Genomic DNA, 72,089 nt, shown 5'->3' on the forward strand with positions numbered 1-72,089 from the left:
AAGAAGATGGAATCGAGAGCGCCTTCCTCCTTCCTCCCTTCCTTCCCTCCTTGCTTCATTCCCTTCCTCCTTGTTCGTGGTTTCCTGCCTCATTGGACAATGAGGCTGACTTTGATTTTAACTGTGTGATCAACATCTTATCTGTTCCAGTCCTAACCTCGTCTTTTTGCAGATTTATTCAAATCTATTTGATGGAAACTCTCCAAAATTTAATAAAACCACCCATTAATGCCTGTGAGTTATAACAGGCTTTTTCAAGGTGAAGGAAATATTAGAGGAACAGAACAACTCCTGCAGCAATCGAAATCTGCTGTTCGGGACAATCCTCACCTCCTCGTGTTTCATTTTCACGTTGATGGGAAAATCTGAGTGCGAACTCCAATCTACACTGGTTAACAGACATAAAACAAAGAGCAGGGATAAACGGGTCTTTTTGAGGATGGCAGGCATTGAACAGTCGGGTACCACAAGGATCGGTGCTTGGGCCCCACCTATTCACAATCTATATCAATGATTTGGATGAGGGGATTAAATGTAACATTTCCAAATTTGCTGGTGATACAAAGCTAGGTGGCAGGGTCGGTTGTGAAAAGGAAGTGTAGAGGCTTCAAGGGGATCTCGACAGGGTCAGTGAGTAGGCTAGAACATGGCAGATGGAAGATAATGTGGATAAATGTGAGGGTTTCCACTTTGTTAGAAAAAACAGAATGGCAGAGTACTTCCTAAATGGTGAACACTTGGGGAATGCAGATGATCAAAGGGACCTGGGTGTCCTTGTATATCAGTCACTTAAAGTGAATGTGCAGGTGCAGCAAGTCATTAGGAAGGGAATTGGTATGCGGGCCTTCATTACAAGAAGATTTGGGTACAGGAGTGAAGAAGTGTTACTCCAAATATATAGGGCATTGGCGAGGCCACACCTGGAGTAATGTGTACGATTTTGATCTCCTTTCCTATGGAATGATATACTTGCCATAGAGGGGCTGCATCGAAGATTAACGAGATTGATTCCTCAGATGGCAGGACAATCCTATGAGAAGAGATTGAGTAAACTAGGCCTATATTCTCTTGAATTCAGAAAAATGAGAGGGGATCTCATTGAAGCATGCAATATTATTATAGGGTGGATGCTGGGAGAATGTTTTCCAAGGCTGGGGAGTCTAGAACCAGGGGCCACAGTCTCAGGATAAAGGGTAGGCCATTTAGGAATGAGATGAGAAGACATTTCTTCACACAGAGGGTGGTGAATTTTTGGAAGTCTCTATCCCAGAGGCCTGTGGAGATTCTGTCATTTGGTATATTCAAAGCAAAAGTCGATAGTTTTCTGACTAGTAAGGGCATCAAGGGATATGCTGATAGCGCCGTTGAATGGAGCTGAGGCAGAAATCAGCCATGATCTCAATAAATGGCAGAGCAGGCTCGAAGGGCCGAATGGCCTACTCCTGTACCTATTTCTTATCTTCTTATGTTCATACACCGCTTGAAAGATTAACGGAAGAAGCAAATGATGAGGGAGCTGGAAGAAAGGGTTAACGTTATCCTTTGGAAATTAAATTAATTTCATACATTTACCGATCACAGACCAGTGCAGTTTTCTGATTCGCAACAAGACTGTACATTTTATTTCTGTTAATCTTTATCCCTGCTCCCGCTCTTAATAAAGAACACAGGGTCCCGCGCCATGGGCATTCAAAAACATTTCAATTATGGCCAACCTCCTGTAATCGCTGCATTCACCCACTAGCGCTCTTTCCATTTATCCTCTATTTAGTTCAATCACACACTTCAAAAGAATTGTTAAGATTAAGACGGAACACTTCTGATCTAACTGCAACATAACAGCGGGCCAATAGCTCACATTTCAATCCTCGTTGGCAGCTAAGTAGCGCTGCCTGTCGCTCACGCACTGCAAAAGTTTTGGGAAAAGCGCCAGCCAGCATCAAAACAAAATCCAGTTAACAAGATATCACAAGATTCTCCAAGGGAATTTCGTGAACAATCCGGCCGCTGTCCTTCTAAAGACCAGTCCTGCTTTCGCAGCGCTTATCTGTCAAGTGGTCATACAGATCTAAATGTATCGACTGGTTTTACATTGCTGCGAATGGGACATGTGCCCCCATGAACCGCGGTGGTAGCAGAGAGAAATTAACCACGTAAGCACATGCAAGTGAATGTTAGATTAAGGTAATACCGCAGGCAAGTGACAATGAAATGTAAGGAGGCAAGTAAAGAATGGCTACTGATTGTTGAAGAAGAAAAAGCTGGGAGAAGAATCGGGTTTGAATTATGGAGCATCAAGCTCAGGCATGTGAGAGCGCGGGTTTAAAAGGAGTGAATAGGTTTTCACCGCCAACAAAACATCATTTTTCATGTCGTAAAGATTGATTTTTCAGTCTGTTCCATTAGCAGGTGCTGCAGAGGACAGAAGATGCAAAGCGAGCTGTGACGTGATTTAAGTTTGAACCGAGGTTACTGCGGCCACAATGCAGGGCACTAACCATGATGTGATCACAGCGCCACACGTCGGCTTCGCGTATTTTTTCTGACCACAGCATAGTTGTGCACGGCACGGATATTTTTGCTGTTAAATATGAATAAAATGCGATGTATGTTTGCAGCTGTTGATGTTTCTATCCTGTTACTGTCATAGAAACATACAAAGAGGAGGCGGCCATTCAGGCCCTCGAGCCTGCTCCGCTATTCAATTGGATCATGGCAGATCTGTATCTGAAATCCATCTCCCAGCGATGATTCCATAAACCTTCACATCCTCACCGAACACAAACCTATCGATCTCATTTTGAAATTGTCAATTGCTCCCCAGCCTAAACAGTTGTTTCGGGAAGAGAGTTCAAGATTCCTACTACCCTCTGTGTGAAGAAACGCTTCCTTACATCATTCCTGAACGGGGTAGCTCTAATTTTACGGTTATGCCCCATTGTGCTGGACCCTCCCAACTGAGGAAATAGATTAACTCTCTCTCTTACACCTATTTGTTTGCAGCTCTGACCGAAGTTCTCACCCCAGAACATTAACTGTCCCTCTGATCATGTCCCGCTAATTTGGATTTTGAGTTCATGCCACTTTCCCTGATGATCCTTAGCGCCCTGTCTCTGCAAATGGATTTGTTGCAGATTGCTGGCAGCAAGCAGCAGAAGCAAGTGGGATATGGGCGCTGATAGGGAATGCTGCTTCTCAAGGCTGTCTCACAACCCGCGGGAGCTGGCGGGGGTTTGAAAGCCTTCATGTGTCACACAATTATAATTGATGACGTGGTATCTTAAAATACCACCCTATAATGGTATATGGTAATGGTTGTGAAAGGTTGTTAAAAGGTTGAGGGTTCGACTCCCGTCAGGGTCGCTGTTCAGTCAGGTTTCGGTGATTAACTTTTGAAGCAAAACCACATTGCTGCCCTTCAAGGACTGAGAATCGCCAATGAGGACGGTTGAATTGTGAACAATTAACATTTCAGCTTCAATCTGCGCACATTCTGCAACTGTAAAAAGACATCATTTGAACCTGGGAACCTCTCCCATATCAACCAATGAAACCCCCCGAGCGAGATTCAAACTCCGAGACCAACGAGCAGCTGGCAACGAAGCCGTAAGATTTCTTTCAGACCGCTTCTTTCCTTCCAATCTCGCGTTCCTATAAAATGTACAACAACATCAAGTGATGCACGAAATATTTCAAGTCAACAATATCATCCTCACTTCACCGGGTGCGGTCTGGAAGTTCGATTTTGACTTTTTAAATACGTCCCCTGCCGTCGCAGTCATTATTTCTTTCTTTACCCTTTCCTGCCTGAGACGTCCATCAGTGGAAAACACAGAGAGACAAGACACAGAGACGGAGACATTGAAAGATGGCGTCTAGCGGTATGACTCCCGCAGAGAAAAATCCACTGATTTAAATGCGAGAGGCGAGGACCGAAATCCCGGATGAGCCCCCGCTCTTTAGACAAAAATCCCCAATTCCCTCAGTTTGACGACATTGCAGAAGATTTAAAATAATAACTGTCAAAAATTCTGCGATTTTATTGTTAAAAGCGGGAATTCAGTCCCAGATGTGCGGAAACTGTGAGGTAAATATATAAATCCGCTTGTTTACAGAAGCTTGCTCCACAATTTCCACATTGTCAATCTTTTTAATTCATTGATGGGATGGGGGCGTCGCTGGCTGGCCTGCATTTAGTGCCCATCCCTAATTGCTCTTGAGAAGATGGTGGTGAGCCACCTTCTTGAACCGCTGCAGTCCATATGGTGTAGGTACACCCACAATGCTGTTAGGAAGGGAGTTCCAGGATTTTGGCCCAGCGACAGTGAAGGAACGGCGATTCAGGTCCAAGTCAGGATGGTGTGTGGCTTGGAGGGGAACTTGTAGGTGGTGATGTTCTCATGCGTCTGCTGCCCTTGTCCTTCTAAGTGGTAGAGGTCGCGGGTTTGGAAGGTGCTTTTGAAGGAGCTTTGGCGAGTTTCTGCAGTGCATCTTGTAGATGGTACACACTGCAGCCACAGTGCGCCGGTGGTGGAGGGAGTGAATGTTGAAGGTGGTGGATGGAGTGCCAATCAAGCAGGCTGCTTTATCCTGAATGATGTCGAGCTTCTTGAGTGTTGTTGGAGCTGCACTCATCCAGGCAAGTGGAGAGTCTTCCATCACACTCCTGACTTGTGCCTTGTAGATGGTGGAAATGCTTTGGGGAGTCATGAGGTGAGACACTCGCTGCAGAATTCCCAGCCTCTGACCTGCTCTTGTAGCCACAGTATTTATATGGCTGGTCCAGTTCAGTTTCTGATCAATGGTAACCCACAGGATGTTGATAGTGGGGGATTCAGCGATGGTAATGCCATTGAATGTCAAGGACAGATGGTTAGAGTCTCGCTTGTTGGAGATGGTCATTGCCTGGCACTTGTGTGGAGCGAATGTAACTTGCCACTTTTCAGCCCAAGTCTGAATGTTGTCCAGGTCTTGCTGCACATGGACACGGATTGCCTCAGTATCTGACGAGTCTCGAATGGTGCTGAACAGTGTGCAATCATCAGTGAACATCCCCACTTCTGACCTTATCATGGAGGGAAGGTCATTGATGAAACAGCTGAAGATGGTTGGGCCTAGGACACTGCCCTGAGGAACTCCTGCAGTGATGTCATGTGATTGAGATGAATGACCTCCAATAACCACAGACAACTTCCTTTGTGCTAGGTATGATTCCAACCAATGGAGAGTTTTCCCCTTGATTCCCATTGACTTCAGTTTTGCTAGGGCTCCTTGATGCCACATTCGATCAAATGCTGCCTTGATGTCAAGGGCAGTCACTCTCACCTCACCTCTGGTGTTCAGCTCTTTTCTCCATGTGTGGGCCAAGGCTGTAATGAGGTCAGGAGCTGAGTGGCCCTGGCGGAACACAAACTGGGCATCAGTTAGCAGGTTATTGCTGAGTAAGTGCCGCTTGATAGCACTGTCGACGACACCTTCCATCACTTTGCTGATGATTGAGAGCAGACTGATGGGACGGTAATCGGCCGGGTCGGATTTGTCCTGCTTTTTGTAGACAGGACATACCTGGGCAATTTTCCACATTGCCGGGTAGATGCCAGTGTTGTAGCTGTACTGGAACAGCTTGGCTAGGGGCACAGCTAGTTCTGGACCACAAGTCTTCAGTACTATTGCCGGAATGTTGTCAGGGCCCATAGCCTTTGCAGTATCCAGTGTCTTCAGCCGTTTCTTGACATCACGTGGAGTGAATTGAATGGGCTGAAGACTGGCATCTGTGATGCTGGGGACCTCAGGAGGAGGCCGAGATGGATCGTCCACTCGGCACTTCTGGCTGAAGATAGTTGCAAATGCTTCAGTCTTGTCTTTTGCACTCACGTGCTGGGCTCCACCATCATTGAGGATGGGGATATTTTTGGAGCCTCCTCCTCCTGTTATCTGGGACCGCTGGCAGGACATATCTACAAGTCTGCCGCTCACCCACAAAGCAGCACAAACTCACGGATTCAGAAACAACTCATAGATGGAGAATGAAAGATAAACACAACCAGAGAAACCTGCAATACCTGTTACCCAGGGAAAATGCTTTGGCACAAAAGCAAAATACTGCGGATGCTGGAACTGTGAAATAAAAACAGAAAATGCTGGAAATACTCAGCAGGTCAGGCAGCTTCTGTGGAGAGTGAAACGGAGTTAACGTTTCAGATCGATGACCCTTCGGCGACCTGAAAAGTTACCTTTCTCTTAAAATTCCATGGCTCAGTTGGTTAAAGTGGCTGTTCACTAAACAGGAGTTTCTGGCTTGGACTCCAAACTTTGTTTTATAATTTGTGAAATTAAGCAACAAAATAGCCCTGTCTCTGGAAAATCACACTGACCATAGCTTGGAAATATCAATTTTAATAAATTACCTGCAATTTTTTCAATGATTGGTGCAAAACCTTAGATCTGAGGGGCGCTCATCGACCTGAAACATTAACCCTATGTTTCCCTCTCCACAGATGATCCCTGACCTGCGGAGCATTTACACAATTTTCTGAATAATTTCATTTGCAGACGTTGCAGTATTTTTGCTCTGTCTTTTATTCTTTCATTAACAGAATCAAGAATGTGACAAGAGAAGTGAACCACCGGGTATGTTGCGCAGTGATGGTTCAGGGGTAGAATTCTCGCCTGTAATGCGGGAACCCAGAGTTCGATTTTCAGTTTGTGCAACGTTTAAACTCATACTGAAGCATTTCGAAAGAACTTTTAATTTATAGAATTTTCATGAAACGCACTACAAAATATACAATTTTTAAAACATGTATGAAACTCTCCGTCATTCGTCAGTTAAGAAAGGTAAATCCATCCTCTCACATCCGTGGGACAACCTCAGGCAAACAACTCCGAGCCTCCTTAAGAATTTCTTCAGTCAAAGGGTTGTGAATGTTTGGAATTCTCTGCCCCAGAGGGATGTGAATGCTGAGTCTTTGAGTATATTCAAGGCTGAAACAGGTCGTTTTTTGGACTCTAGGGGAATCATGGGATATGGAGATCACACGGGAAAGTGGAGTTACAGTCGATGATCAGCCATGATCTTATTGAATGGTGGAGCAGGCGCGATGGGCCGAGTGGCCTTATCCTGCTCCTAATTCGTATGTTCGTACAGATAACCCGCGAGTTTACACATCTTCTCGATGTGCCAATGTCTCAGTCACTGCGTTGAAATCGAATCTATTTCCTGCACATTATTATTTGCTGGTTTAACAGTTAAAACTGGCCCCACTTTCGTCCTGTCAATAAGTAGCATTGAAGGACTCCTTTAAAACTCTCATCCGTTATTGCAACACGGTGGGCCTGAGGAAACTAAGTGCCCACGTGGAACAGCTAATAAGGAGAAAGCTTCCGGAAACACCAATTGAACCTTCTGCTCTGGTAGAAATATTACACCGCAATAGCATTGGCTGTTTTAGGTGTGGCTCGAACTCTTAAGAGCGGCACTTTCCAACCACTGCACTATCAGAAGTACCACGCGCTAACCAAATGCACCACTACAGCCCCGCAAGCAAGGTGCGAATTATCCGTGCACATTTACTGACACATTTCAAGTTGTTTAATAGTGCCGGGAGCTGGGACACTGGTTACTATTGTTTATTTGAGGAGCATTGGCTGGGGTTATATAATAGAGTGCAGCAGGAGTTACTCTCATGTGTTCGCGAGCTGCTGAATTTACTAAAGGCTGCACCAGGTTCCTGGCGTCATAAACATTGAACATTTTTACTCAACTCCTAAAAGTGCAGTCTATAAAATGAGAACGGGTGAAAATTCATCTCATGCATAACACGCATTTTTTTTTAAGTTTTGACTATGACTCGGTAACCATGTGAGTATTTCGGTCCGTACGAATCAGAAAGTTAGCTGTTGATTAATGGCGATTACCACAAACTTTTTGCACAGTTTAGTTAGTTTTGTATAATTAATAGAATAAGCAGTTTTCTAAATGTTAATGGAACCCATTTAGAGCATTTATAGATGACAGTTCTGTTCTGAGTTGTTCCTATAATTCTTTACAGAGCAGCATATTCCGAAGTGCACTGGTTATCACTTCCGTCTACAGGTCCCCGGTTCAAGCATCTCTTGTAGGTAGAGATCAATAAAATAAATTAACAGCTACGCGGTATTCTCCTTTTCTCTATACAGTTCTGTATACAATCAAAATCTACAGAGACACCGACAGTGTGAGAGATGGAATACAATACTGGAAAGTGTGAGGTTATGCACTTTGGCAGGAAAAATCGCAGAGCAGGCTATTATCTTAATGGCATGAAACTGGAAAGTACTGAAGTACAAAGGGATCTGGGGGTCCTGGTGCACGAAACTCAAAAGGTTAGTATGCAGGTGCAGCAAGTGATTAAGAAGGCAAATGGAATGTTGGCTTTCATTGCTAGGGGGATAGAATATAAAAATAGGGAGGTATTGCTTCAGTTGTACAAGGTACTGGTGAGACCGCACCTGGAATGCTGCATACAGTTTTGGTGTCCATACTTAAGAAAAGACATACTTGCTCTCGAGTCAGTACAAGGAAGGTTCACTCGGTTAATCCCGGGGATGAGGGGATGGACATATGAGGAGAGGTTGAGTAGATTGGGACTCTACTCATTGGAGTTCAGAAGAATGAGAGGCGATCTTATTGAAACATATAAGATTGTGAAGGGTTGGATCGGGTGGATGCGGGGAGGATGTTCCCGATGATGGGTGAAACTAGAACTAGGGGGCATAGTCTTAGAATAAGGGGCTGCTCTTTCAAAACTGAGATGAGGAGGAACTACTTCACTCAGAGGGTGGTAGGTCCATGGAATATGCTGCCCCAAAAAGCTGTAGAAGCTACATCATTACATAAATTTAAAACAGAAATAGACAGTTTCCTAGAAGTAAAGGGAATTAAGGGTTACAGGGAGCGGGCAGGAAATTGGACATGAGTCTAGGTTCGGATCGGACAGGGCCCTGTGGGTAGCGGAGCGGGCCCAGGGGTCGTGTAGCCTGATCCTGCTCCTATTTCGTGTGTCTAATTCTGTTAGATTCAGGAGATGGGTCTGTGATAGTGGATTGGCGGTTAGGATCAGATCAGCCATGATCTTATTAAATGGCGGAGCAGGCTCGAGGTGCCGATTGGCCTACTCCTGCTCCTATTTCTTATGTTCTTATGTTCTTATGAATCCTGCAGCTCTGCCTCGGTTAATAGAAACAGTTCGGAGCCGCATTTCAGACGCAGCAACAAACCCATGAGTTTGTTTGCTGTTACCCAGCTCCCGGATTGAGTGAGGCCGGGACAGCAGCGAAGTTCAGGCCGCCTGCCCGGCCCCGTTCTCTCAAAGCGCCCGCTGGCGGCGGAAAGCAGCGATTGCAGCCTCAGAGAGCATAAACTGCCCATCACCGCGAAACAAAATATCACTGAAGCAGAGGAGGGCAGAGATTTTCATCTGCAGCGTGTATGTGAGGATGGTCGAGCTTGATATCGATCGACTCATTGTTGTTGAAACCGCTGAAATTGAATCTTTCTCCGGCACTTGTTTCAGGTTTACTTATGAAATGTGCCCTCGAGTTGCAATCGAAAAATTTGGAGACGCGGTGTAGTGGGGCAAGTTAAAGGGTCAGCATAGATAATGTCGAGACCAAATTAAACAGTAGCTCAAGCTGATGAACATTGCATTGGTGAAAATGCTGGACGGAGATTTAGATTAAGCGAAAGTGGGAAGGGCTGTGCTGCAATTCTAACACTTCTCCAAGCACATTCCGGGCAAGTCATCGACAGTAAAAAGAGGGCTTGGAACGGGAATGTAACTGCGGGCACACGTGACAGAGCATTTTTATTGGGAATGTAAAACTGCTGTCTCCAATACTCTGACTACCTGAATCAGACGAAATGCAATGGACAATACATGATGAATCAATTTTATTTTTGATAACCAGTTGATTCGGTCTGCATTCTAGACAGAATGTCTCTTACGTCTAGGGGTATGAATCTCGCTTTGGTGATTGTAGATTGAAATTTGTGACCGGCCCCGCGTGAGCCCCGTTTTAATGTCGACTTCTAATATTGGACTTGCGCTCAAAACTTGTTCTAATCCGCCTAACAAAAAATCGGTCAGGACCCGAATCATTCTCCAACAACCTCCAATGGCTTTGGAGGAACGTCAATGCAAACTGCCATGTAAATATCATGGCTTTAAAGACAAACTATGAAAGTATTTTTAGCAATCTATCACTGTGAAGTTTGTAACAATATTTGGGTCTGTCCATGTTGGATACAAATGTATTTGTGGGTTGCTATTGTGTTAGATGTAAATGCTTTTGCACCTCTGTTCGTTATAAATATAATTAGATTTATTTGTATTATTTATTAATGTATTGGGTGGGGGAATCTGTGACTGTTATAAATGTATTTCTGAGCGCTGCCAAATGTCCAGTCCGATCCCATTCTACCTCCTCTTTTTCCCCACGTAGCATTTGCCATAATATCTGTTACATCCGGATTCAACTTTTGCTTCTATTGAAATTTAGAAAATGTGAAGCTTAGAAAGTAATAACTCTGCATCCATCAGCCTCTCTGACATCTCCTGAGCACCCGTTACCCTGTCTGATAGACCATGCGCGTCTCTTCCCCTATCTGGCATCTCTTGAGCATGCCTTATGCCTCTGACACATCAGGAAAGTCTCTTACCATGTCTGATAGATCCATAGCATCCCTTACTCTGTCTGATACATTCGGAGCGTCCCTTACCCTGTCTGGTACATCCGGAGCGTCCCTTACCCTTTCTGATGTATCCGAAGAATACCTTACCCTGTCTGGTACCTCCGGGGCGTCCCTTACCCTGTCTGGTATATCCGGAGCGTCCCTTAAACTATCTGGTAAATCCCGAGCGTCCCTTACCCTATCCGATCCATCCGGAGCATCCCTTACCCTGTCTGGTACATCCGGAGCGTCCCTTACCCTATCTGGTAAATCCCGAGCGTCCCTTACCCTATCCAATCCATCCGGACCGTCCTTTACCCTGTCTGGTACTACCGGAGCGTCCCTTGACCTGTCTGATCCATCCGGAGCGTCCGTTACCTTGTCTGGTACATCCGGAGCTTCCCTTGCCCTGTCTGATCCATCCAGAGCGTCCGTTACCTTGTCTGGTACATCCAGAGTCTCCCTTACCCTGTCTGACACCTCCACAGCGTCCCTTACCCTGTCAGATCCATGCGGAGGGTTTCTTACTCTCTTTGTTCCCTCCTACGAGTCCATTATCCTGTTTGATTACCATTTTGCCAAAATTGCATATTTCTCCCCTCATTTGCAGCTATGAACCGCTTCCCGTCGCTCACGCTCATCAACTGTTTAGGGAAAAGTGCCAACTACCAGCTAAACAAAAGCCAGTTCTTCAGTTAGCCTCCCCAGTTCTCATGATTTCTCAAGGACATTTCGTGTAAAATCGAGCTGCTTTGGTTCCAACCGTCGGCCCTGCTTTCGCAGCGCTTGTCTGTCGGGCGGTCCCGCAGGTCTAAATGTATCGACTGGTTTGAAAGCACCAATTCAGTTTGGTGCGAATGGGACATGTAACAGGTTTTTAAGCACCATCATCCCTTTTGTCTCTGAATCCCTCCTGCCTTCCATCCTATCACAGACCTTCCCTTTTGTTCTTTCCTCTCATCCCCCATTTCCCTGCCCCGACACTTGGTTAAAAACCTGTTACATCTCCAGCTTTTTCCAGTTCTGACTTAGGGTAATCGACCTGAAACGTTAACTCAGTTTCTCTCTCCACAGATGCTCCCTGAGCTGCAATGTATTTCGCGTTGCACTTCTAGTTAATGGTTGAAAATGTCATTCAAAGTTTTTGGGTTCCATTCCCACCAGAGTCGCTGTTCAGTCCGATTTCGGTGATGAACGTTTGCAGCAAAACCACAACTCGTTCATTTGCGTCCTTCAAGGAATGGGAATCGGCAGCGAGGTCGATTGAATTGTGAATAATTAAAATGTTAGCTTCAATCTGCTCACCTCCTTGAAATATTTGCTTTATTCTACGTGTGTTGTGTCGACAAACCCTGTGCATTCTGACCTCTGGAGCTCAAACATTCTCTGGAGTAAAGACAATCCTGCCTTCTGTAAATAAATCATTTGAACCGGGGAACCTCTCTCATATCAATCAATGAAATCCTCTAAATGCAGAGCCTGTATCCAGGAGAAGAAGGGGTTGACCATTTAGGACTGAGATGAGGAGAAATGTCTTCACTCAGAAGGTGGTGAATCTTTGGAATTCTCTATCCCAGAGGGCTGTGGAGGTTCAGTCTTTGAGTCTGTTCAAGACAGAGATCGATAGATTTTTGAATATTAAGAGAATCAAGTGATCTGGGGATAGTGCAGGAAAGTGGAGATGAGGTAGAAGATCAGACATGATCTTATTGAATTGCGGAGCAGGTTCGAGGGTCCAAATGGACTACTCCTGCTCCTATTTCATATGTTCTTATGTACTTAAGTGAGAATCAAAACCCCGAGACCAACGAGCCGCTGGAAACGAAGCCGTAAGATTTCGCTGCCACCCACAGCTTTCAGACCGCTTCAGTCCATCCAATCTCGATTTCTAATACAATGTTCAACGATATCAAGTGATACACGAAATATTTCAAGTCAACAATATTAGCCCCACTTCACCAGATTCGTCTTGAAAGTCAATTTTTAACTTTTCTGAATTACTTCCCCTGCCGTCTCAGTCAGTATTTCTTTCTCTATCCTTTTCTGCTGGTGTTGCAGGTTAGATCAGCCTCGGCCGTTCAAGGAAACCTTAGAAGTCCATCAGGGTTAAGCACAGAGAGCCTAAGAAACAGAGACAGGGAGAGAGAGGGAATCTATGGGTACGATTCTCGCGCAGAAAATTTCGATGTTTCAAATGCGAGAGGCGAAGTTTCAAATCCCGGATGAGCCCCTCGCTTTTTAGTCAAAATCAACAATTCCCTCGGCTTGGCGATATTGCAGAAAACTTAAAATAAAAACTGCCACAAATACTGTGCAGAGCCTGTGCCCAGTGTATAGCAAGAAACCCGCGATTTTATTATTAAAAGCGGGAATTCAGTCCTAAATGTGCCGAAACTGTGAGGTAAATATGTAAATCCATTTATTTCCAGAAGCCTGCTCCACATTTTCCACATTGTCAATCTGGGAGCGCGGGCAGGACATCTCTTCAAGCCGGCCGCTCACCCACAAAGCAGCACAAACTCACTGATTCAGAAATCACATTATTTTAGCCTCTTTACCAAAAATCCACCGTTTCTAAGCAGTGCCTTGTGTGACTTTTCTGTGGTCAGGACAGAATTGCAACAACTAATGTGTGACGCCGTGCTCGTATAGTAGTTAGTACTCTCCGTTGTGGCCGCAGCAACCTCGGTTCTGAATCCGAATCATGGCACAGCTTGATTTATATCTCCTGTTCTCTGCGGCACCTGCTGATGGAACGCAATCCCTTAATCAACACGGTAACATTTACTAAATGAAGAAAATATTTACTGATAGGGTTACGCACAACACGTGGGATGTGTGACAAAATAACCAGCACAAGCACGGCCGCCCACATGGTTTCCTGATGTACTGTAAGTTTCTACGTAGCTTTTGGTGAGGTAACAGAGAGGGTTAATGAGGGCAATGAGGTTGACGTGCTGTACATGGACTTCCAAATAGGCGTTTGACAAAGTGCCACATAATAGGCTTGCCAGCAAAGTTAAAGACCATGGAATAAAAGGGGCAGTGGCTGCATGGATACGGAATTGGCTAAGTGACAGTGAAGCAGGGAGTAGTGGTGAATGGCTGTTCTTCAGACTGGAGGAAGGTACACAGTTGTGTTCCGCAGAGGTCGGGACTAGGACCACTGATTTTCTCGATATATAGTAAGGACTTGGACTTGGCTGTACAGGGCACAATTTCAAAATTTGCAAATTACTTTCCCTTAGGGAATTCCACTGACTGAAATGCGAGAGATCCCAGACGAGCTTCTGGCTTTTTGGTCAAACATCACCAATTGCTTCAGCTTGGCGACACTGCAGAAGTCTTGAAATAATAACTGCCCGAATATACTGTGCAGAGCCTGTGTCTAGTATATAACAAGAAACCCGCGATTTTATTATTAAAAGCGGTGATTCAGTCCCTGATGTGCCGAAACTGTGAGGTAAATATGTAAATCCGTTTGTTTCCAGAAGCCTGCTCCACATTTTCCACATTGTCAATCTGGCAGCACGAGCAGGACATCTCTACAAGTCTGCCGCTCACCCACAAAGCAGCATAACCTCACGGTTTCAGAAACAACTCATAGATGGAGAATCAAAGGTAAGCGACAGCAGAGGGACTGGCAATTCCTGTAACCCAGGGAAAATGCTTTGGCTCCGTGGGTTAGTTGGTTAAAGTGCCTGTTTATAAACAGACGTTTCTGGCATGGACTCCCAGCTTTGTTGTATAATTTGTGATATTAAGCAACAAAATAACACTGTATCTGGAAATCACGCTGACCAGAGTATGGAAATAACAATTTTAATAAAATTACCAGCATTTTTTTGAAATCATTGGTGTAAACCTTGGATCTGAGGAGAGCTCTTCGACCTGAAACGTTAACCGTGTGTTTCCGTCTCCACAGATGATCCCGGACCTGCGGAGTGTTTACAGCATTTTCTGAATAATTTCATTTCCAGACTCTATAGTATTTAGCATTGTCCTTTAGCCTTGCATTATCAGAAACAAGACTGTGAGTGGACAATTGAAACTCTAGATTTGATAAGTATTGGTGGTTCAGGGGCTAAATTCGCACTTGCATTGTGGGAAACACGCTTTCGACTCCCGGCCAATACAAGTGTGAGCTTCTTACCAAAATACAACAGCAAAATACTGCGGATACTGGAATTCATACTAAAGTACTTCAGTTAACATTTTAAATTCAAGAAGTTTCATGAAACGCAGTATAAAAATATATTTTTTATATTTTTATCGGAACAATTAAGGGATGTGGTGCGCTCACTGATTGAAGAATAACTCTCTCACCCAGTTGATGGCGTTTTCTGATGCGGTAACAGAGAGGTTTGATGAGGGCAATGCGGTTGACGTGGTGTACATGGACTTCCAAAAGGCTTTAGACAATGTGCCACATTGGGTCAGAGCGATCATAACATGATCGATTTCTCACTCGAAATGGAGAGCGAAGAAATTGACTCAGAGACTAAGGTCCTGAATTTAAACAAGGGGAATTATGATGCCATGAGACGGGAACTGAGTAGGTCTGATTGGACAACGTTCCTGGGAGGACTGGAGGTAGATAAACAATGGCAAACATTTAAAGATAGAATGACAAAATTGCAAAAATTGTTTATACCAATCTGGCATAAAAGGAAATCTAAAAAGGTGACTCAACCGTGGATAACAGGGGAAATTAGAGACAGCATAAAATCCAAAGATAGGGCGTATAAAATAGCCAAAAAAAGCGCCAGAGCGGAAGATTGGGAACAGTTTAAGATAGAGCAAAGGAGGGCAAAGGGCATGATCAAGAGGGGCAAAATAGCTTACGAAAACAAGCTGGCGGAAAATATAAAAACTAACTCCAAAAGCTTTTATAAATATATCAAAAGGAAAAGACTGGTGAAAACCAAAGTTGGTCCATTGCAGTCAGATACGGGGGAATATATAATGGGAAATAAGGAAATGGCAGATCAACTAAATGCATACTTTGGGTCAGTCTTTACGAAGGAAGACACAAAAAACCTCCCTGGGATATCGGAAAAAATAGGGACATTGGCAAAGGAGGAACTGACGCAAATCAATATCTCTAAGGATATGGTGTTAAGGAAGCTAAAGGGATTGAAGGTGGACAAATCCCCAGGGCCTGATAACATGCATCCTAGGGTACTGAAGGAGGTGGCCCTAGAGATAGCGGATGCACTAAGGATGATTTTTCAGAATTCATTAGACTCGGGAACAGTGCCGATGGATTGGAGGGTAGCTAACGTTACCCCACTATTCAAAAAGGGGGGTAGGGAAAAAGCAGGTAATTACAGACCTGTAAGCCTTACATCAGTTGTGGGCAAAATGCTGGAGTCCATCATTAAGGATGAAATAGCGGAGCACTTAGCAAATGGGGACAGGATAGGACAGAGTCAACATGGATTTACAAAGGGTAAATCGTGCTTGACTAATCTATTGGAATTTTTTGAGGGAGTAACTGGTAGAATAGATGGGGGAGAGCCAGTAGATGTGGTGTACCTGGACTTCCAAAAGGCCTTCGATAAGGTCCCACATAAAAGATTAGCATGGAAAATTGAGGCTCATGGGATAAAGGGGAAAGTTTTGGCGTGGATAGGGAACTGGCTGTCAGATAGAAAACAGAGAGTTGGAATAAATGGCTCATTTTCTGAATGGCAGGCAGTAACAAGTGGGGTACCACAGGGATCTGTCCTGGGCCCCCAGCTGTTCACAATTTACATTAATGACCTGGATCAGGGAGTCGGATGCAGCATTTCCAAATTTGCAGACGACACTAAACTAGGAGGGGGGGTGGGCTCAGAGGAAGAGACCAGGAAGCTCCAGAGCGATTTGGACAGACTGGGCGATTGGGCGGATAAATGGCAGATGCACTATAATGTGGACAAGTGCGAAGTTATCCACCTTGGGTGCAGGAACGGGAGGGCAAATTATTATTTAAATGGCAATAGATTGGGAGAGGGGGAAGTACAGAGAGACCTGGGTGTTCTTGTACACCAGTCACTGAAGGCGAGCATGCAGGTGCAACAGGCGGTCAAGAAGGCAAACGGTATGCTGGCCTTCATAGCAAAAGGGTTAGAATACAGGAACAGGGATACCTTGCTGCAGCTGTACAGGGCACTGGTGAGACCACACCTCGAGTACTGTGTACAGTTTTGGTCGCCTCATCTGAGGAAGGATGTTCTTGCCATGGAGGGGGTGCAGCGGTGATTCACCAGGCTGATACCAGGAATGGCGGGAATGACCTATGAGGAGAGACTATGTAGTTTAGGGATGTACACACTGGAGTTTAGAAGATTGAGAGGGGACCTCATAGAAGTGTATAAAATTCTGACAGGTCTAGACAGACTGGATGCAGAAGGAATGTTTCCCTTGGCGGGTGAGAACAGAACTAGAGGACATAATTTAAGGATAAGGGCTAAACCATTTAGGACAGAGATGAGGGGGAATTTCTTCACTCAGAGAGTGGTGAACCTGTGGAACTCATTGCCACAGAGGGCAGTGTACGCCAGCTCATTAAATATATTTAAGAGGGAATTAGATATATTTCTACGGGCAAAAGGGGTTAAGGGTTACGGAGAGAAGGCGGGGACGGGATACTGAATTAAAGGATCAGCCATGATCTCATCGAATGGCGGAGCAGGCACGAAGGGCCGAATGGCCTACTCCTGCTCCTATCTTCTATGTATCTATGTATAATAAGCTTGCTAACAAAGTTAAAGCCCATGGAATAAAAGGGACAGTGTCAACATGAATACGAAATGGGCTAAGAACAGGAAACAGAGCGTTGTGGTGAACTGTTGCTTTTCGGACTTGATGAAGGTATACAGTGGTGTTCCCCAGGGGTCGGTTTTGGGACCACTGCTTTTCTTGATATATGTTAATGACTTGGGCCTTGGTGTTCAGGGCACAATTTCAAAGGTTGCAGCTGATGCAAAGCATGGAAGTATAGTGAACAGTGAGGAGGATAGTGATAGAGTTCAAGAGGTCATAGACAGGCTGGGGGAATGGGGGTACACGTGGCAGGTGAAATTTAACGCAGAAATGTGTGAAGTGTTACATTTTGGTATAAATAATGAGGACAGGAAATGTAAACTAAAGGGTACAATCCTAAAGGGACTGCATGAACAGAGAGACCTGTGGGTATATGTGCACAAATCGTTGAAGGTGGCAGGGCAGGAGGAGAAAGCAATTCAAACAAACTTATGGGATCCCGGGCTTCCTAAGTAGAGGTATAGAGCACAGAAGCTTCTAAATTATGATGATCATGTATAATAAACTGGTTCTGCTCCAACTGGAGTATTGTGTACAATTCTGGGCACCACAATTTAGGAAGGATGTGAAGGCCTTAGAAATGGTACAGAAAAAGATTTACAAGAATGATTGCAGGGTTGAAGGACTTCACTTACGTGGATAGTCTGGCGAAGCTAAGGTTGCTCTCTTTGAAGCAGAGAAGATTGAATGGAGATTTGATAAAAGTGTTTAAGATCATGAGGTTCTGGACAGAGAAGCCATGGTGTGGAAATGCCGGTGTTGGACTGGGGTGGACAAGAGTAAGAAGTCACACGACACCAGGTTATAGTCCAACAGTTTTATTTGAAATCACAAGCTTGCGGAGCGCTGCTCCTTCGTCAGGTGAAGTGGAGAGCTGCATAAAGACACAGCTTATATAGTCAGAGAATAATGCCAGATGATTACAGGTAGTCTTTCTAACTGCCATTTATCACACCTCGGCAGAGAGCTAATCACAGCAATCAAAGGTGTGAATGGTGTCCAAACAGGTCAGTCAGGAAAACAATACATCAAAGAACAATGAGGTGGCGTCACAAGGGGGCAAATGTTGCAGATGCTGGGGTCTGAATGAAAAACAAAAAAAAGACAAAAAAACATTTTTTTTGCTCGAAATCACAGCAGGTCCAGCCGCATCTGTGTAGAGAGAACAAGCCAACAACGACTCGAGTCTGGATGACCCTACGTCAGGTGGGGTTACACGTAGCGTGACACGAACCCAAGATCCCAGTTGAGGCTGCGATGATTTCTAGCAAAAAAAAGTTTTTTTGTCTGTTTTTTGTTTTTCATACAGACCCCAGCGTCTGCAACATTTGACCCCTTGTGACGCCAGCTCATTGTTCTTTGATGTAATGTTTTCCTGACTGACCCACAGCAAAGAATCACTGAAAAGACTACACGGTAACATCAACAAGTTCCATCCCAACATCAAGCTCACCATGGACCACTCCTCAGAATCGGTTTCATTCTTGGACACACGAATCTCCATCATAGACTGACACCTCAGCACTTCACTCTACCGCAAGCTCACGGACAACCTCAGGATGCTCCACTTCTCCAGCTTCCACCATAACCACGTTAAAGAAGCCATCCCCTATGGACAAGCCCTGAGAGTACACAGGATCTGCTCAGATGAGGAGGAATGCGATGGACAGCTACAGACGCTGAAAGATGCCCTCATAAGAACAGGATATGACGTTTGACTCATTGATCAACAGTTCCGACGGGCCACGGCAAAAAATCGCATAGACCTCCTCAGAAGACAAACATGGGACACAACCAACAGAGTACCCTTCGTCATCCAGTACTTCCCCGGAGCGGAGAAACTATGCCATGTTCTTCGCAGCCTTCAACATGTCATCGATGACAATGAACACCTCGCTAAGGCCATTCCCACGCCTCCACTACTCGCCTTCAAACACAGATGCGGCCGGGCGTGCTGTGATTTCCAGCAAAGAAAATGTTATTTGTGTCTTTTGTTTTTCATACAGACCCCAGCATCTGCAACATTTTACCCCTTGTAACCTGACCTCATTCTTCTTTGATGTGATGTTTTCCTGACTGACCTGTTTGGACACCATTCACACCTTTGATTGCTGTGATTATCTCTCTGCTGAGGTGTGATAAATGGCATTTAGTAAGATTACCTGTAATCATCTGGCATTATTCTCTGGCTATATATGCTGTGTCTATATGCATCTATCCACTTCACCTGACGAAGAAGCAGCGCTCCGAAAGCTTGTGATTTCAAATATAACTGTTGGACTATAACCTGGTGTTGTGTGACTTCTTACATTTGTCCACCCCAGTCCAACACTGGCATCTCCACACCATGGCTACTATCAACACGACAAACTGCCAGCTCAAAGTGGAGAGGATCTCTAAGAAGATCGCACATATCGACACAGACATCAAGTTTCTACAGAGATGCAAGAAAGCAGACAAGATCCCGACAGGACAACAGATCACGAACCCTCTCATGTCGACCTACAACACAGACTATGCTGAGAGGCTCTGCCATCGTACCTCTCACACACTCCTCAACCATCTCGTACACCAGCTCTACAGCAGACGCCGCAACCTCACAACCGAGATAGAGTCCATGCTCTCAGCCTGTGCTCAGGACACAGCAGACCAGCTAAGAGACACCGCCAAACAGACGAGGCAACGGAACTACACTGCCTATATGCACACCAAGAACAGGAAGCTTGAGAAACTCAGCATCACCACCAGCAGCAACTAAGCCTCCCACGGTACCACGGTTGAAACCATAGGGAAGTCCATCGTCAACTTGTACGACTACACCCTTCAACCAGCCGAAATTGAAGTTCTCAGCCGAGGGCTCAATTTCTGCCCCACCACCAAAATGGACCCCATCGGTCACACGGCAGACACAGAGGAATTCATCAGGAGAATGAGGCTCCAGGAATTCTTCCACAATTCCCAAGATGTCAGCAGCGAACCCAATGAGACAACCAATGATCCGGAACAGCAGACAGAGGGATCCGCAGTGCAGCAACCGAAGAAAACAGTGTCAAATTGGACCCCTCCAGAGGGTCACTGCCCTAAGCTTGACGTGTATGCTCAAGCTGTCAGAAGATGCATCAACGCCAGATTCATCAGCCGCAGTCACAAGACAGTCCAGAATGTCACCCGAGCACAACGCAACGCCATCCACGCTCTCAAGACCAAAGGCAATATCGTCATCAAACCAGTAGACAAAGGAGGAGCCATCGTCATACAGAACAGAACAGATTATTGCAAAGAAGCATACCGACAACTGGACATCCAGGAACACTACAGACAGTTACCCGCAGATCCGACCAAAGAACACACCCGCCAACTCAACAGACTGATCAAGACCTTCGATCCAGACCTTCAAAGCATTCTACGTGCTCTCATCCCACATACTCCCCGCATGGGAGACTTCTACTGCCTCCCAAAAGTACACAAAGCCAACACACCCGTACGTCCTATCGTATCAGGCAACGGAACCCTGTGTGAGAATCTCTCTGGATACATCGAGGGCATCCTGAAACCCATCGTACAGGGAACCCCCAGCTTCTGTCGTGACACTACAGACATCTTACAGAAACTCAGCACCCATGGACCAGTTGAACCAGGAGCACTCCTCGCCACGATGGACGTCTCGACACTCTACACCAGTATCCCCCACATAAGAACATAAGAAAATAAGAATATAAGAAATAGTAGCAGGATTAGGCCAATCGGCCCCATGAGCCTGCTCCGCCATTCAATAAGATCATGGCTGATCTGATCCTAACCGCCAATCTACTATCACAGAACCATCTCCTGAATCTAACAGAATTAGACACATGAACTAGGAGCAGGATCAGGCTACATGGTCCCTGTGCCCGCTCCGCTACCCACAGGGCCATGACCGATGCGAAACTAGACTCATGTCCAAATTCCTGCCTGCTCCCCGTAACCCTTAATTCCCTTTACTTCTAGGAAACTGTCTATTTCTGTTTTAAATTTATGTAATGATGTAGCTTCTACAGCTTTTTGGGGCAGCATATTCCATGGACCTACCACCCTCTGAGTGAAGTAGCTCCTCCTCATCTCAGTTTTGAAAGAGCAACCCCTTATTCTAAGACTATGCCCCCTAGTTCTAGTTTCACCCATCATCGGGAACATCCTCCCCGCATCCACCCGATCCAAACCCTTCACAATCTTATATGTTTCAATAAGATCGCCTCTCATTCTTCTGAACTCCACTGAGTAGAGTCCCAATCTACTCAACCTCTCCTCATACGTCCATCCCCTCATCCCCGGGATTAACCGAGTGAACCTTCTTTGTACTGACTCGAGAGCAAGTATGTCTTTTCTTAAGTATGGACACCAAAACTGTATGCAGTATTCCAGGTGCGGTCTCACCAATACCTTGTACAACTGAAGCAATACCTCCCTATCTTTATATTCTATCCCCCTAGCAATGAAAGCCAACATTCCATTGGCCTTCTTAATCACTTGCTGCACCTGCATACTAACCTTTTGAGTTTCGTGCACCAGGACCCCCAGATCCCTTTGTACTTCAGTACTTTCCAGTTTCTTGCCATTAAGATAATAACTTGCTCAACGATTTTTCCTGCCAATGTGCATAACCTCACACTTTCCAGTATTGTAATCCATCTGCCAAATCTCTGCCCACTTACTTAGCCTGTCTATGTCCCCTTGCAGGTTTTTTATGTCCTCCTCACTCACTACATCCCCCCCCCCATCTTAGTATCATCTGCAAACTTTGATATGTTACATTTGGTCCCCTCCTCCAAATCGTTAATACAGATTATAAAGAGTTGGGGACCCAGCACTGACCCCTGCGGAACACCACTAGTTACTGATTGCCAGTCTGAGAATGAACCATTTTTCCCAACTCTCTGCCTTCTGTTAGATAGCCAATCCTCTATCAATGCCAGAATATTACCCCCAATCCCTTGATTTCTTTTCTTAAGCAATAATCTTTTGTGTGGCACCTTATCAAATGCCTTTTGGAAGTCTAAATACACTACGTCCACTGGTTCCCCTTTATCCACCCTATATGTTACTTCCTCAAAGAACTCCAGCAAATTTGTCAAACATGACTTCCCCTTCATAAAACCATGCTGACTTTGTCCTATTAAATTATGATTATCCAAATGTCCTGTTACTGTCTCCTTAATAATGGACTCCAAAATTTTACCTACCACAGATATTAGGCTAAGCGGTCTATAATTTCCAGCCTTCTGTCTACTGCCCTTTTTAAATAAGTGTGTTACATTAGCAGTTTTCCAGTCTGCCGGAAACTTTGCCGAGTCCAGGGAGTTTTGGAAAATTATTACCAATGCATCCAAAATCCCTACCAGCACTTCCCTCAAGACCCTAGGATGTAAGCCGTCCGGTCCAGGTGATTTATCCACCTTGAGTCCCATTATTTTACCGAGTACCACTTCCTTAGTGATTTTGATCGTGTTTAGCTCCTCCCCCCCCCCATAGCCCCCTGTTTGTCCAGTGTTGGGATATTCTTAGTGTCCTCTACTGTAAAGACTGATACAAAGTATTCATTCAGTGTTTTTGCCATCTCCATATTTCCCACCATTAATTTCCCGGTCTCATCCTCTAAGGGACCAACATTTACTTTAGCCACCCTTTTTCTTTATATATAACTGTAAAAGCTCTTACTATTTGTTTTTAAAAATTTTCTAATTTACTTTCATAACCTATCTTCCCTTTCTTAATCAATCTTTTTGTTATTTTTTTGCTGTCATTTAAAGTTTCCCCAATCCTCTATCCTCCCACTAGATTTGGCTACCTTATATGCCCTTGTTTTTAGTCGAATACGATCCTTAATTTCTTTACTTAGCCACGGATGGCTGTTTTCTTTTACACCCTTTTCTTCTCAGTGGAATATATTTTTTTGGAAGTAGTAAAATAACTCCTGAAGTGTACACCACTGATCGTGTATCGTCTTACCCTTTAATCTATTTTCCCAATCCACTCTACTCAATTCCGCTCTCATACCTTCATAGTCTCCTTTATTCAAGCTTAGCACGCTTGTTTGAGATCCAACCTTCTCACTCTCTAATTGAATATGGAATTCAACCATGTTATGGTCACTCATTCCAAGGGGATCCTTTACTAGGACATTTTTAATTAATCCTGTCTCGTTACACAGGACCAGATCTAAGGTTGCTTGCCCCCTGGTCGGTTCAGTTACATACTGCTCAAGAAACCCATCCCTAATACACTCAATGAACTCATCTTCAAGGCAGCCCTGCCCAATTCGATGACGGCATCACTGAGACAGCTTCAGTACTCAACACCAAAACAGCCAATCTCCAGACGCCATCCTACAATACATCCGTGTCATCCTTGACCACATTGTCTTCACCTTCGACAACCAGTTCTTTACCCAAACACACGGAACAGCCATGGGGACGCAATTCACACCCCAATACGCCAACATTTTCATGCACAAGTTCGAGCAAGACTTCTTCGCTGCACAGGACCACCAACCAAAGCTATACACCAGATACATCGACGATATGTTCAACCTATGGACCCACGGCGAAGAATCACTGAAAATGCTACACAATAACATCAACAAGTTCCATTCCACCATCAAACTCACCATGGACTACTCCTCAGAATCGGTTTCATTCTTGGACACACAAATCTCCATCAAAGATGGAAACCTCAGCACTGCACACTACCGCAAGCTCACGGACAACCTCAGGATGCACCACTTCTCCAGCTTCCACCCTAACCACGTTAAAGAAGCCATCGCCTATGGACAAGCACTGCAAATACACGGGGTCTGCTCAGACGAGGAGGAATGCGATTTACACCTACAGACGCTGAAAGACGCCCTTGTAAGAATGGGATATGATGCTCGACTCGTTGATCAACAGTTCCGACGGACCACTGCAAAAATACGCACAGACCTCCTCAGAAGAAAAACATGGGGCACAACCAGCAGTGTACCCTTCGTCGTCCAGTACTTCCCTGGAGCGGAGAAACTATGCCATGTTCTTCGCAGCCTTCAACATGTCATCGACGACAATGAACACCTCACTAAGGCCATCCCCACGCCTCCACTACTGACCTTCAAACAGCCGCCCAACCTCAAACAGACCATCATTCACAGCAAATTACCCAGCTTTCAGCAAAACAGCGATCACGACACCACACAACCCTGCCACTGCAACCTCTGCAAGACATGCCAGATCATCAGCAAAGATACCTTCATCACACATGAGGACACCATCCACCAGGTACATGGTACATACTCATTTGACTCGGCCAACACTGTCTACCTCATACATTGTACGAAAAGATGCCCCGGAGCATGGTACATCGGCGAGACCATGCAGGCACTGCGACAACGGATGAACGGACAGTGCACAACAATCACCAGGCAGGAGTGTTCCCTCCCAGTCGGGGAACACTTCAGCAGTCAAGGGCATTCAGCCTCCGATCTTCGGGTAAGCATTCTCCAAGGCGGCCGTCGAGACACACGGCAATGCAAAATCGTAGAGCAGAAACTGATAGCCAAGTTCCGCACTCATGAGGACGGCCTCAAACGAGATCTTGGGTTCATGTCACGCTACATGTAAGCACACCTGACATAGGGTCATCCAGACTCGAGTCATCATTGGCTTGTTCTCAATACACAGATGCGGCCGGACCTGCTGTGATTTACAGCAAAGAAAATGTTTTTTGTCTATTTTGTTTTTCATACAGACCCCAGCATCTGCAATATTTAACCCCTTGTGACCCCACCTCATTGTTCTTTGATGTAATGTTTTGCTGACTGACCTCTTTGGACACCATTCACACCTTTGATTGCTGTGATTATCTCTCTGCCGAGGTGTGATAAATGGCAGTTAGAAAGATTACCTGTAATCATCTGGCATTATTCTCTGACTATATAATCTGTGTCTATAGGCATCTCTCTACTTCACCTGATGAAGGAGCAGCGCTCCGAAAGCTTGTGATTTCAAAAGAAACTGTTGGACTATAACCTGGTTTTGTCTGACTTCTTACATTAAAAAGGGAGTTTGATAAGTAACTGAAGGAAAAAAATGCAGGGCTACGGGGAAAGGCTGGGAGCATGGGACTAGCTGAAGTGCTCTTGCTGAGAGCCGGCACGGGCTCGAAGTGCCGAATGGCCTTCTTCCATGCTGTAACAATTCCATTCTATGATTCTGTGAAAGGCGCTACATATATTCAAGTTGTTTGTACTACGGTTTGTTATAATATTCGTAACATGCATAATCCAAACTTTACAAAATTAAATCCACACAAAATGCCACGGGTAATTTATTTTGAATATCATCCATTGCACCTTTGCAATACATCTTTCCTTTTATTTGTCTTTCCTCGGTTTGCTGATGTACGTTTAGCTCACGGCCTGTTCACTTTAATGGTCACAAGCAGGAACAGATAAACACAGCGTGTCTGACCACCGCAAGATGTGCCAAAGGCATCATAGAGCCATAACGGCACAGCAGGAGGGCATTCGGCCCATCGAGTTGCGGACGGTTCTGTGTAGAGCAATTCAGTCCGTCCCATTCCCCCACTCTATCCCCGTAGCCCTTCAAGTTTATTTCCCTCAAGTGCCTATCCAGTCTCCCCTTGAAAACATTGAGATTCTCCACCTCCACCACTTGCATCGGCAGCGAATTCCAGGTCATCACCACTCGCTGCGAAAAAAAGTTTTCTGCTTCAACCGATGTTTTGTCAGCATCCACCTACTAAGTAAACATCGATACAAAGTGCTCACTAAGTATTCTAGACTTGCCCTGCGCCTCTAAGCATATATCACCTTCTTTTTCCCTAACAGGCCCCACCGCACCTCTTACTACCCGCATACAGTGTACATGCCGGTAGACTGTTGAATTCCCTATAATGTTCACCGCCATATTTGGCAATCTTATTTTCATCTTCACTTCCCCTCTCAACTTATTGTATTTGGTCTGGTTCTTCCTTGCAGAATTCAACTGTCATTTATCATACACCCTCTTTTTTGTTTCATCATCTTCTCTATCTCCCTCGTCATCTAAGGGGCCCTTGCTTTGGTTCCCTTACTTCTCCCACTTGTTGGAATGTACCTAGCCTGTACTTGGAAAATCGCCTCCTTAAAGATCACCCATTGTTCCGTTACTGTTTTTGGTTCCATTTTATCCTGGCTGGATCCTTTCGCATCCCATTAAAGTTAGCCCTTTTCCACTTTCGAAAATTCACTCGAGATTGTTCCTTTCTCCTCTCCATTGCTAATCTAGACCTTATGATACGATGATCACTCACAGGCACTTGGTCGACCTGCTCCATCTCATTCCCCAGTACCAGATCCAGAAATGCTTCATTCCAAGTTGGGCCAAGAACATATTGGTCAAGGAAATTTTCCTGAACATATTTCAGAAATTCCACCCCCTCCTTTCCCTTTACCCTAGCATTATCCCAATCGATAATTGGGCAATTAAAGCTCCCCAATATCATCACTTTATAGCTCTATAGCATCAGTTTAGGACAAATGCATCAAATCAAATGTTCACCCGTCACAGAGAGAAACAAAAACATAGAAAAGGGTACAAGGAGATAGGGAAACAAATCTAAATACAGAAAATATAAATATTTCCCATCCTTGATTTCTCTCTATTCCAACCCAATACTTCAGTGGCGGATAAATAACTTCAGTGTAAATCGTTCTGTTCGAGAATTGGACCAAAGAAAAAGACACAAAATAACGTAAAACAGCCGAAACAAGGAACCTCAGGACCTTCAGTCGAACGCTCTCCCAACTGAGCTATTCTGGCCTCACGTTAAAGAAGCTTCGTGACACTCTTTTGGAAGAAAATCTAATCCCGGGTGGACTCTGCTCATTCCTCCGGGGGAATGGGACCCGACCAGATCTCGGAGCTCAGGTTATGTTAATGATCTGCTGAAGTGTTTATAAACACAGAATGCTGACACACCAGGGGAGACCTCACCGGGTTGGACACGGAGTGAAATACACTGAAGGTTTTGTTGTAACATTTACAGAGCACACTAGCCCCGAGCTGCAGTGGAAATTATATGAAGTTCAATGTTCAGCAGCGAGATGCTGGAGAGATAAAAGTCCTGAATCAGGGAGAGATTTTCTGATACCGCTGCTGAATTTCATTTATGTGAAACACTCCCTGAACGATACAAAGCTGGGTGGGAGGGTATGCTGTGAGGAGGATGTTGTGAAACTCCCAACGATTTGGACAGGTTGGGTGATTGGGCAGAAACATGGAAATGCACTATAATGTGGATAAATGTGAAAAACAGGAAGGCAGAATATTATTTCAATGGCAATAGATTGGTAGAAGGGGAAGTGCAAAGAGACCTGGGTGTTCTTGTGCACCAGTCGCGGAAGTTAAGCATGCAGGTGCAGCAGGCGGTTAAGAAGGCAAGAGGGTTTGAGTACAGGAACAAGGATGTCTTGCTGCAGTTGTACAGGGCCTTGGTGAGACCACACCTTGAGTATTGTGTGCAGTTTTGGTCGCCTTATCTGAGGAAGGATGTTCTTGCCATGGAAGGAGTGCAGCGATGATTCACCAGGCTAATATCCGGGATGGCAGGAATGATGTACGAGGAGAGATTGGGTCAATTGGGCTTGAACTCACTGGAGTTTAGAAGATTGAGAGGGGATCTAATCGAAACTTATAAAATTCTAACAGGGCTAGACAGGCTAGATGCAGGAAGGATGTTCCCGATGGTCGGGGAGTCCAGAACCAGGGGTCACAGTCTAAGGATAAGGGGTAGGCCATTTAGGACAGAAATGAGGAGGAATTTCTTTACCCAGAGAGTGGTGAACCTGTGGAATTCTATACCACAGAAGACAGTGGAGGTCAATTCATTAAATATATTCAAAAAGGGATCAAGGGAAATGGGGAGAAAGCAGGGACAGGGTACTGAATTTGGATGATCAGCCATGATCTCATTGAATGGCGGAGCAGGCTCGAGGGGCCGAATGGCCTACACCTGCTCCTATCTTCTATGTTTCCATGTAACTCACTGCAGGAATTCAGAGCTGGGGACCGCCTGTGAAATCAGCCTAAAGAATAAAATAATACAACCACCCAACGTGGGGTATGAACCCACGGCCTTGAACTTAACTATCGCATGCTCTACCTACTGAGCTAGCCGGGCCCGCATAAACTCGCCATCTCTGTCTGTTATTGCAGAGTGACAGCTGTTGGCTCCACCCCAGGGGCCCGTCTTGTTCTGCAAACCATGAATCAGCTTCCTCTCAATTCCCGGGTTTATCAGTAAACCGACCCACACAAGCCCGAGAGAGCGATGGATTCCTCTCACTGATCAATAATAAAACTCAGATTTTCTGCTATTTTCACCTTCCAAACATTCACATCCATTTTGCTCAGTATTTATTTCGCTTTCCTTTTTATACTGTTCCTACTTTTCTTCATAAACATTTCATTGTAATCATTTATGAGAGGGAAGAAATGAACAGAAGAGATTTACTGGAATGGTACGAGGGATGAGGGACTTTAGTTATGCGGAGAGACTGGAGAAGCTGGGGTTGTTTAGAGCAGAGACGGCTAAGAGGAGATTTGACAGAGGTGTTCAAAATCATCAACGATTTTGACATCGCAAGTAAGGAGAAACTGTTTCCAGTGGCAGGAGTGCCGGTAATGAGAAACCAGAAATTGAATCTCACTGCTAATAGAACCAGAGGCGACATAAGGGACCATTGTTTCATACGGCAAGTTGTTATGATCTGGAATGCACTGCCTGAATGAATGGTGGAAGCAGATTCAATAATAGCTTGCAAAAGGAAATTGGATTAATACCAGAAGGGAAATCTTTACATGGCTACAGAAAAATATTAGGGTATTGGAACTAATGGAGAGTTCTAACAAAGAGGCAACAAAGGCGCGATGGAAAGTCCCAGGCTTCATTTCTGCCTGCACTGAGATCGATTATCTCACCCAGTGTGCTGCCGGGCTCCACAGAATGTAGGAAGCGTCGAGGTTCCTACACTGGCCTATGCTTCATTAGCTGATCTCACCAGGCATGATACTGAGCCGCACAAAGCAGGGTGGGCCAGGCTTCATCACCGGCCTGTGGTGTGTTAGATCATCTCATGATGTGTGCTACTGAGCCATACAAATCAGCAAACTCTCTGTATTCATCCCCGGTTTGTGCTGAGTTAGCAGATATCACCCGATGTGGTACAGAGCCCCATACAGAGCAGGATGGGCCCAGGGTCATTCCACGGCCTGTGGTGTGTTCGCTGATCTTATTTGGTGAGTTACTGAGCCTAAAGAACAGGAAACGTCCAGGCTTCATCTCTGGTCTAAGCTGAATTCTCTGATTTCACCTGCATTCTGGGTCTGTGTTGGGCCTATCTGGATCCTTGTAGCAACTGTCTGAGTAGTAGGTCATGGTCTGTGCAGGAGTTGTTTAGGTCTTTGTAGAATCTTCCTGGGCCTGTGTAAGATCTTACTGGGTCTGTGTTGGTGCTACCTGGGTCTGTGGAAGAGCTGTATGTGTCAGGGTAGGAGCTGTCTGTGCCTGTATGTTATATCTGGGTCTGTGTAACAGCTGTCTGTACCAGGGTAGGAGCTGTCTGGGACTGTGTGTTATATCTGAGTCTGTGTACGAGCTGTCTGTGTCAGGGTAGGAGCTGTCTGGGTCTGTATGTTATATCTGGGTCTGTGTAAGAGCTGTCTGTGTCAGGGTAGGAATTGTCTGGCTCTGTATGTTATATCTGGGTCTGTGTAAGAGCTTTATGTGTCAGGGTAGGAGCTGTCTGGGACTGTGTGTTATATCTGAGTCTGTGTACGAGCTGTCTGTGTCAGGGTAGGAGCTGTCTGGGTCTGTATGTTCATCTGGGTCTGTGTAAGGGCTGTCCGTGTCAGGGTAGGAATTGTCTGGCTCTGTATGTTATATCTGAGTCAGTGTGGGTTCTTTCTAGGTTTGTGTATGAAGAAGCTGACGAAAGGCAGTGATCCTGCAACATTAACTGTTTCTCTCTCCACAGATGCTGCCAGACCTGTTCAGTATATCCAGCATTTACTGCTTTTATTTCAGATTTCCAGCATCAGCAGCATTTTGCTTTGGTTTCTATGAAGAAGATGTGTGGCTCTGTGTAGGAATGTCTGGGTCTGTGCAGGAGCTGTCTGGATTTTTGTATGAATGTTTGGGTCTGTGTAGAAGCTGTCTGGGTCTGTGTTGGAATGTCTGGGTCTGTGCAGGAGTTGTCTGGGCCTCAGTAGGAATGTCTGGATCTGTTTAGGAGCAGTCTGGGTCTGTGTATGGAAGTCTGGGTACGTGTAGGAACATTCTGTGCCTTTCTTGGGACTGTCCGTTCCCGTGTAGGAAATATCCATGGCTGCATAAGGGCTCATGTGTAGGTGCTGGCTGTGTTATTGTAGGAATTGTCTGTGTCTATGTAGGAGCGAATGGATCGCTGCAGGATTTCTTGGATCTGTACAGATGCTCACTGGATCGGGGTTGGAGCTATCTGGGTCTGTGAAGGAAAGTCTCTGCCTTTGATGGTGATCCCTGTGTCAGGGTAGGAGCTCCCTGGGTCTGTGTAGGAAAGTCTGTGCCTTTGATGGTGCTCCCTTTGTCAAGGTAGGAGCTAACTGTGTCTGACTATGAATGTCTGTGCTTGTTATGGTGCTCCTGTGTCAGGTTAGGAGCTCTTTGGGTCTGCGTAGGAACGTCTGTGCCAGTGCTGGTGCTCCCTGTGTCAAGATTGGAGCTGACTGGGTCTATGTAGGAAAGTCTGTGCTTGTGATGGTGCTCCCTGTGTCAGGGTAGGATCTACCTGGGTCTGTGTCGGAAAGTCTGTGCCTGTGGTGGTGTTTCATGTGTCAGCGTAGGAGCTGCCTGGGTCCGTCTGGGATGGTCTGTGCCTTTGGCGGTGCTCCCTGTGTCAGGGTAGGAGCTGCCTGGTTCCATCTAGGAAAGTCTGTGCCTTTGGTGGTGCTCCATGTGTCAGGGTACGAGCTGTCGGGGTCTGTGTAGGAAAGTGTGTCCCTTTGGCCGTGCTCCCTGTGTCAGGGTAGGAGCTGCCTCGGCCCGTCTAGGAAAGTATGTGCCTGTGATGGTGCTCCCTTTGTCAGGGAAGGTACAGTCTAGGTCTGAGTAAGCTTATTGGTCTGAATCGAAGCTGTCTGGGAAACCGCTTTGATTTTTATAGACTGATTAATCTGTCTGATGTGGCTGAGATTTGGTCAGAAGGTCACAGCGTCTCCGTCCGCACCTGTGCACTGTAAAGCAGTTTTTTTAGATTTCAATTTACAGATGGGTGAATTGATAATCAGGGGTGCTAGGAGCCTCAGCGCCCCCGGGTGAGACATGGGTGAATCTGCCCGGGCCCGGTCCTGAATGTGCAAATGTGGCAGAAATCACGATGGGCGTTGGAGGAGATGGGTGGGGCTATGAACGGAACCCCCTGCGCAATCAAAACTTGCCACAGTCACATAACCGAATGGTCACTTCCGGGGCCGTTGTTGCGTCACTTTCTGCCTCCATGTCTTCTCACTGCCTTTGCTGATCCATTGTCCAAATCTGAGGCCTCGCGCCAAACTAATGCAGAAACTCTGCTGCTGCTCTCGGGATGGGCACATGCTGCCTCGATACATTACCGTCCTAACAGCTCATTAACTGTCGGAGTGGAGCATTGCGGCGCTTCAGAAGACAGGTAGAGAAGGCAATGTCAGAGCTGTCCCGGTCTCAAGTGCTCTGCTTATCAAGAACAGCCAACACGTGACTTGAGTATGGAAACACTGTAAGTGTACTTGCTTTCACCAGCGGCTCGTTGGTCTAGAGGTATGATTCTCGCTTCGGATTAATCAGCATAGAATATGTGAGAGGTCCCGGGTTCAAATCCCGGACGAGCCCTCACTTTACTCTTGACTTTTGACCCTGAATTCCCTTTGAAACATTTGGAAAGATAAAAGAAAAGTTTCCAAATCAATCCACGTGAATCTGAAGCGCTTTGGGAAGAGGGTCAGTGCACTTATTCCGGATCAAAGGTAATCTCTACGGCCTGCACTTTCTATCAGCGATTTTTTTCTGGAAGTTGAATGCGATATTCAACCAGTTCTGGACTTTCATCTCACTGAAGTAGATAAATGCACGAAAGACGTGCATTTATTGTGCGCCTTTTACAACCACCGGACGTGCCAAAGCACTTTACAGCCAATGAAGTACTGTTGTACCTCACTGTTGTAATGTAGAATACACGGTAACCAAATACGCGCACAGCAAGCTGCCACAAAGAGCAATGTGATAATGACCAGATCATCTGGTATTTTTTGTTATGTTAATTGAGGTATAAAAATTGGCCAGAATAGACTTAATGACTGTCATTAAGATAAATAATGATTGAGACTGGGAAGGACACCGTTTTCATACATTTCCGCAATGATCACAAGATCCTTACCCGTGAGGAGGCCATTCAGCCCATTCTAATACAGCCCTCCAGAGCATCCGTAGTCTTCACCTCATAGTTTAATCGTTTTTTCCTAAATCATTCCAGGGCTTTCACCACCACCGCTCTGCCGGGAGTCCATTCTAAGTGTTGATCATTCTCCTGATATCAGTCCTAAAGAGTTCCCTTTCACTTTTGAGGCTGTTTCCTCTTGTTAATTCTCCCACAATGTAATCTGGTATTCCAGACGAGTTAGTTTCTTGAAGATCTCTGCAACACCATGTCGCAGATGCTTCCGTTCTAGGCTGAAAATTTCGATTTTAACTCCCAGCGGGTAGGGGTAAAACCCCTTCACCCGTGTATGGTTGTTCTACAGGATCGAGGTGTGTCTGGTACTGCTGCTGCCTCCTCTGGCCGCTCTGCAGTATTGCACGACCTGGTACTGCTGCTTCCTCCTCTGGCCGCTGTGCAGTATTGCACCATCTTATACTGCTGCACCCTCCTCTGGCCGCTGTGCAGTATTGCACCACCTGCTCCCTCTGCTGGCTACTGCGCAGTATTGCTGTGTACGGTTGAACCTGGTACAACTTCGACCTCCTCTGCTTTCAGCTGTGCCAGGACTGGAAGAGGAGAATGAAGGGTGGAGAAGCGACCTTCCAGAATAGAAGGAGTGAAAAGACGATTTCTTGATCCAGTCTGCTGACAGCTAATGTAGGGTAAAGTTATCTGAGAAGGAAGAGAACTGAATTCACGAACTTAGAGCGGGAGTAGTCCTTTGAACCTTCTACCTGCTCCGACATTACATTAGATCATGGCTGATCTGCATCTCACCTACATTTTTCTGCCGTTGCTCCATATCACTTGATCCCCTTACCAAATAACAACGTGTCGATCTCAGTCTTGGAAGCAACAATGGACCCTCAGCATCCATGGAATTATCGGGAGAGAGTTCCCGATTCCTACAAACCTTTATGTGAAAAGATGCTTTCGAATTTGACTTTTGAATGGAGCGGCTGTAGTTTTAAGTTTGTTCCCCCTTGTACTTGATTCCCCATTCAGAGGAACTTGTTTAACTCTATATACATTACTAAACCTTTTAACACTTAAAACACCATGATCAGATCACCCATCCATCTTCTAAATTCAAGAGAACAGAAGCCAAATTAACCCTCATAATTTAACCCTGTAAGCCTCGGTATTAATCTGGTAAATCTGTGCTGAACCACTCCAAGGGCAATATATCCTTCCTGCATCCGGTGCCCAGAACAGAACACAACAGACTTGACTATTCCAATTCACGCCTGGCCGGCCTCCTACGTTCTATCCTTTGGAAAACTGAGGTAATCCTGCCTGCCCGTGTCCTTACTCGCACCAAGTCCCGTCCAGTATCATCCCTGTGCTTACTGACCTGGATTGGCAGGGTAACAATTTCTGTGTGAATAACTGGGAGAATCTGACATTATAGGGACGTGGGTGGCTATTGAAACCCAGAGCGAACGAGGACTTTTTCATTTTGAGTCTAACATTAGACAAACCAGAATAGGTAAATGGCAGTTTATGATCAATTATGATTATGGAGCTTGACATTGCTGGGAACTCGAATCGAAATAATGATGATTAAAGGCGTGCATCATTCGTATTGCACAAATGTTGCAGCAAGCCCGAGGCGAGATGGGTTGTGCTGCGCCATAAACTGATGGTTTTTCACTACAAATGGGAACATATGGTGCTTGTCCAGGATTTGCACAGGAGACCTCTCACATATCAATCAGTGAAACCCTTTAGCGAGAATCACACCACCAAAACAACGAGCCGCTGGCAACATAGCCGTTCAGCCAGTATAGAATTTATCTGCCACCAACACCCCATCAGCCGGCCTTTCAAACAGAGTGTGTCCATTCCATCTCGGTTTTTGTTCGGCGAAATTCCTCTCTGACACATCTAGGTGAGTGGAATTAGCCCAGGAAATCACCCTGTCCCTGTATTACTCGCAGTACCGAGCTGTTGTACGAGGTGAATCTGCCCCAGCCAGAAACAGGTCCAGCTCTCGCTGGAAGAAATTCAGCGAATCGGTGTCCACTGCCCGAGCCGGCAGATTGTTCCAGAGTTCCACTATTCTCTGGGAATGGAACCACCTCCAGACATCTGATCAAGATCTGGCCTTATACAGCTTAAAATTGTCACCCCTGGTCCTCCCTCAAATATTTAATTGGAACAAATTGTGAACTGGAACAAAATCTACTCTTTATCATCTTGTACACATCGATCAGATCAACCCTCAGTCTAGGCTTCTGTAAAGTGTCGACACGCAACTCGTTCAGCCGATCTTGACAACTAAACTGCTTTATACTGGGAATTAGTCTAGAGGTTTTCCTCTGCACACTTTCCAAAACAGGTTGGCCTTTACCTCAAGAGGGCTGAAATACTAAAGAGGAGGATGATATTCTCCAGTTTACAAAGTTCTAGGTGGCCCACATCTGGAGTATTGTGTTCTGTTCTGGGCACAGCATGCAGGAAGGATATATTGGCCTTGGAGTTGTGCAGCGCAGATTTCCCAGATTAACACCGAGACTTACAGCGTTCAATTATGAGGATTAATTGTATAAAGTTGCCTTTTGTTCACGTGAGTTTAAAAGATTGAGGGGTGATCGGATTGTGGTGTTTAACATGTTAAATGGATTAATAGGGTACATGGAGATCAAATATTTCCTCTGGTTGTGGAATCAAAGACAAGGGTCATATCCTCAAAATTAGAGCCGGGCCATTTAGACATTAAATCCGAAAGCAACTTCTCTCTCAAAGGGTTTTAGAAATCCAGAACTCCCTATCCGAAAAGGCTTTGGATGCTGGGGGTCAGTTGTTGCTTCCAAGACTGAGATCTACACGATGATGCTGGGAAGGGAATCAAGTTATATGGAGGAAAAGAAGAAAAATGGAAGAGAACTGCATATCTTCTCTGTTCTTAAGCCAGTTTCTTTTCCAAGCTGCCACTGACCCACCTGTCCCACGAGCCTCAATTTTATCAACTAGCCTTCTATGTGATACTTTGTCAATTGGCCTCCGTAAATCAATGTAGACAACATCCATTGCATTCCCTTCACCAATCCTCCGTGTTACTTCATCAAAAAATTCAATTAGATTACGCAAACTCGATCTGCCCTTTACAAATCCGTGTTGGATCTCCTTAATTAGCTTAAACCTCTCCAGTTGCCTGTTAATTTTAGACTTGATTATTGTTGCTAAAGCTTTATCCACCACTGATTTTAAACTGACTAGCCTGTAGTTATTAGGCTTGTGCTTAGACGTTTTCTTGAACAATGCTGTCACATTTGCCAATATCCAATCCTCTGGCACCTCCTCCGCATCCATGGAAGATTGTAAAATTATGGCAAGCACTTCCGCTATCTCCTCTCCCAATTCCCTTAGCAACCTGGCATGCAGGCCATCTGGACCAGGTGACTTATCCACTCTAAGAATACCCAGCCTATCTAGTACATCCTGTTTATCAATGTTCACCCCTTCCATTGATTCTACCTTATCCACTTCTACTGATATTTTGTCAGCATCCACCTCCTTAGTAAACACAGATAAAAAGTAGTCATTGAGTATTCTTGCCTTGCCCTGCGCTCTAAGCATATATCACCTTCTTTGTCCTTAATAGGCCCAACCCTGCCTCTTACTCCCCGCTTATTCTTTACATGCCGGTAGAAGAATTTTGGGTTTTGCTTTTATGTTAACCGCCATTCTACTCTCATATTTTCTCTTTGCCAATCTTATTTTCATCTTCATTTCCCCTCTCAACTTATTTATTTGGTCTGGTTCACCGTTGAAGAATTCACCTGACATTCATCATACACACTCTTTTTTTGTTTCATCAGCTTCTCTATCTCCCTCGTCATCCAAGGAGCCCTTGCTTTGGTTCCCTTACCCTTCCCTCCTGTTGGAATGTATCTAGCCTGTATTTGGAACATCTCCTCCTTAAAGATCACCCATTGTTCCGTTACAGTTTTCCTGTCATCCTTTGGTTCCATTTTAATCTGGCTGGATCCTTTCGCTTCCCATTTAAGTTAGCACTTTTCCAGTTTAGAAGTTCCACTCTAGATTGTTCCTTGCTCCTCTCCATTGCTAATCTAAATCTTATGATACGATGATCACTCAGACGCAAGTGTTCTCCCACAGACACTTGGTCAACCTGGCACACCTCATTCTCCAGCACGAGGTCCAGCAATGCCTCCTTCCTACTTGGGCCAAGAACATATTGGTCAAGGAAATTCTCCTGAACACATTTCAGAACTTCCTCCTCCTCCTTTCCCTTTACTCTGGCATTATTCCAATCGATATTTGGGTAATTAAAGTCCCCCAGTGCCCTCTCACTATTTGGGGGCCTGTAGAATACCCCAATACCGTGATCAAACCTATTTTGCTCCTCAACTCTAACCAAATGGATTCTGTCCTTGTCCCCTCAAGAACATCTTCCCTTTCAAAAAGGCAATGTCTTCCTTAATCAGCACTGTCACCCCAGCTCCCATTTTTCCTTCCATATACTTTCTGAACACCTTGTACCCTTGAATATTAAATACCAAGTCCTTGCCGTTTTAAGCCGCATTTCGGTTGTTGCCGCAACATCATATTGCCACATGGCTAATTGTGCTTGTATTCACCAACCTTATTCACCACACTTTGTGCTTTTATGTACGTGCATTCTAAACCAATTTTTCATTTTTTCGTAGTCTTGATTAGTCTGCTCCTATCTAATATTGTACTACTTCCTCCTCTAGTGCTACTTTCTTCGCTAGTACTATCCAACGCACTCAATCTTTTATTCACCTTATTCCTCTTTTGTACTCCTATATTCTGGTGCCCATCCCCTTGCCAAGCTAGACTAAACAATCCCCAACAGCACTAGCAAATCTCCCCACGTGAATTTTGGATCTGGCTCTCGAGGTGTAACCCGTTCAGATTGTACAGGTCCAACCTTCCCCAGAAATGGTCCCAATGCCTCAGGAATCAAAAGACCTCCCTCCTGCGCCATCTCCCCAGCCACGCATATAGGACAAGAACTGGTAAAACTTCCAGGCCAATGTCTTCACTCAAATGCTTCTTCGCTGTCACAGTGAAATAATGCCACATTTTCAGTACAGTTGACTATTCTAGAGTGTATTATATCAGGATGCTGAGACAGACGACAATGTTGAGCTATTAATTCTGCAATATCTTATAAGTCGTAGATTCAAAACTAGTTTTGTAATAAGAATCTAATATTGTTGACTTGAACTAGTCAGCAATGCTCGCACGGCAGTTGGATGCCTGTGTCCAGTTGGAAAGCTGTCTGAAAGAACATGCAGTCTGGCAGAGCTGGACGTCCAGCAGATTGACTTTTCTGCTGAGCAGACAATGAGCCTCCTTCTTGAAAATGGTTCGTCAGTCCAGCTCAGAGGGGATTAAGCATCATGAAAGTAGGATGGGGCTGGGGCCACTTGTGTGACAGGAAGTGTCGGGGGCAGTATCCCATCCTTCAAAAACATTAATGATTCAGTTGCAAAATCTGTTTGCACAACTCGCCACTCGGCCCAAGGATGAGCCGAGCCGATCACGTGGAGTTAACGCGATTCTGCCAGTCAGTTAATTCAGTGGTATTTCAAGAACAATTAGAAATCAGATAATAATAACCGCATCACGTAATGGATACGGTGTTTAACTTTGATGTGTATTATAATGTTATCAGAAAATTGTAGTTTCCAGTCTGTCGCGGTTGGTTTGCACACTGGGTTCCAACCTGGAGCGGACCTGTTTTAGACCTGACCATTTCTAACACAATCACTGACCTCATGTAACGGAAATATCTAAATTCCTTTTGTTCACAGAAGCTGACTGTACATTTTCAACGTTGTTGATCCGGGTGTAACGGGCAGGACTTAAGTTGAAGAGGACTTTCGTGCACATTGTTTCTGTTTGGATGTCATATTTTTCTAAACACCGTCATTTCACTCCAGCCGAACGAACTGACGGAAGAAGGAAGAAAGTTCTCTCTCTGATTCGCGATCTCTGTTTCACCTTCATTCGAGAAGGTGAAGAATTCCAATGGTCCGTGTTAATTTAAACAAGATATGAACAATGAAGAGGCCAAGACCAGTGGTTTGGACGAGATTAGAATTGAAAGCTAATTTTATGTAAGATTCAGTCAAATGCTGGGAAGGTCTATCAGCATCAAACATTCAACACAATGAATAAGCACAATGGATTAGCATTCCATCCTCTTAAACTCTCGTCTCCCGTCTACGACAACTCAGCCATTACATTTGCTGCTTTTTGAATCCAATCAGAAATACTCCGCAAGAAAGTCCCCTTTACCGCTTGTCCTGCCCGTGCACCCAGATCAACAATGCTGAAAATGTGGAATCAGCTTCTGCAAGCCAAGGGCATTCCATTAATTCAGGAAGGCAGTAATGTGCCTGATCGAAAGAAGAGGTGCGCAGCCCTTTTAATCAGAGCAGGCAGGCTGTTCACGCCGGTTTGATTCCCGGTCAGTGCAGAACCCTGTACGATTTGAATTCGGCACCCATAGGACCAATTCACAAGCAAGCTTCTCACATCCTTTCAGCGCTAGAGGAAGCAGGACTGACTAATATTCAGGGAAGAGGGTGTTTCAAGAATATTGACCCTGAATGTAAGTTTATCCCAATTCAGGCGATCTCATGGGTGCAGAAAGCAAAATGTAAAGGTCCTGCATTGGCCGGAATCGAACACGGATGCAATAACTCCAATGAGACACCAAGCTCAATATACCTGGGAGCATTTAACTTTTCTCAGTTGGTTGGTTTTCTGTTGCTTAAGTGAAGCTCTGTGATTTCGAAATATATGGGCAAAATGACACGAAATCTCATGTTTTTAATGGAAAGTATTTATGTTTTCTGAAATGTCGATGGACTGTAAGAAGCTGAGTTTTGACTAAAAGCGAGCGGGGCTTTTCCGGGATTTGAACACGGGCCGTCTCGCAGCTACGAAACACCAAAGCAAGAATGCGAGCAAACCTGTTTCAAAGAGACATCGAATGATCCGCTACTGACGGCAATCCCAATTACGATTAGCAATGACGTCAAGAACATTTCTGGTGCAAACCGGTTGTTTTGCTTCCAAGAGCCAGCCCTGCTTTCTAAATGCTTGTCTGTCGAGCGGTCCCGCAGTTCTAAATGTATCGACTGGTTTCAAAGCATCAATTCAGATTGCTGCGAATGGGACATGTGCCGCCAGGAACAGCGGTGGTAGCAGAGCAAACTTAACAGTGTAAGTAGGTGAAAGTGAATGTTAGATTAAGGTAATGCCGCAGAAAAGTGACAAAGAAACGGAAGGAGGAAAGTGAAGGAGGGCTATAGATTGTGGACGGAAGAAAAAGCTGGGAGAAGAGGCGAGTTTGCATTATGGAGCATCAAGCTCAGGCATGTGAGAGCGCGGGGTTTGAAGGAGGAAATAGGTTCTCACCATCAATAAAAAAAACGCTGTTTGATGTGGAGAAGATTGATTTTTTGCTGTGTTCTATCAGCAGGTGCTGCAGAGAACAGAAGATATAAAGCGAACTATACCGTGATTTAGATTCAAACTAAGGTTGCTGTGGCCGCAACGCAGAGTACTGGACCACTAAACGATCCTGCATCACACATCAGCTGCGCCAGCTCTGCGCTAACCACAGCCAAGTCACGCACGGCACTGCTTAGAAAAGATCGATTTTTGGTGAAGATGCCAAAATCAGCACCGCCAGAAATTTTGACACCGGTGGAATTCGACCCACGACCCGCAGCGAATGGAGCCTTAATCCATAATGGGAACTAATGCAGCCGCAGTTACATTAAAAAGGATTGTATCCCTTTCGCACGAGAAGAAACTCACCCCTGGAGATTCATTCGGACAAAGAAAAAGGCCCTGCTGGGAGTCGAAGCCAAGATCGCCTGCTTATCAAAGAGGCGCTTTAACCAGCTGAGCCACGAAGCCAAATCACACCTCCAGGCGGTCGCCTCCTCTCACTGATATCTATCAGCTACCTGTCACTGCCTGTTGGAGGCTGAGGCCGTTTTTTATTGATTCTCCTCTCCTGTCTATTCCGCCATGTGTCCCGATGCTGTCTGTATCTCACTGTGTTTATCTCAATTTCAAACCGTGGGTTGATTCTGAATGAATACCTGTGTTAGTGTCTTTCATGAAATGAATGAGGGGGGTCAGACAATTCTTCCTCTGACACTGGGGAACTAATGAGCCAACATTTTTAACAAGATTTTGATTATTGTGATGCAACAGTTACAATATTGAACTTGAATGATTTAGGTTCAATTCTGTGCAAAAACACCTGTGATCCCAACGGAGGAAGGGGAGAGAGGCAAGAGAGATACAGGAAAGATCACCTTGGAAATTACTGGCCCCGTATCTACTTTAAATCCCCCACTGCATTTAAACACTTTTAATGTCATATTCACACATTGATGCATTTGACCATTATAGAATATCTATCGCTGTCTCTGGTCTGAAATAACTGCTTTATATATTTGATCTCTCCCGCTGTGTTCAGTCGCTATCCTGAATATTTATCTCCAACCTAGAATGAGTTTATAATCTGGAGACAAGGTTTCTGCTGCCGGCGGGCAGGGAGCAGAGGCTGAGGCTGACCTGTGTCTTGTGGGAGCGGAACACAATGTTCCTGCTGTTTATTGTCATTATCCTGCAGAATATTCCATACTGTTCTCAACATCTTACATTACCGTTAAATATCGGAAGTTTTGTTTTATTATAATGATCACTGCGATTCTTCTGGACTTGCTGAACTTGCAGCAAATTAAATATCACAAAACCGTCATCACCAATAATAATTAGGGTCAGCGATTTGATAACTTAGCTTCTTGGATGTTTTCGCAGCTGCAGTAGCCGAGTGGTTAAGGCTTGTTTCTGTCAGCAGCAATGGTACAAGAGCAGCCATTCTAAAGTGAAAAGCAGAGCACATTCCAAGAGACAGTCCAGGAGAGAGACAAACGGAGTGGAGATCTGGAAGACTGACCAGAAAAACACCAAGGAGACACCATCACATAATTCATCTCTCCATCTCCCGAAGCAGAAGAATTGACCATTCTGAGTTTTGAGTTGCACCACTGAGTTAAAGGTTATCCAAATCTCTCTGTGTAAAACTTGTATTATTAGGTTAATAAAACGATTTGTTTGAAAAGTTTAAAGCTTTGCTTGATCTGAGCTCTGATTTCCCTGAAGAGTGAAGAGAGTTACAACTAAAACCTTACAGATCCTTCCGTCCAAAGTCACATTTTCCTCCCAAGCATGCTACACTTAGCTCATGGCACGGCTTAAATTATTAATATATAGGCGGAATGGAAAATCTTTTCGGGCTATGGGGGAGAGCAGCGGAGTGGTGCGCGGTCTGTTAACTCACTGGGCGGAATTGTTCTTCTCTGCTCGGAATCCAGCTTAAAACCGACCATTAAAACCGATGGTCATTCGGACTAATCCATTGTGCTTTGGACTCGTGGGGTTGAATCCCATCCTCATCAATGCTGGCCACACTGGGCTTTTCAGTCTGTGCCTCTGTGCTGTTCATGCGAATACTAAAATAAACACGGACTCATTGCATAAACGTAGAACAGAGATTGCGAATCACAGATACACCATTTCCTCTCTATTCTTTCCTCTGAGATTGACACCCAATGAAAGACTAGCGGGAAAACAAATGATTAGAGAGCAGAGACAGGATTTTACCTTTTAGGAACAAATGTAATTTTAAAAGATTTTATCAACATTAATGACCAGATTATCTGTTTTTTTGTCTTTCGTTGAGAGATAAGTAATGGGCAGTGCACTGGGGAGAAATCCTCGTTCTTTTCGAAATAGTGCCATGGTATCTGAGGCTTCGGTGTTACGTCCTTTCAGAAAGACGGTACCGTCGAAAGTGCAGCACACCCTCAGTACTGCACTGGAGTGTCAGCCTGGATTATGAGCTCAAGTCTCTGGAGTGGGGCTTGAGATTGCTGCCGCTGAGCCACGGCTGACACCTAAACTCAATTCATTCGGCTCGAGTGAAATGGCGAAGACAAAAAAATGACAGTGGACAAAACTTCAACTTGGGGCACAAGAATAAACCGCATCATTGTATAACTGTTTAAAAGGGATGTGCTGTCAGTCCCGGATCATTCTGTGCCTGTTTAAAAGGGATTTCCTGTCAGTCCTTGATCATTCTGTCTCTGTTTAAAAGGGATGTGCTGTCAGTCCAGGATCATTCTGTATCTGTTTAAAAGGGATGAACTGTCAGACCCGGATCATTCTGTGTCTGTTTAGAAGGAATGTCCTGTCAGTCCCGGATCATTCTGTGCCTGTTTAAACAGGATGTGCAGTCAGTCCCGGATCATTCTGTATCTGTTTAAAAGGGATGTGCTGTCAGGCCAGGATCACTCAGTGTCTGTTTAAAAGGGATGTGCCGTCAGTCCCGGATCATTCTGTGTCTGTTTAAAAGTGATGTGCTGTCATTCCTAGATCATTATTTATCTGTTTAAAGGGGATGTTTACCTGAAATTCATCATACAACCTACTTTCTGTTTAAACAAGAAAGGAGGTTGTATGATGCATATCAGGCGAATTCTTCAAGGCAGAATCAGACCAAATATAATAAGTTGAGAGGGGATGTGAAGATACAAATAAGATTGGCAAAGAGACTATGAGAGTAGAATGGCGTGAAACATAAAATGGAACCCAAAAATCTACTACTGGCATGTAAACAGTTAGCGGGCAGTAAGAGGCGGGGTGCGGCCTATTAGAGACAAAGAAGGCTTCCCATAATTTTCCTATCTTCCCTAGCTGCCATCAGTGGTGGGTAAAGTTTTAGAAACAATAATCAAGGAAAAATTAACGGGCACTTGGAGAAGTTTAATCTAATTAAGTAGCGCCAACACGGATGTGTGGAATGCAGAAAGTGCTTGGCTAAAATTATTGAATTTTTTGATGAAGTAACAGAGAGGATTGATGAAGTGAATGCAATGGATGTTGGCTACATGGATTTTCGGAAGGCGTTTGACAAAGTACCACATAAAAGGCTAGTTAACATAATTGAGGCTCATGGAATAGGTGAGTCAGTGGCAGCTTGGATAATGAATTGGCTTAAAGACAGAAAACAGCGAGTTGTGGTAAATGGCTGTACTTCAGATTGGAGGATGGTAGACAGTGTTTTTCCCCAAGGGTCAGTGCTGGGGCCACTGCCTTTTTGATATATATAAATGACATATATATTGGAATACGGAGTAGCTTTTCTAAATTCGCCGATGACACCAAACCTGGGGGTGTGGCAAACAGTGATGATGATGCCAATCGACTGCAACAGGACATAAAAAGGCTAGCAGAACGGGCAGACACGTTGCAGATGGGATTTAATACAGAGAATTGTGAGGTGATGCATTTTGGCAGAACGAACAGGGAGAGGGAATATACACTTAAAGGCACAGTTTTAAATAGTGTGCAGGGACAGAGGGGCCTGGGAGTTAATGTACATAGGTCCCTGGAGGTGGCAGGACATATTGAGAGAGTGGTTAACAAAGCATTTGTGATCTTGGGCTTCATATATAGAGGTATTGAGTACAAAAGAAGAGGAGATTTACCAGGATGGTTCCGGGGAAGGGGGATCTTAGCTACAAGGACATGTTGGAGAAGCTGGATTTGTTTTCATTAGAGTAAAGGAGGTTGAGGAGTGATTTGTTAGAAGTGTACAAGATAATGACGGGTTTTGATAGGCGAGACAGGGAACGGCTTTTCCCACTAGTTGATGGTACAAGGACTAGGGGATTTAAGATTATAGGCAAGAGATACAGGGGGGTGTGAAGAAACAAAATTACACACTGGTGATGACCTGCAATTCACTGCCGTTGGAAGTGGTGGAATCAGAGACACTGAATGTTTTCAAGGGGAGACTGGATCGGCATTTGAGGGAAATAAATTTGCAGAAATACGGCGATAGTGCGAGGGAATGGTACTGACTTGATTGCTCGACAGAGAACCGGCGCTGGCTCGATGGGCTGAATTGCCTCCGTCTGTGCGATTATGACCCTATGATTAAATCGGGTGAGTGCACAGTCACGGATCATCAATTGTATAAGTCTTTTTAACAGGTGTGCGAATTTAGCTGTAATGACCCCGTTGTTAAGTTTGGCGGGGTTCAGGCCGGGACTTGAACCCGGGATTTCTCGCATTTATTTAAGCAGCGAAATTCCCTGAACGAGAATCAGACCTCTAGACCAACGAACCGCCGATTTTGGGCTCGAATTTGCGTTAGGTTTCCCTGCGCTGTTGCAAACCCAGTTCGCAGAGGACCTGTTCATTTTTATGAAATATGTTTATATTTTCCTAAATCCACTGCTTTATATGAGCTGTTTCCCTGAATCTGCTCACAATTCTCCCCATCACAAGAAGATCCGGGCAGCAGTGGTCATGTGGTCAAATGGATAAGGGGTTTGACTTCGGTGCGAATCGTTCAGTTAGCAGATGATTGTAGATTCGAGTCTTGCCGTGGTCGTTTAAATAAGTGGGCGAAACCTGTTCTGAATCTGCCTTCAAACCGACCATTTCGGACAGCCCCTCACCTGAAGATATCGGAAGTCCTTTTACTTACATGGGCTGATTGTACATTTTCAACATTGTAAGTCTGTGTGCACGTGCAGGACAAGCGGTGAAGGGGACTTTCAGTCAGAGTATTTCTGCTTCGATGCATAATAGCATGAAACAGAAACATAGAAGATAGCAGCAGGAGTAGGCCATTCGGCCGCTCGAGCCTGTTCTGCCATTTAATGAGATCATGGCTGATCATCAAAATTCAGTAACATGTCCTTGCTTTCTCCCCATATCCCTTGGAATGGTTGAGCGCAGTTTCATCCATTGTGCTTTGCACGCGTGGGTTCGAACCCCGTCCTCGTCGTTATTCCATTACACGATTGATGCTGATAAACCTTCCGAGCGTTTCACTGAATTTTGCGTAAAATAGGCTTTGTAATCGCAATCTCGTCAAAATCACACTGGTGATTCAGGTCTGTGCACTCTTCATATCTTGTTAAAATTAAAAAAGACCACTGGAGTTCTTGAATGACGGGAAGGACGGGAATCAGAGATGGAGAATCATCCCTACCTGTCTTCCTTCCTCTGCGATTGCCACCAAATGAAAGACTAGCGGGAACAAAGCCAAATGATTAGGGAGCAGAAAAACAACTTTATCGTTTAGGAGGAAATGTAATTTCAAAAATATTTATCAAACTAAATGAGGAGATTTTCTGTTTTAGTGTCTTTATTTGAGAGGTAAATAATGGGCAGGACAATGGGGAGAAATCCTCATTCTTTTTGGCATACTCTCATGGGATCTGAGGCCTCGGTTGAACGTCTTACTGGAAAGACGGCACCACCGACAGTGCAGCTCTCCCTCAGTACTGCACTGGAGTGTCAGCCTGGATTATGTGCTCAGGTCTCTGTTCATTCGGCTGGAGTGAAATGGCGTAGATAAAGGGAAAAATTATATGGAGTCAAACTTCAACTTGGCGCCCTAGAAAAATTGCGTATCGTAATCGGCCGCCTTTTATAAAAACCGCCCCAGTTATGTTTCCATCGATTTCATAAGCAATGATAATCAGCCCTGTCTATAATGGGCGGGGTCGTGGTCAGTCGAGGATCACTCTGTGTCTGTTTAAACCGGGTGTGGTCACAATCCCGGATCACCTAGTGCGTTAGTCTATTTTAAAGAAAAGCTATTCCAGTTGTGATGACCGAGTTGGTGAGTTTTATCTAAATGCCGTAGGGTTCGTCTCGGATTTGAGCCCAGAAGCTCTCGCATTTTCATTTGTGAAATGTCCTACGCGAGAATCATGCCCCAAGACCGAAGAGCTGATGATTTTTGTCCGAAGTTACATTAGGTTTCTCTGCGCTAGTGCGAACCCAATTCGCAGACGTCATGTTCATTAATTTGAAATATGTTTATCTTTTCCTAAATCCACTTTTTTATATGAGCAGTTTTCCTGAATCTGCTCACTATTCTCCCCATAACAAGAGGGTCGGCGACAACCTAATTCTGGATATGGTGTTTGGGCGATTGTCTGTACGTAACTTCCGTCCTTGTAATTCGCAACATCATGTTCAGGTGAATCGTTGTTTGTGTTCAACGTGATGTCGGAAACCTGTACAGATAACTCGTGAGTTTACACATCTTCTCGCTTGTGCCAAAGACTTAGTCACTGCTTTGAAATCGAATTTATTTCCTGCACATTATTCTTTGCCTGATAGTTGCTGGTTTAACAGTTAAAACTGGCCCCACCTTCCCTCCTGTCAATAAGTAACACTGAAGGGCTCCTTTAAAACTTCCATCCGTTTGGGAACACGGGTGGGCCTGAGGAACATAAGAGCCCACGTGGAACAGCTAATAAGTGTATAGTTAGCGGAAAAAACAATTGTACCTTCTGCTCCGGTCGAAATAGCGCACAGCAAATGCATTGACTGCTCTAGGTGAGGCTCGAACTCACAACCTCGGCATTTCTCCGAGCTCTGATACTGCTATATAAGTACCGCGCGCTAACCAATTGCGCCACTAGAGCTGCGCTTGATTGGTGTTCGTTATCCGTGCACATTTACTTGCACATTTCAGGTTGTCTAATCGTGCGGGGGTGCAATGTTGTTTAATTGAGGCGCATTGGCTGGGTTTATATGAAAGAGTGAAGCAGGAGTTACTCTCATGTGTTCGCGAGCTGGTGAATTTACCAAAGGCTGCACCAGATCCTGGTGTCATAAGTACTGAACAATTTTACCCAACTCCTAAAATACAGTCTGCAAAATGAGAACCGATGAAAATTCATCACATGCAAAACAAAGAAACGTTTTAAAGTTTTGCCCATGATTCGTCAACCATGTGAGTTACCGGTTGATTAATGACGATTACAGCAAATTTCTCACACAGTCTAATGAGATGTATGTAACAGAATAAACAGTTTTCTTAAAGTTAACTCCTCGACGTGGAATGGAATCCGTATTGCAGGGTAAGAGTATTTGTAGATGACAATTGCTGTTCTGAGCTGTTTCTCTAATTATTTAATGAGCAGCATTTTCCGAAGTGTAGCGGTTATCACTTCCGTCTAAAGTGCAACAGGTCCCCGGTTCAATCATGTTTTGCAGGTAGAGATTAATTAAATACATTAACAGCCACGCGGTATTCTCCTTTTCTCTATACAGTTCTGTACACACTCAAACTCTGCAGAGATACCGACTGTGTGAGAGTTCATTGCAGAATCCTGCAGCGCTGCCTCTGTTAATAGCAACAGTTCGGAGCCGCATTTCAGACGCGGCAACAAACCCATGAGTTGGTGTGCTGGTCCCCAGCTCCCGGAGTGAGTGTGGTTACGACAGCAGTGAAGTTCAGGCCGTCTGACCGGTCCCGCTCTCACCAAGCGCCCGCTGCCGGTGGAAAGCAGCGACTGCAGCCTCAGAGAGCTTAAACTGCCCATCGCTGCGAAACAAGAAATCACTGAAGCAGAGGAGCGCAGAGATTTGCATCTAGAGCGTGTAGGTGAGGATGTCGAGTTTGATATCGATCGACTCATTGTTTTAGAACCGCTGAAATTGAATCTCTCTCTGGCAGATGTTGCAGGCTTACGTATGAAAAGTGCCCTCGAGGTGCAATTGACAAAGTTGGAGAGGCCGTGTAGTGGGACAAGTTAAAGGATCAGCACAGTTAATGCAGAGAACAAATTAAACAGTAGCTCAGGTTGATGAACCTTGCACTGGTGAAAATCCTGGACAGAGATTTAGAGGAAGCGACAGTGGGAAGGGCTGTACTGCGATTCTAACACTTCTCCAAGCACATTCCGGGCAAGTCATCGACAGTAAAAAGAGGGCTTGGAACGGGAATGGAACTGCGGGCACACGTCTCAGTCAAAATGCAATGGACAATACCTGGCAAATCCATTTGATTAAACGTTTGATAACCAGTTCATTGGGCCTGTATATTAGACAGAGTGACTCTTTAGTCTAGGGTTATGAATCTCGCTTTGTGGATTGTAGATTGAAATTTACGAAAGGTGAGCCTCTTTTTAACGTCGACTTCTAATATTGGACTTGCGCTCAAAACTTGTTCTAATCTGCCTAATAAATGATTGATCAGGACCCAAATCATTCTCCATCAATCTCCAGCGGCTTAGGAGGAAGGTCAATGCAAACTGTCATGCAAATATCATGGCTTTAAAGACAAACAATTAAAGTATTTTTTTATCAAACAATCACTGGTGATGGTTGTAAGTATATTTGTGTGTGTCCATATTAGATACAAAAGTATTTGTGAGTTGCTGTTGTGTTAGATGTAAATGCATTTGCACTTCTGTTCGTTACAAATATGTTCAAATGTATCTGCATTATTTATTATTGTATTGAGTGGGGGAATCTGTGTCAGTTATAGATGTATTTCTGAGCGCTTCAAATGTCCAGTCCGGCCCCATTCTACCTTCTCATTGTCCCCACGTGGGACACGACAGACCATCTGTTACATTCGGATTCAACTTTTGCTTTTATTGATATTAGAAAATGTGAGGTTTAAAAAGTAATAACTCTGCATCCATCAGCCTCTCTGATACTCTTGAGCGTCCCTTATTCTGTCTGATAGGCCCTGAGCGTCCCTTACCCGCTCCAGAATCTATTGAGCATCCCTTACCCTGTTTGGTATATCCGGAGGGTCCTTTACCCTGTCTGGTAAATCGGGAGCGTCCCTCACCCTATCTGAAACATCCGGAGCGTCCCTTACACTGTCTGGTACATCGGGAGCGTACATTTCCCAGTCTGGTACACCCGGAGCGTCTCTTATCCTATCCGATGCATCCGGAGCGTCCCTTACCTTGTCTGATACATCCGGAGCGTCCCTTCCCCAGTGAGATATATACGGAGCGTCCCTTACCCTGTTTGGTACATCTAGACCGTGCCTCAACCTGTCTGGTATGTCCCGAGTGTCCCTTACCCTGTCTGGTAAAACAGGAGCGTCCCTTACCATGTATGGCAAATTCGGAGCGTCCCTGAAACTGTCTGGTACATCCGGAGCGTCCCTTACACTGCCTGGTAAATCCGGAGCGTCCCTTAAACAGTTTGGTATATCCGGAGCTTCCCTTCCCCTGTCTATTATATCCAGCGCGTCCCTTACTCTCCTTGATAAATCCTGAGCCTCCATTTTACTTTTTGATAACCAGTTTGCCAAAATTGTACATTTCACCCTTCATCCGCAGCTATGTAGCGCTTCCCGTCGCTCACGCTCATCAACTGTTTAGGGAAAAGCGGCAACTACCAGGTGAACAATCCCAGTTCTTCAGTTAGCCTCCCAAGTGCACTTCATTTCCCAAGGAATGTTCTTGTACAATCGGGCTGCTTTGGTTCCAAAGGTCGGCCCTGCTGTCGCAGAGCTTGTCTGTCGAGAGGTCCCGGGGGTTTAAATGTATCGACTGGTTTCCAAGCCCAACTCAGATTGGGGCGAATGGGACATGTGCCCCAGGAACAGCGGTGGGAGCAGAGCACATTTAGCGGTTTAAGTAGGTGAAAGTGAATGTTAGCAGGAAAGTTACAATGACATTGAAGGAGGAAAGTAAAGGAGGGCTATTGATTGTGGAAGGAAGAAGAATCTGTGCCGTGACTCGGATTCGGACCGCGGTTGCTGCGGCCACAGCGCAGAATACTAACCGCTGTACGATAACGGCGCGAAACATCAAGTACTGGAGCTCTGCTCTGACCACCACAAAGTAACACATGGCACTGCTTAGAAAAGATGGATTATCGGTGAAGAGTTAAAAATCAGCACCGCCAGAAATTAGGAAGGGGTGAAATTCGACCCAGGCCCTGCAGCGATTGGAGCCTTCGTGCAGAATGAGAACTAGTGCAGCCGCAGTTACATTTACAAGAATTTTAGCCTTTTCACACGAGAAGAAGCTCACCCCTAGAGATTCATTAAAAAGAGGCCCTGCTGGGAGTCGAACCCCGAATTCTTTTGTTTAACTAGACAGATGTTTTGACCAGATAAGCCACGGGGCCAAATCCCAAAACAATTTCTTGCCTCCACTCATTGATATCTATCAGCTAGCGGTCACTGTCTTCTGGACTCTCAGGCCGTTGTTTATTTCTCCAGCTCTCTTGTCCATTCCGCCATGTGTTCCATTGCTGTCTGTATCTCCCGTTTATCTCAGTGTCAAACGTTGAGGTGATTCTGAATGATTACCCTATGTTTGTGTCTTATATGAAATAAATGAGGGGATCAGACAGTTCTTCCTCTGACACTGGGGAACTAATGAGCCGACATTTATAACAAGATATTGTTTATTGTGATGCAGCAAATACAATATTCCATCTGGAATGACTCAGGTTCAATTCTGTGCAAAAGAAAATTTGACCCCGACGTGTTTGCAATTGGCCGCCTTTAAATTTGACGTCACAAACGCCACCATTGCACCTCAAGGTGATGAATATCTAAGAAACAGAGAAGTCATGCAGTGAAAGTATATTTGTAGAAAGGGTTGTGAGACTGTGGAATGCACTGGCCCAGCAGGGCAGCAGATTTAAAACAAGGTTTAAAAACCGGCTGCGTGTCCGAGGAAGGGGAGAGGGAAGCAAGACAACCACAGAAGATCTCAACAGAAAATGCTGGAAAAACTCAGCAGGCCAGGCAAAATCCGTGGAGAGAGAATTACAGTCAACGTTTCAGGTCGAAACACTTTGCCAAGACTGAGAAAGCACAGGAAATGAAAGATTAAAATGCCAGGCTGGGAGAGAACAAAGGAGAAGTGAAGAGACATTAGGAGATATTCAAAACCAGACGAGATGATGATAGGAGTAGTGGAGAAAAAAGATGGCTCCAGATTAGGTGTGAAATGCGCTGGCAGAATGGGAGAGAACTGGCATGTGGGAGAGAAAAAAAGGGGGGAGGGCAAAAATAAAGGTGTGGATAACAAATATAAGTAAAAATGTAATTTGGGCCGAGGTTATAACCTGAAACTTTTGAAATCCATGTTGAGTCTGGAAGGCTGTAAAGTGCCTAATCGGAAGATGAGGTGCTGTTCCTCAATCTTACGCTGAGCTTCCGTGGAACAATGCAAGATGCCAAGGACGGTGAGGTCTGAGCGGGAATGGAGCGGCGAATTACAATGACAGGCGACCGGAAGTTCGGGGTCATCCTTATGGATTGAAAAGAGGTGTTCCACACAGCAGTCACCCAATCTGCATCTGGTCTCCCCAATGTAGAGGAGGCCATATCATGAGCAGCGAATACAGTATACTAGATTGCAAGAAGTACAAGTAAATCGCTGTTTCACCTGGAAGGGGTGTGTGGGGCCCTGGACAGTGGGAAGGAGGGAGGTATAAGGGCAGGTATTGCATCTCCTGCACTTGCACGGGAAGGTGCCGGGTGAAGGGGAAGGGGTGTTGGCAGTGATGGAGGAGTGGACTCGGGTATCACGGAGGGAGTGGTCTCTAGGAATGCTGAAAGGGGAGGTGAGAGGACGATGTGTTTGGTGGTGGGATCACGTTGGAGGTGGCAAAAATGGTGGAGGATGATCCGTTGAATGTGCAGGCTGGTGGGGTGAAAGGTGAGGACAAGGGGAACCGTATCATGGTTCCGGGAGTGAGGGGCAGGGGTGAGGGCAGAAGTGCAGGAGATAGAATGGACACGGTCGAGGGCCGTGTCAACCACGGTAGAGGGGTTTCCTCGGTTGCGGAAAAAGGAAGACATGTCGAAAGTACTGGTGTGGAAGGCGGCATCATCGGAGCAGATGCGGCGGAGATGGAGAAACTGGGAGAATGGAATAGAGTCCTTACAGGACGCGGGGTGAGGAGGAAGTGTAGTCCAGGTAGCTGTGGGAGTCAGTGGGCTTGTAGTGAATTTTGGTCAATAAACTATCCCCAGAGCTGGAGACCGAGAAGTCGAGGAAGGGAAGGGAAGATTCGGAGATGGACCACGTGAAGGTGATTGAAGGGTGGAAATTGGAGGCAAAGTGAATGACAATGTCTAGTTCAGGGCGAGAGCAAGAAACAGCACCAATACAGTCATCAATGTACCGGCAAAAGAGGTGAGGGAGAGGACCCGAGTAAGACTGGAACAAAGAGTGTTCCACATTATTCACGAAAAGGCAGGCATAGCTAGGACCCATGCGGGTACCCAAAGCAACACCTTTGATTTGGAGGAAATGAGTGCAGTCAAAAGAGAAGTTGTTATCGTACAGGGAAGATCACCTTGGAATCCACTGGCACCGAATCTGATTTAAATCCCCCACTGTATTTATAAACATTTAATGTCATATTCACATTTTGAAGCATTTGAGCAATATTTGAGATTTAACATAGAAACATAGAAGATAGGAGCAGGCGTAGGCCATTCCGCCCCTCGAGCCTGCTCCGCCATTCAATGCGATCATGGCTGATCATCCAAATTCAGTACCCAGGCCCTGCTTTCTGCTCATACCCCTTGATGCTTTTTGCCTTAAGAAATATATCGAACTCCTTCTTGAATATATTTTTTGAATTGGCCTCTACTGCCTTCTGTGGTAGAGAATTCCACAGGTTCACCAATCTCTGGGTGAAGAAATTCCTCCTCATTTCTGTCCTAAATGGCTTACCCCTTATCCTTAGACTGTGACCCCTGGTTCTGGACGTCCCGACCATCGGGAACATCCTTCCTGCATCTAGTCTGTCCAGTCCTGTCAGAATTTTATAAGTTTCAATGAGATCCCCTCTCATTCTTCTAAACTCCAGCGAGTATAAGCCCAATCGACTCAATCTCTCCTCATACGTCATTCCTGCCATCCCCGGTATCAGCCTGGTGAATCTTCGCTGAACTCCTTCCATGGCAAGAACATCCTTCCTCAGACAAGGCGGCAAAAACTGCACACAATACTCAAGATGTGGTCTCACCAAGGCCCTGTACAACTGCAGCAAGAAATCTTTGTTCCTGTACTCAAACCCTCTCGCTATGAAGGTCAACATACAATTTGCCTTCTTAACTGCCTGCTGCACCTGCATGCTTACCTTCAGCGACTTGTGCACGAGGACACCCAGGTCTCGTTGCACTTCCCCTTCTCCCAATCTATTGTCATTCAGATCATAATCTGCCTTCCTGTTTTTGCCAGCAAAGTGGATAACCTCGCATTTATCCACTTTATATTGCATCTGCCATGCTTCTGCCCAATCACCCAACCTTTCCAAATCATCCTGGAGTTTCTCGGCATCCTCCTCACAGCACACACGCACACCCAGCTTTGTGTCATCTGCAAATTTGGAGATATTACATCAAATTCCCTTGTCTAGATCAGTAATATATATTGTGAATAGCTGGGGTCCAAGGACTGATCCCTTCGGTACCCCACTAGACACTGCCTGCCACTCGGAAAAAGACCCATTTATTCCAACTCTTTGCTTTCTGTCTGCGAACCAGTTCTCTATCCAAGTCAATACCTTGCCCCCAATCCCATGTGCCTTATCTTTACACGCTAATCTCTTATGCGGGACCTTACCGAAAGCCTTCTGAAAGTTCAAAATACACCACATCCACTGGTTTTCCCTGATCTACTTTACCAGTTACATCCTCAAAAAATTCCAGTAAATTAGTCAAGCACGATTTACCTTTTGTAAATCCATGTTGACTTTGTCCGATCCTGCCAGTGTTTTCCAAGTGCTCTGCTATTACATCTTTCATAATGGACTCTAGCATTTTCCCCATTACCGATTTCAGGCTTACCGGTCTATAATTCCCCGTTTTCTCTCTACCACCCTTTTTGAATAGTGGGGTAACATTAGCTACCCTCCAATCCATGGGTACTGTTCCAAATTCCATCAAATGTTAGAAGATGACCAGCAATGCCTCTCCTTTTTCTGGGGCCACTTCCTTAATCACCCTTGGATGTAGATGATCAGGCCCTGGGGATTTATCGGCCTTCAATCCCATCAATTTCCCTAACACCATTTCCCTACAAACACTGCTTTCTTTCAGTTCCTCCCTTTCGTCAGACCCTCTGTTCCCCGACATCTCTGGGATGTTATTGTGTCCTCCTTTGTGAAGACAGAACCAAAATATGTATTTAATTGGTCTGCCATTTCTTTGTTCCCCATTATAAATTCCGCTGATTCTGACTGCAAGGAACCTATGCTTGACTTCACCAATCTTTTTCTCTTCACATATCTATAAAAGCTTCTACAGTCAGTTTTTATGTTCCCTGAAAGCTTACTCTCATATTCTATTTTCCCCTTCTTAATTAATCCCTTTGTCCCCCTTTGTTGAATCCTAAATTGCTCCCAATCCTCAGGTTTACTGCTTTTTCTGGCCAATTTATATGTCCTCTCCTTGGATCTTATGCTATCCCTAACTTCCCTTGTTAGCCCCGGTTGAGTCACCATTCTGTTTTATTTTAATGCCAAACTCGGATGAACAAATTCTGTAGTTCATCTATGAATGTTTTCCATTGCATATCCACCGTCAACATTTGCATGACATTCCCCAATCAATCCTACCCAACTCGCAGCTCAGACTATCATATTATGATCGCTCCGACCCAAGGGGCCTCGTACAACAATATTGCAAATTAATCCTTTCTCGTTACATAATACCCAGTCTAAGATGGCCTGATCTCTGGTTGGTTCCTTGACATATTGGTCCAGGAAACCATCCCGTAAACACTCCAGGAATTCCTCCTCCACAGTATTGTTACTAATTTGGATAGCCCAATCTATATGTAGATTAAAGTCACCCATGATGACTACTGTGTCCTTATTGCACGCTTCTCTAATTTCCCTTAACGCTGTCTCTGATCTACAATATCTGCTTTATGTATGTGAAATTATCATTGCTGAGATTAAGCATTCTGTGCAGGATTAGCGGCTCTCTGCCTTAGAGGTGTGTTTCACGTTTTGGGGCTTCACATCAATTAAAATGCAAGCGGTATCAGGCTCAAATCCCGGACGTGCCCCAATATTTTAATCGCATCACTTTCCTCGGCCAGGAGACATTCAACAAGTCTTCAAATAATAACTGCCTGAAAATCAGCGTGTGTTCAGTACATCGCAAGAAAACGACAATTTTATTATTTAAAGCAGGAATTCAGTCCCAGAAGTACCGAAACTGTGAGGTAAATAATTAAATCCATTTGTTTCCAGAAGCCTGCTCCACATTTTCCACATTGTCAATCTGGGAGGACGGGCAGGACATGCGTGCTGTAAAGGGCCTTTATTAAAGGTTGTTTCTACCGTTTGGAAACAGAAATACTGAAATAAAAGGGATTTTTGGATGAGTCCTTTTGGATAATAATGTTAGTTCGAAGTTGGTGAGAGGTTAAAGTCTCAGGACTGTTAATCCGGTTGGAAGATACGTAGACTGAAAATGTTACAGTCCCCAAGTTAGACGATATTTTCTCTCCCTTTGGTAAAATTCTCCCAATTTCTCAACCTAATATTTCACCCAGCTCTAATGGAAAGAAGATGGAATCGAGAGCACCTTCCTCCTTCCTCCCTTCCTTCCCTCCTTGCTTCATTCCCTTCCTCCTTGTTCGTGGTTTCCTGCCTCATTGGACAATGAGGCTGACTTTGATTTTAACTGTGTGATCAACATCTTATCAGTTCCAGTTCTAACCTCGTCTTTTTGCAGATTTATTCAAATCTATTTGACGGAAACTCTCCAAAATTTAATAAAACCACCCATTAATGCCTGTGAGTTATAACAGGCTTTTTCAAGGTGAAGGAAATATTAGAGGAACAGAACAACTCCTGCAGCAATCGAAATCTACTGTTCGGGGCAATCCTCGCCTCCTCGTGTTTCATTTTCACGTTGATGGGAAAATCTGAGTGCGAACTCCAATCTACACTGGTTAACAGACATAAAACAAAGAGCAGGGATAAACGGGTCTTTTTGAGGATGGCAGGCATTGAACAGTCGTGTACCACAAGGATCGGTGCTTGGGCCCCACCTTTTCACAATCTATATCAATGATTTGGATGAGGGGATTAAATGTAACATTTCCAAATTTGCTGGTGATACAAAGCTAGGTGGCAGGCTCGGTTGTGAAATGGAAGTGAGGAGGCTTCAAGGGGATCTCGACAGGCTCAGTGAGTTGGCTAGAACATGGCAGATGGAAGATAATGTGGATAAATGTGAGGGTATCCACTTTGTTAGAAAAAACAGAAAGGCAGAGTACTTCCTAAATGGTGAACACTTGGGGAATGCAGATGATCAAAGGGACCTGGGTGTCCTTGTATATCAGTCACTTAAAGTGAATGTGCAGGTGCAGCAAGTCATTAGGAAGGCAATTGGTATGCGGGCCTTCATTACAAGAAGATTTGGGTACAGGAGTGAAGAAGTGTTACTCCAAATATATAGGGCATTGGCGAGGCCACACCTGGAGTAATGTGTACAATTTTGATCTCCTTTCCTATGGAAGGATATACTTGCCATAGAGGGGCTGCATCGAAGATTAACGAGATTGATTCCTCAGATGGCAGGACAATCCTATGAGAAGAGATTGAGTAAACTAGGCCTATATTCTCTTGAATTCAGAAAAATGAGAGGGGATCTCATTGAAGCATGCAATATTATTATAGGGTGGATGCTGGGAGAATGTTTTCCAAGGCTGGGGAGTCTAGAACCAGGGGCCACAGTCTCAGGATAAAGGGTAGGCCATTTAGGAATGAGATGAGAAGACATTTCTTCACACAGAGGGTGGTGAATTTTTCGAATTCTCTATCCCAGAGGCCTGTGGAGATTCTGTCATTTGGTATATTCAAAGCAAAAATCGATAGTTTTCTGACTAGTAAGGGCGTCAAGGGATATGCTGATAGCGCCGGTGAATTGAGTTGAGGCAGAAATCAGCGATGATCTCAATAAATGTCTAAGCAGGCTCGAAGGGCCGAATGGCCTACTCCTGTTCCTATTTCTTATCTTCTTATGTTCTTACACCGCTTGAAAGATTAACGGAAGAAGCAAATGATGATGGAGCTGGAAGAAAGGGTTAACGTTATCCTTTGGAAATTAATTTAATTTCAAACTTTTACCGATCACAGACCAGTGCAGTTTTCTGATTCGCAACAAGACTGTACATTTTATTTCTGTTAATCTTTATCCCTGCTCCCGCTCTTAATAAAGAACACAGGGTCCCGCGCCATGGGCATTCAAAAACATTTCAATTATGGCCAACCTCCTGTAATCGCTGCATTCACCCACTAGCGCTCTTTCCATTTATCCTCTATTTAGTTCAATAACACACTTCAAAAGAATTGTTAAGATTAAGACGGAACACTTCTGATCTAACTGCAACATAACAGCGGGCCAATAGCTCACATTTCAACCCTCGTTGGCAGCTAAGTAGCGCTGCCTGTCGCTCACGCACTGCAAAAGTTTTGGGAAAAGCGCCAGCCAGCATCAAAACAAAATCCAGTTAACAAGATATCACAAGATTCTCCAAGGGAATTTCGTGAACAATCCGGCCGCTGTCCTTCTAAAGACCAGTCCTGCTTTCGCAGCGCTTATCTGTCAAGTGGTCACACAGATCTAAATGTATCGACTGGTTTTACATTGCTGCGAATGGGACATGTGCCCCCATGAACCGCGGTGGTAGCAGAGAGAAATTAACCACGTAAGCACATGCAAGTGAATGTTAGATTAAGGTAATACCGCAGGCAAGTGACAATGAAATGTAAGGAGGCAAGTAAAGAATGGCTACTGATTGTTGAAGAAGAAAAAGCTGGGAGAAGAATCGGGTTTGAATTATGGAGCATCAAGCTCAGGCATGTGAGAGCGCGGGTTTAAAAGGAGTGAATAGGTTTTCACCGCCAACAAAACATCATTTTTCATGTCGTAAAGATTGATTTTTCAGTCTGTTCCATTAGCAGGTGCTGCAGAGGACAGAAGATGCAAAGCGAGCTGTGACGTGTATTTAAGTTTGAACCGAGGTTACTGCGGCCACAATGCAGGGCACTAACCATGATGTGATCACAGCGCCACACGTCGGCTTCGCGTATTTTTTCTGACCACAGCATAGTTGTGCACGGCACGGATATTTTTGCTGTTAAATATGAATAAAATGCGATGTATGTTTGCAGCTGTTGATGTTTCTGTCCTGTTACTGTCATAGAAACATACAAAGAGGAGGCGGCCATTCAGGCCCTCGCGCCTGCTGCGCTATTCAATTGGATCATGGCAGATCTGTATCTGAAATCCATCCACCAGCGATGATTCCATAAACCTTCACATCCTCACCGAACACAAACCTATCGATCTCATTTTGAAATTGTCAATTGCTCCCCAGCCTGAACAGTTGTTTCGGGAAGAGAGTTCAAGATTCCTACTACCCTCTGTGTGAAGAAACGCTTCCTTACATCATTTCTGAACGGGGTAGCTCTAATTTTACGGTTATGCCCCATTGTGCTGGACCCTCCCAACTGAGGAAATAGATTATCTCTCTCTCTTACACCTATTTGTTTGCAGCTCTGACCGAAGTTCCCACCCCAGAACATTAACTGTCCCTCTGATCATGTCCCGCTAATTTGGATTTTGAGTACATGCCACTTTCCCTGATGATCCTTAGCGCCCTGTCTCTGCAAATGGATTTGTTGCAGATTGCTGGCAGCAAGCAGCAGAAGCAAGTGGGATATGGGCGCTGATAGGGAATGCTGCTTCTCAAGGCTGTCTCACAACCCGCGGGAGCTGGCGGGGGTTTGAAAGCCTTCATGTGTCACACAATTATAATTGATGACGTGGTATCTTAAAATACCACCCTATAATGGTATATGGTAATGGTTGTGAAAGGTTGTTAAAAGGTTGAGGGTTCGACTCCCGTCAGAGTCGCTGTTCAGTCAGGTTTCGGTGATGAACTTTTGAAGCAAAACCACATTGCTGCCCTTCAAGGACTGAGAATCGCCAATGAGGACGGTTGAATTGTGAACAATTAACATTTCAGCTTCAATCTGCGCACATTCTGCAACTGTAAAAAGACATCATTTGAACCTGGGCACCTCTCCCATATCAACCAATGAAACCCCCCGAGCGAGATTCAAACTCCGAGACCAACGAGCAGCTGGCAACGAAGCCGTAAGATTTCTTTCAGACCGCTTCTTTCCTTCCAATCTCGCGTTCCTATAAAATGTACAACAACATCAAGTGATGCACGAAATATTTCAAGTCAACAATATCATCCTCACTTCACCGGGTGCGGTCTGAAAGTTCGATTTTGACTTTTTAAATACGTCCCCTGCCGTCTCAGTCATTATTTCTTTCTTTACCCTTTCCTGCCTGAGACGTCCATCAGTGGAAAACACAGAGAGACAAGACACTGAGATGGAGACATTGAAAGATGGCGTCTAGCGGTATGACTCCTGCAGAGAAAAATCCACTGATTTAAATGCGAGAGGCGAGGACCGAAATCCCGGATGAGCCCCCGCTCTTTAGACAAAAATCCCCAATTCCCTCAGTTTGACGACATTGCAGAAGATTTAAAATAATAACTGTCAAAAATTCTGCGATTTTATTGTTAAAAGCGGGAATTCAGTCCCAGATGTGCGGAAACTGTGAGGTAAATATATAAATCCGCTTGTTTACAGAAGCTTGCTCCACATTTTCCACATTGTCGATCTTTTTTAATTCATTGATGGGATGGGGGCGTCGCTGGCTAGGCCTGCATTTAGTGCCCATCCCTAATTGCTCTTGAGAAGATGGTGGTGAGCCACCTTCTTGAACCGCTGCAGTCCATATGGTGTAGGTACACCCACAATGCTGTTAGGAAGGGAGTTCCAGGATTTTGGCCCAGCGACAGTGAAGGAACGGCGATTCAGGTCCAAGTCAGGATGGTGTGTGGCTTGGAGGGGAACTTGTAGGTGGTGATGTTCCCATGCGTCTGCTGCCCTTGTCCTTCTAAGTGGTAGAGGTCGCGGGTTTGGAAGGTGCTTTTGAAGGAGCTTTGGCGAGTTGCTGCAGTGCATCTTGTAGATGGTACACACTGCAGCCACAGTGCACCGGTGGTGGAGGGAGTGAATGTTGAAGGTGGTGGATGGAGTGCCAATCAAGCGGGCTGCTTTATCCTGAATGATGTCGAGCTTCTTGAGTGTTGTTGGAGCTGCACTCATCCAGCCAAGTGGAGAGTATTCCATCACACTCCTGACTTGTGCCTTGTAGATGGTGGAAAGGCTTTGGGGAGTCATGAGGTGAGACACTCGCTGCAGAAGTCCCAGCCTCTGACCTGCTCTTGTAGCCACAGTATTTATATGGCTGGTCCAGTTCAGTTTCTGATCAATGGTGACCCACAGGATGTTGATAGTGGGGGATTCAGCGATGGTAATGCCATTGAATATCAAGGAGAGATGGTTAGAGTCTCGCTTGTTGGAGATGGTCATTGCCTGGCACTTGTGTGTTGCGAATGTTACTTGCCACTTTTCAGCCCAAGTCTGAATGTTGTCCAGGACTTGCTGCATATGGACACGGACTGCGTCAGCATCTGACGAGTCTCGAATGGTGCTGAACAGTGTGCAATCATCAGTGAACATCCCCACTTCTGACCTTATCATGGAGGGAAGGTCATTAATGAAACAGCTGAAGATGGTTGGGCCTAGGACACTGCCCTGAGGAACTCCTGCAGTGATGTCATGTGATTGAGATGAATGACCTCCAACAACCACAGCCAACTTCCTTTGTGCTAGGTATGATTCCAACCAATGGAGAGTTTTCCCCTTGATTCCCATTGACTTCAGTTTTGCTAGGGCTCCTTGATGCCACATTCGATCAAATGCTGCCTTGATGTCAAGGGCAGTCACTCTCACCTCACCTCTGGTGTTCAGCTCTTTTCTCCATGTGTGGGCCAAGGCTGTAATGAGGTCAGGAGCTGAGTGGCCCTGGCGGAACACAAACTGGGCATCAGTTAGCAGGTTATTGCTGAGTAAGTGCCGCTTGATAGCACTGTCGACGACACCTTCCATCACTTTGCTGATGATTGAGAGTAGACTGATGGGACGGTAATCGGCCGGGTCGGATTTGTCCTGCTTTTTGTAGACAGGACATACCTGGGCAATTTTCCACATTGCCGGGTAGATGCCAGTGTTGTAGCTGTACTGGAACAACTTGGCTAGGGGCACAGCTAGTTCTGGACCACAAGTCTTCAGTACTATTGCCGGAATGTTGTCAGGGCCCATAGCCTTTGCAGTATCCAGTGTCTTCAGCCGTTTCTTGACATCACGTGGAGTGAATTGAATGGGCTGAAGACTGGCATCTGTGATGCTGGGGACCTCAGGAGGAGGCCGAGATGGATCGTCCACTCGGCACTTCTGGCTGAAGATAGTTGCAAATGCTTCAGTCTTGTCTTTTGCACTCACGTGCTGGGCTCCACCATCATTGAGGATGGGGATATTTTTGGAGCCTCCTCCTCCTGTTATCTGGGACCGCTGGCAGGACATATCTACAAGTCTGCCGCTCACCCACAAAGCAGCACAAACTCACGGATTCAGAAACAACTCATAGATGGAGAATGAAAGATAAACACAACCAGAGAAACCTGCAATACCTGTGACCCAGGGAAAATGCTTTGGCACAAAAGCAAAATACTGCGGATGCTGGAACTGTGAAATAAAAACAGAAAATGCTGGAAATACTCAGCAGGTCAGGCAGCATCTGTGGAGAGTGAAACTGAGTTAACGTTTCAGATCGATGACCCTTCGGCGACCTGAAAAGTTACCTTTCTCTTAAAATTCCATGGCTAAGTTGGTTAAAGTGGCTGTTCAGTAAACAGGAGTTTCTGGCTTGGACTCCAAACTTTGTTTTATAATTTGTGAAATTAAGCAACAAAATAACCCTGTCTCTGGAAAATCACACTTACCATAGCTTGGAAATATCAATTTTAATAAATTACCTGCAATTTTTTCAATGATTGGTGCAAAACCTTAGATCTGAGGGGCGCTCATCGACCTGAAACATTAACCCTATGTTTCCCTCTCCACAGATGATCCCTGACCTGCGGAGCATTTACACCATTTTCTGAATAATTTCATTTGCAGACGCTGCAGTATTTTGCTCTGTCTTTTATTCTTTCATTAACAGAATCAAGAATGCGACAAGAGAAGTGAACCACCGGGTATGTTGCGCAGTGGTGGTTCAGGGGTAGAATTCTCGCCTGTAATGCGGGAACCCAGAGTTCGATTCGCAGTTTGTGCAACGTTTAAATTCATACTGAAGCATTTCGAAAGAACTTTTAATTTATAGAATTTTCATGAAACGCACTACAAAATATACAATTTTTAAAATATGTATCAAACTCTCCGTCATTCGTCAGTTAAGAAAGGTAAATCCATCCTCTCACATCCGTGGGACAACCTCAGGCAAACAACTCCGAGCCTCCTTAAGAATTTCTTCAGTCAAAGGGTTGTGAATGTTTGGAATTCTCTGCCCCAGAGGGATGTGAATGCTGAGTCTTTGAGTATATTCAAGGCTGAAACAGATCGTTTTTTGGACTCTCGGGGAATCATGGGATATGGAGATCACACGGGAAAGTGGAGTTACAGTCGATGATCAGTCATGATCTTATTGAATGGTGAAGCATGCGCGATGGGCCGAGTGGCCTTATCCTGCTCCTAATTCGTATGTTCGTACAGATAACCCATGAGTTTACACATCTTCTCGATGTGTCAATGTCTCAGTCACTGCGTTGAAATCAAATCTATTTCCTGCACATTATTATTTGCTGGTTTAACAGTTAAAACTGGCCCTACTTTCGTCCTGTCAATAAGTAGCATTGAAGGGCTCCTTTAAAACTCTCATCCGTTATTGCAACACGGTGGGCCTGAGGAAACTAAGAGCCCACGTGGAACAGCTAATAAGGAGAAAGCTTCCGGAAACACCAATTGAAACTTCTGCTCTGGTAGAAATATTACACCGCAACAGCATTGGCTGTTTTAGGTGTGGCTCGAACTCTTAAGAGCGGCATTTTCCAACCACTGCACTATCAGAAGTACCACGCGCTAACCAAATGCACCACTACAGCCCCGCAAGGAAGGTGCGAATTATCCGTGCACATTTACTGACACATTTCAAGTTGTTTAATAGTGCCGGGAGCTGGGACACTGGTTACTATTGTTTATTTGAGGAGCATTGGCTGGGGTTATATGATAGAGTGCAGCAGGAGTTACTCTCATGTGTTCGCGAGCTGCTGAATTTACTGAAGGCTGCACCAGGTTCCTGGCGTCATAAACATTGAACATTTTTACTCAACTCCTAAAAGTGCAGTCTATAAAATGAGAACGGGTGAAAATTCATCACATGCATAACACGCATTTTTTTTAAAGTTTTGCCTATGACTCGGTAACCATGTGAGTATTTCGGTCCGTACGAATCAGAAAGTTAGCTGTTGATTAATGGCGATTACCACAAACTTTTTGCACAGTTTAGTTAGTTTTGTATAATTAATAGAATAAGCAGTTTTCTAAATGTTAATGGAACCCATTTAGAGCATTTATAGATGACAGTTCTCTTCTGAGTTGTTCCTATAATTCTTCACAGAGCAGCATATTCCGAAGTGCACTGGTTATCACTTCCGTCTACAGGTCCCCGGTTCAAGCATCGCTTGTAGGTAGAGATCAATAAAATAAATGAACAGCTACGCGGTATTCTCCTTTTCTCTATACAGTTCTGTATACAATCAAAATCTACAGAGACACCGACAGTGTGAGAGATGGAATACAATACTGGAAAGTGTGAGGTTATGCACTTTGGCAGGAAAAATCGTAGAGCAGGCTATTATCTTAATGGCAAGAAACTGGAAAGTGCTGAAGTACAAAGGGATCTGGGGGTCCTGGTGCACGAAACTCAAAAGGTTAGTACGCAAGTGCAGCAAGTGATTAAGAAGGCAAATGGAATGTTGGCTTTCGTTGCTAGGGGGATAGAATATAAAAATAGGGAGGTATTGCTTCAGTTGTACAAGGTACTGGTGAGACCGCACCTGGAATACTGCATACAGTTTTGGTGTCCATACTTAAGAAAAGACATACTTGCCCTCGAGTCAGTACAAAGAAGGTTCACTCGGTTAATCCCGGGGATGAGGGGATGGACATATGAGGAGAGGTTGAGTAGATTGGGACTCTACTCATTGGAGTTCAGAAGAATGAGAGGCGATCTTATTGAAACATATAAGATTGTGAAGGGTTGGATCGGGTGGATGCGGGGAGGATGTTCCCGATGATGGGTGAAACTAGAACTAGGGGGCATAGTCTTAGAATAAGGGGCTGCTCTTTCAAAACTGAGATGAGGAGGAACTACTTCACTCAGAGGGTGGTAGGTCCATGGAATATGCTGCCCCAAAAAGCTGTAGAAGCTACATCATTACATAAATTTAAAACAGAAATAGACAGTTTCCTAGAAGTAAAGGGAATTAAGGGTTACAGGGAGCGGGCAGGAGATTGGACATGGGTCTAGGTTCGGATCGGACAGGGCCCTGTGGGTAGCGGAGCGGGCCCAGGGGTTGTGTAGCCTGATCCTGCTCCTATTTCGTGTGTCTAATTCTGTTAGATTCAGGAGATGGGTCTGTGATAGTGGATTGGCGGTTAGGATCAGATCAGCCATGATCTTATTAAATGGCGGAGCAGGCTCGAGGGGCCGATTGGCCTACTCCTGCTCCTATTTCTTATGTTCTTATGAATCCTGCAGCTCTGCCTCGGTTAATAGAAACAGTTCGGAGCCGCATTTCAGACGCAGCAACAAACCCATGAGTTTGTTTGCTGTTACCCAGCTCCCGGATTGAGTGAGGCCGGGACAGCAGCGAAGTTCAGGCCGCCTGCCCGGCCCCGTTCTCTCAAAGCGCCCGCTGGCGGCGGAAAGCAGCGATTGCAGCCTCAGAGAGCATAAACTGCCCATCACCGCGAAACAAAATATCACTGAAGCAGAGGAGGGCAGAGATTTTCATCTGCAGCGTGTATGTGAGGATGGTCGAGCTTGATATCGATCGACTCATTGTTGTTGAAACCGCTGAAATTGAATCTTTCTCCGGCACTTGTTTCAGGTTTACTTATGAAATGTGCCCTCGAGTTGCAATCGAAAAATTTGGAGACGCGGTGCAGTGGGGCAAGTTAAAGGGTCAGCATAGATAATGTCGAGACCAAATTAAACAGTAGCTCAAGCTGATGAACATTGCATTGGTGAAAATGCTGGACGGAGATTTAGATTAAGCGAAAGTGGGAAGGGCTGTACTGCAATTCTAACACTTCTCCAAGCACATTCCGGGCAAGTCATCGACAGTAAAAAGAGGGCTTGGAACGGGAAAGTAACTGCGGGCACACGTGACAGAGCATTTTTATTGGGAATGTAACACTGCTGTCTCCAATACTCCGACTACCTGAATCAGACAACATGCAATGGACAATACATGATAAATCCATTTTATTTTTGATAACCAGTTGATTCGGTCTGCATTCTAGACAGAATGTCTCTTACATCTAGGGGTATGAATCTCGCTTTGGTGATTGTAGATTGAAATTTGTGACCGGTCCCGCGTGAGCCCCGTTTTAATGTCGACTTCTAATATTGGACTTGCGCTCAAAACTTGTTCTAATCCGCCTAACAAAAAATCGGTCAGGACCCGAACCATTCTCCAACAATCTCCAGTGGCTTTGGAGGAACGTCAATGCAAACTGCCATGTAAATATCATGGCTTTAAAGACAAACTATTAAAATATTTTTAGCAATCTATCACTGTGAAGGTTGTAACAATATTTGGGTCTGTCCATGTTGGATACAAATGTATTTGTGGGTTGCTATTGTGTTAGATGTAAATGCTTTTGCACCTCTGTTCGTTATAAATATAATTAGATTTATTTGTATTATTTATTAATGTATTGGGTGGGGGTATCTGTGACTGTTATAAATGTATTTCTGAGCGCTGCCAAATGTCCAGTCCGACCCCATTCTACCTCTTCTTTTTCCCCACGTAGCATTTGCCATAATATCTGTTACATCCGGATTCAACTTTTGCTTTTATTGAAATTTAGAAAATGTGAAGCTTAGAAAGTAATAACTCTGCATCCATCAGCCTCTCTGATATCTCCTGAGCACCCGTTCCCCTGTCTGATAGGCCCTGCGCGTCTCTTCCCCTATCTGGCATCTCTTGAGCATGCCTTATGCCTCTGACACATCAGGAACGTCTCTTACCATGTCTGATAGATCCATAGCATCCCTTACTCTGTCTGATACATTCGGAGCGTCCCTTACCCTGTCTGGTACATCCGGAGCGTCCCTTACCCTTTCTGATGTATCCGAAGAATACCTTACCCTGTCTGGTACCTCCGGGGCGTCCCTTACCGTGTCTGGTATATCCGGGGCGTCCCTTAACCTATCTGGTAAATCCCGAGCGTCCCTTACCCTATCCGATCCATCCGGAGCATCCCTTACCCTGTCTGGTACATCCGGAGCGTCCCTTACCCTATCTGGTAAATCCCGAGCGTCCATTACCCTATCCAATCCATCCGGACCGTCCTTTACCCTGTCTGGTACTACGGGAGCGTCCCTTGAACTGTCTGATCCATCCGGAGCGTCCGTTACCTTGTCTGGTACATCCGGAGCTTCCCTTGCCCTGTCTGATCCATCCAGAGCGTCCGTTACCTTGTCTGGTACATCCAAAGTCTCCCTTACCCTGTCTGACCCATGCAGAGCGTCGCTTACACTGCCTGGCACATCCGGAAAATCCCTTACCCTGTCTGCCACATCCGGAGCATCACTTACCCTGTCTGTTAGTTGCTGAGCGCCGCCTATCCTGCCTGATCCATCTGGAGCATCCCTTACCCTGTCTGGAATATCCGGATCGACCCTTACCCTGTCTGGTACTTCCGGAGCGTCCCTTTCCCTGTCTGGAAAATCCGGAGTATCCCTTACTCTGTCTGAACCACGCACAGCATCCGTTACCTGGTCTGATCCATCCGGAGCATCCCTTACCCTGTCTGACCCAGCCGGAGCGTCTCTTACCCTGTCTGCTAGATGCAGAGGGTCCCTTATTCTGTCTGCTACATCCGGAGCGTCCCTTACCCTGTCTGGTTCATCCGGAGCATCCCTTACCCTGTCTGCTACATCCGGAGCATCAGTTACACTGTCTGCTACATCCGGAGCATCCCTTACCCTATCTGCTACATCCGGAGCGTGCCTTACCCTGTCTGCTACCTCCACAGCGTCCCTTACCCTGTCAGATCCATGCGGAGGGTTTCTTACTCTCTTTGTTCCCTCCTACGAGTCCATTATCCTGTTTGATTACCATTTTGCCAAAATTGCATATTTCTCCCCTCATTTGCAGCTATGAACCGCTTCCCGTCGCTCACGCTCATCAACTGTTTCGGGAAAAGTGCCAACTACGAGGTAAACAAAAGCCAGTTCTTCAGTTAGCCTCCCCAGTTCACATGATTTCCCAAGGACATTTCGTGTAAAATCGAGCTGCTTTGGTTCCAACCGTCAGCCCTGCTTTCGCAGCGCTTGTCTGTCGGGCGGTCCCGCAGGTCTAAATGTATCGACTGGTTTCAAAGCACCAATTCAGTTTGTTGCGAATGGGACATGTGACAGGTTTTTAAGCACCATCATCCCTTTTGTCTCTGAATCCCTCCTGCCTTCCATCCTATCACAGACTTTCCCTTCTGTTCTTTCCTCTCCTCCCCCATTTCCCTGCCCCGACACTTGGTTAAAAACCTGTTACATCTCCAGCTTTTTCCAGTTCTGACTTAGGGTAATCGACCTGAAACATTAACTCAGTTTCTCTCTCCACAGATGCTCCCTGAGCTGCAATGTATTTCGCTTTGCACTTCTAGTTAATGGTTGAAAAAGTCATTCAAAGTTTTTGGGTTCCATTCCCACCAGAGTCGCCGTTCAGTCCGATTTCGGTGATGAACGTTTGCAGCAAAACCACAACTCGTTCATTTGCGTCCTTCAAGGAATGGGAATGGGCAGCGAGAACGCTTGAATTGTGAATAATTAAAATGTTAGCTTCAATCTGCTCACCTCCTTGAAATATTTGCTTTATTCCACGTGTGTTGTGTCGACAAACCCTGTGCATTCTGCCCTCTGGAGCTCAAACATTCTCTGGAGCAAAGACAATCGTGCCTTCTGTAAATAAATCATTTGAACCGGGGAACCTCTCCCATATCAATCAATGAAATCCTCTAAATGCAGAGCCTGTATCCAGGAGAAGAAGGGGTTGACCATTTAGGACTGAGATGAGGAGAAATGTCTTCACTCAGAAGGTGGTGAATCTTTGGAATTCTCTATCCCAGAGGGCTGTGGAGGCTCTGTCTTTGAGTCTGTTCAAGACAGAGATCGATAGATTTTTGAATATTAAGAGAATCAAGTGATCTGGGGATAGTGTAGGAAAGTGGAGATAAGGTAGAAGATCAGACATGATCTTATTGAATTGCGGAGCAGGTTCGAGGGTCCAAATGGCCTACTCCTGCTCCTATTTCATATGTTCTTATGTACTTAAGTGAGAATCAAAACCCCGAGACCAACGAGCCGCTGGAAACGAAGCCGTAAGATTTCGCTGCCACCCACAGCTTTCAGACCGCTTCAGTCCATCCAATCCCGCTTTCTAATACAATGTTCAACGATATCAAGTGATACACGAAATAGTTCAAGTCAACAATATTAGCCCCACTTCACCAGGTTCGTCTTGAAAGTCCATTTTTAACTTTTCTGAATTACTTCCCCTGCCGTCTCAGTCAGTATTTCTTTCTCTACCCTTTTCTGCTGGTGTTGCAGGTTAGATCAGCCTCGGCCGTTCAAGGAAACCTGAGAAGTCCATCAGGGTAAAGCACAGAGAGACTAAGAAACAGAGACAGGGAGAGAGAGGGAATCTATGGGTACGATTCTCGCGCAGAAAATTTCGATGTTTCAAATGCGAGAGGCGAAGTTTCAAATCCCGGATGAGCCCCTCGCTTTTTAGTCAAAATCAACAATTCCCTCGGCTTGGCGATATTGCAGAAAACTTAAAATACAAACTGCCACAAATACTGTGCAGAGCCTGTGCCCAGTGTATAGCAAGAAACCCGCGATTTTATTATTAAAAGCGGGAATTCAGTCCTAAATGTGCCGAAACTGTGAGCTAAATATGTAAATCCATTTATTTCCAGAAGCCTGCTCCACATTTTCCACATTGTCAATCTGGGAGCGCGGGCAGGACATCTCTTCAAGCCGGCCGCTCACCCACAAAGCAGCACAAACTCACTGATTCAGAAATCACATTATTTTAGCCTCTTTACCAAAAATCCACCGTTTCAAAGCAGTGCCTTGTGTGACATTTCTGTGGTCAGGACAGAATTGCAGCAACTAATGTGTGACGCCGTGATCGTATAGTAGTTAGTGCTCTCCGTTGTGGCCGCAGCAACCTCGGTTCTGAATCCGAATCATGGCACAGCTTGATTTATATCTCCTGTTCTCTGCGGCACCTGCTGATGGAACGCAATCCCTTAATCAACACGTTAACATTTACTAAATGAAGAAAATATTTACTGATAGGGTTACGCACAACACGTGGGATGTGTGACAAAATAACCAGCACAAGCACGGCCGCCCACATGGTCTCCTGATGTGCTGTAAGTTTCTACGTAGTTTTTGGTGAGGTAACAGAGAGGGTTAATGAGGGCAATGAAGTTGACGTGCTGTACATGGACTTCCAAATAGGCGTTTGCCAAAGTGCCACATAATAGGCTTGCCAGCAATGTTAAAGACCATGGAATAAAAGGGGCAGTGGCTGCATGGATACGGAATTGGCTAAGTGACAGTGAAGCAGGGAGTAGTGGTGAATGGCTGTTTTTCAGACTGGAGGAAGGTACACAGTTGTGTTCCCCAGAGGTCGGGACTAGGACCACTGATTTTCTCGATATATAGTAAGGACTTAGACTTGGGTGTACAGGGCACAATTTCAAAATTTGCAAATTACTTTCCCTTAGGGAATTCCACTGACTGAAATGCGAGAGATCCCAGACGAGCTTCTGGCTTTTTGGTCAAACATCACCAATTGCTTCAGCTTGGCGACACTGCAGAAGTCTTGAAATAATAACTGCCCGAATATACTGTGCAGAGCCTGTGTCTAGTATATAACAAGAAACCCGCGATTTTATTATTAAAAGCGGTGATTCAGTCCCTGATGTGCCGAAACTGTGAGGTAAATATGTAAATCCGTTTGTTTCCAGAAGCCTGCTCCACATTGTCCACATTGTGAATCTGGCAGCACGAGCAGGACATCTCTACAAGTCTGCCGCTCACCCACAAAGCAGCACAACCTCACGGTTTCAGAAACAACTCATAGATGGAGAATCAAAGGTAAGCGACAGCAGAGGGACTGGCAATTCCTGTAACCCAGGGAAAATGCTTTGGCTCCGTGGGTTAGTTGGTTAAAGTGCCTGTTTATAAACAGACGTTTCTGGCATGGACTCGCAGCTTTGTTGTATAATTTGTGATATTAAGCAAAAAAATAACACTGTATCTGGAAATCACGCTGACCAGAGCATGGAAATGACAATTTTAATAAAATTACCAGCATTTTTTTGAAATCATTGGTGTAAACCTTGGATCTGAGGAGAGCTCTTCGACCTGAAACGTTAACCGTGTGTTTCCGTCTCCACAGATGATCCCGGACCTGCGGAGTGTTTACAGCATTTTCTGAATAATTTCATTTCCAGACTCTATAGTATTTAGCATTGTCCTTTAGCCTTGCATTATCAGAAACAAGACTGTGAGTGGACAATTGAAACTCTAGATTTGATAAGTATTGGTGGTTCAGGGGCTAAATTCGCACTTGCATTGTGGGAAACACGCTTTCGACTCCCGGACAATACAAGTGTGAGCTTCTTACCAAAATACAACAGCAAAATACTGCGGATACTGGAATTCATACTAAAGTACTTCAGTTAACATTTTAAATTAAAGAAGTTTCATGAAACGCAGTATAAAAATATATTTTTTATATTTTTATCGGAACAATTAAGGGATGTGGTGCGCTCACTGATTGAAGAATAACTCTCTCACCCAGTTGATGGAGTTATCTGATGCGGTAACAGAGAGGTTTGATGAGGGCAATGCGGTTGACGTGGTGTACATGGACTTCCAAAAGGCTTTAGACAATGTGC

The 72,089-nt window shown here is 45.1% G+C and overlaps 1 protein-coding gene and 2 non-coding genes across 3 annotated transcripts; 2 read left to right on the top strand and 1 right to left on the bottom strand.

The window, feature by feature from the left end:
• Positions 1-23,988: 23,988 nt before the first annotated feature.
• LOC147095391 (uncharacterized) lies at positions 23,989-25,149 on the top strand. Its single transcript, XM_085973631.1, has one exon. It carries the CDS (start codon positions 24,004-24,006, stop codon positions 25,147-25,149), a length of 1,146 nt encoding a protein of 381 aa, XP_085829757.1. The 5' UTR covers positions 23,989-24,003.
• Positions 25,150-32,348: 7,199 nt separating this feature from the next.
• Positions 32,349-32,437, top strand: trnap-cgg (transfer RNA proline (anticodon CGG)). Its single transcript is given in 2 exon segments — positions 32,349-32,384; positions 32,402-32,437. It is a non-coding gene; the product is annotated as a tRNA-Pro (tRNA).
• A 15,035-nt stretch (positions 32,438-47,472) lies between these two features.
• Positions 47,473-47,569, bottom strand: trnai-uau (transfer RNA isoleucine (anticodon UAU)). Its single transcript has 2 exons — positions 47,532-47,569; positions 47,473-47,508 (listed from the first exon to the last, which is right to left on the bottom strand). It is a non-coding gene; the product is annotated as a tRNA-Ile (tRNA).
• Between the last annotated feature and the right edge of the window lie 24,520 nt (positions 47,570-72,089).

This window comes from Somniosus microcephalus, unplaced genomic scaffold (genome assembly GCF_052327205.1).
Source record: "Somniosus microcephalus isolate GS21.2 unplaced genomic scaffold, FLI_Smic_1.0 unresolved_chr1, whole genome shotgun sequence".
Taxonomy (NCBI): Eukaryota; Metazoa; Chordata; class Chondrichthyes; order Squaliformes; family Somniosidae; genus Somniosus; species Somniosus microcephalus.

What these genes read in the sequence shown, in the direction of transcription:
- LOC147095391 (XM_085973631.1), top strand. Translation starts at nt 24,004, where the DNA reads ATGCACAAGTTCGAGCAAGACTTCTTCGCTGCACAGGACCACCAACCA.